This window comes from Hypanus sabinus, chromosome 6 (assembly GCF_030144855.1).
Source record: "Hypanus sabinus isolate sHypSab1 chromosome 6, sHypSab1.hap1, whole genome shotgun sequence".
Lineage (NCBI taxonomy): Eukaryota > Metazoa > Chordata > Chondrichthyes > Myliobatiformes > Dasyatidae > Hypanus > Hypanus sabinus.
The window spans coordinates 111,627,576-111,699,664 of record NC_082711.1 but is presented as its reverse complement, the minus strand read 5'-3'; positions in this window follow the sequence as shown (position 1 = coordinate 111,699,664).

Below are 72,089 nucleotides of genomic sequence, written 5' to 3'. Positions count from 1 at the left end.
CCCTTTTCAAGTCCAGCCACAAATCCTCGATTGGGTTAAGGCCTGGACTCTGACTTGGCCACTCCAGGACATTAACTTTGTTGTTTTTAAGCCATTCCTGTGTAGCTTTGGCTTTATACTTGGGGTCATTGTTTTGTTGGAAAACAAATCTTCTCCCAAATCACAGTTCTCTTGCAGATTGCATCAGGTTTTCCTCCAGGATTTCCCTGTATTTTGCTGCAATCATCTTACCCTCTCCCTTCACAAGCCTTCCAGGGCCTGCTGCAGTGAAGCATCTCCACATTATGATGCAGCCACCACCGTGCTTCACGGTAGGGATGGTGTGTTTTTTGATGATGTGTGGTGTTGGGCTTATGCCAAACATAGTGTTTAGTCTGATGGTCAAAAAGCTCAATTTTGGTTTCATAAGACTGTAGAATTTTCTTTCAGCTGACTTCAGAGTCTCCCAAGTGCCTTCTGCCAAACTCTAGCCGAGTTTTTTTTCAACAGTGGCTTTCTCTTTGCCACTCTCCCATAAAGCTGCGACTGGTGAAGCACCCGGGCAACAGTCTCTCCCATCTCAGACACTGAGACTTGTAACTCCTCCAGAGTTGTCATAGGTGTCTTGTGAAGGAGAATAATTTCAGGATGTATATTGTATACATTTCTCTGACATTAAATGTATGTATTGAAACACACATACACACACACACACACACACATACAGACACAGATATGCACATTGACATACAGAAACACACACATACACACTGACACACAGACACACGCACACAAAAATATATACAAACACTCACACATGAACACACACCACATATCCACACGCAGTCATGCACACAAACGCTCCCAAACACACACACACATACACACACACACACACACACACACACACACACACACACACACACACACACACACACACACACACACACACACACACTCAGAAACACATGTACACACACGCAGATATGCATGCACACATAACTCCAGAATTCGGTGTAGTATCACTGGCATATGCCATGAGATTTGTTGTTTCGTGGCAGCAGTACATTGCAAACGATAGTAATAAAAACTCTGTTACAATAAGAAGGGACAAAAATGAATGCAATAAGTGGGGCCAAAAGGGAGCACGATACTGAGAGTACTGTTCATGGGTTCATTGTTCATTCAGAAATCTGATGGTGGAGGGGCAGGACCTGCTTCCCGATACACTGAGTGTCTTTACCTCCTCCTCGACAGTAGCAATGAGAAGAGGGCATGTTGTGGGTGATGAGGGTCCTTAATGAATGATGCCACCTTTTTGAGGCAGAGCCTTTTGAAGATGTCCTCAATACTGGGGAGTATAGTGCCCATGATGGAGCTGGCTGAGTTTACATAGAAAACCTACAGCAGAATACAGGCCCCTTCAGCCCAAAATGCTGTGCCGAACATGTCCTTACCTGAGAAATTACCCATAGCCCTATATATTTCTGAGCTCCATGTACCTGTTCAGGAGTTTCTTAAATGATCCTATCATATCCGCCTCCACCTACGTTGCCGGCAGCCCATTCCACACGCTCACTACTCTCTGAGTAAAACCTCTGACATCTCCTCTTTAAGCACCTTAAAACTGTGCCCTCTCATGCTAGCCATTTCAGCCCCGGGAAAAAGCCTCTGACTATCCACATTATCAATGCCTCTCATCATCTTACACACCTCTATCAGGTCAGCTCTCATCCGCTGTCGCTCCAAGGAGAAAAGGCCGATTTCACTCAACCTATTCTCATAAGGCATGCTCTCCAATCCAGGCAACACCCTTGTAAACGTCCTCTGCACCCTTTCTGTGGCTTCCACATCCTTCCTATAGAGAGGCAACCAGAACTGAGCACAGTACTCCAAGTGTGGTCTGACCAGGGTCCGATATAGCTGCCACGTTACCTCTTGGCTCCTAAACTCAATCCCGTGACTGATGAAGGCTAATGCACCGTATACCTTCTTAACCACAGAGTCAACCTGTGCAGCGGCTTTGAGTGTCCTATGGACTTGGATCCCAAGATCCCTCTGATCCTCAATGTTCTGCAGCTTTTTCTGATCCTGTGCAGTGGCCCCTTCATCCCAGACAGTGATGCAATGAGTTATAATGCTCTCCATGGTCCAAACGTCTAATGAAATATAGCCACTTTGATATCTTTGTAATTACATCAATATTTTGGGCCTAGGAGAGATCTTAAGAGATGCTGACACCCAGGGACTTGAAGCTGCTCACACTTTCCACTGCTGATCCCTCGATGAGAAGTGGTGCATGCTCCTTACACTTCCCCTTCCTGAAGTCCACAATCAATTCTTTGGTCTAACTGACGTTGAGTGCAAAGTTGCTGTTGAGACACCACTTGACCAGCTGATCTGTCTCACTCCCGTACACCTCATCTTTACCATCTGAAATTCTGCCAACAACAGTTGTGTCATCAGCAAATTTATAGATGGCATTTGAGATGTGCCTAGCCGCACAGTCACGAGTGTAGAGAGAGTAGAGCAGTGGGCTAAGCTCACACCCCTGGGGTGCGCCGGTTGGTGACTGTCAGCAAAGAAGAGATATTATTTCCGACCTGCGGAGATTGTGGTCTGCCAATGAGGAAGACAAGGTTCCAGCTGCAGAGGCCCAGGTTTTGGAGCCTGTTGTTTAGAACTGAGTGTTTCGAAGGCTGAGCTGTAATCAATAAACAGCAGCCTGATGTAGGATAGAAATGTGAGAAAGCCTGCAGAAGCTGGAAATTCACAGCAACACATTCAAAATGCTGGAGGAATTCAGCAGGCCAGGCAGCATCTATAGAAAAGAGTGAACTGTAGGCTGAGACTTGTACAGGTGGCCCAAGGCCGAATGCAGAAGGAGTGAGATTATACCCACTGTAAACCTATTGTTGCAATAGGCAAACAGCAGTGGGTCCAGGTCCTTGATTAGACAGGAGTTGATTCTGGCCATGAGCAGCCTCTCAAAGCACTTCAGCGTGGTAGATGTGAGTGTCACTAGGTGGTAACCGTTGAGGCAATTCACTCTTCTCTTCTTGGGCACTGATATTTTTGATGCCCTTTTGAAGCAAGTGGGAGCCTCTGGCTGTGACAATGAGAGACTGAAGATGTCCCGGGACACTCCCACCAGTTGGTTGGCACAGGTTTTCAGTGGCCTACCAGCTACACCATCAGAGTCTGCTAGGGTCTAGACTTTTGAAAGATGTTCTGATGTCTAACTCCAAAGTTCAAAGTTCAAAATTCAATGTAAATCTATCATCAAAGTTCATAAATGTCATCAGAAACACCCAGCAATACGTTTTCTTGTGGACATACTCTATAAATCCAAACAACATAATAGAATCAATGAAAGACAGCACTCAACGTGATGGACAAATAACCAAAAGGCAAATGACAATAAACTATGCAAATGCAAAAAAAAAGACTTGAGTTCACAATAACAATAATAATAATAATAATAATAATAATAATAATAATAATAATAATAATAATAATATATAAGGATGGGCAGTAGCAGCACCACTGTGGATGGAACAAGGCAACAGTGCCGGCCTTTAGGGACAGAGGACAGAGTTTGGGCAACTTGTCGGACGGTTTTCTGCTCAGCTGCATAGTCTTGGAGGAGAAGTTAGGCTCTGGGGCTTGGTTTTGGGCTCTTTGGGATGGTCTGGGATGCTGGGGCATAAGGTGCAGGGAGAGGACATCCTTGGTGTAAAATCCGCCGCACCCAACCCCCTCTCCCCCAGGTCCAGAAAAGTTAACCAATAGAAGAGCATCACGTCCCCATGATGTGAGCAGACTAGATGTCGACAAGGAAGCACTGAACGCCTGAATCAGGGTGGGAGACCTCTTCCCAGAAACAGAAGGGATCCTTTTGGCAATACAGGACCAGGTGGCTAACACAAGAAATGATCAAATATACATTATAAAAGACCAACAAGTTCAAGATGCAGAAATAGATGCAGAAAATGCCAGGAGAAACCAGAAACAATCCAACACATTACAGGATCCTGTAGTGGTTTAACTCAATCTGATTACTTACACAGGCACAATCAAGTGGCAAATGTCATTCACCAAAATCTTACTTTAATATTCCAACTCATAAAAGACACCATACTTTATTATAAATACCAACCTGACCTAGGTTTAGAGCCAGAGTCCCACAGGTTATATTGCGACTACGTTGCCCTTAAGGCATTCGTTTAGTTTATTATATTTTCACTTTAGTAATTCATTTGTAATCATTTTCTAGTTAAAGTTAAGGTTGTTGAAAGTAAGTTCATTGTCTGTGATATATCAAGGCATGCAATGACATCACACCCGGTTTCCACACCCGGTCAAACCTCCGCTTGCATAAGTTCGCATCAAACTGTCAGGCAGTAATGGAGGCCTTTCCACACAATGACTGTGCTCCGGCAATCAAAGACCTAGATCTAGATGGAGAAACCATACCCACACAAAGGAGTTTGGGCCTCCTTTGGGAGATTACAACTGACACATTCACGTTCTCCGTGCCGACCGTGTTCAAGCCATTCACCCACCGTGGAGTTCTCTCCACTGTCAACAGTGTTTTCGATCCGTTGGGTCTACTGGCGCCAGTTACGATCCAGGGAAGAGCCCTTCTCAGAGAACTTACCTCTGAGCTCTCCGACTGGGATACTCCTCTACCAGAAGACAAGCTATGCAGATGGGAGGCTTGGAGAGATTCACTTCAAGATCTAAAACAGATTCATATCCCACGTAGGTACACTGCGGACGAATTGGCCCAGGCAAAGGACGTCATCTTTAAAGCAACTCAAAGAGCAGCTTTTGCAGGGGAGTTTTTGGCCCTCCAAGCTAATAAACCAATACCAAAGGACAGCCCTTTGAGGAAACTCAACCCGATCCTGAAGAATGATCTCATTTGCATTGGAGGCCGGTTAATACACTCTTGCCTTTCAGCTGCAGAAAAGAGCCCAGTAATCCTGCCCAAAGACAGCCACGTGTCCTTACTGCTCACTCGCCATCACCGTGAACAGGTAAAGCATCAGGGCCGTCACCTGACGGAAGGAGCAAAAAGGGCAGCTGGACTGTGGATCTTGGGAGGTAAAACACTGATCAATTCAGTACTCCACAGATGTGTAACCCGCAGGAAACTGTGAGGGAAGCTGGAAGCTCAACATATGACGGACCTCCCACCAGAATGCCTCAATGCCTGCCCTCCTTTTACATATGTGGGGCTCGACGTATTTGGTCCCTGGACTATCACTATGAGACGCACCAGAGGAGGACAAGCAGAGAGCAAACAGTGGGCCATCATGTTCAGCTGCATGAGTTCGAGAGCGGTACACATTGAGGTCATCGCATCTTTGGATACATCCAGCTGCATTAACGCTCTCAGGCACTTCTTTGCGCTAAGAGGCCCTGCAAAACAGTTAAGGTCAGATTGCGGCATGAACTTTGTTGGCGCGTCCAAGGAGCTGGGGATGGACAAAACGGTGCAAAGGTACCTCAGTTAGCAGGGATGCAACTGGGAGTTCAACACACCACACGCCTCTCACATGGGAGGCGCATGGGAGCGGATGATTGGTATCGCCAGAAGGATCCTGGATTCAATATTTCTGCAGCAACACACCCGACTGACCCATGAAGTACTATGCACTCTAATGGCAGGGGTCACAGCCATTATAAATGCACGACCACTCCTACCTGTGTCTTCTGACCAGGAAAGCCCCTTCATTCTCTCGCCATTAATGCTCCTTACACAGAAGGCAGGAGCTCCCCCTCCACCTGGGGACTTCTCTGATAAGGATTTGTACACAAAGCAATGGAGACAGGTCCAGGCTCTCGCAAATCAGTTCTAGTCCCGTTGGAGACATGAATATCTACCTTTGTTGCGACACAGACAAAAGTGGACAGAACCCCGCAGGAACCTTCAAGTTGGAGATTTAGTCCCGCTCAGGGACAAGCAGATCGCCCGCAACTGCTGGCCAATGGCCAGAATCACTGCCACATTCCCTAGTAGGGATGGACATGTCAGGAAGGTTGAGTTGAAAACTTCTGACCAAAGTGATGTGAAAACGTACCAAAGGCCAGTTGCAGAAGTCATTCTACTTCTTCCTAAGGACTGATTTAGAGACTGAAGTTTCGTATTATGTTCATAGTGACCTTACAAAGGTCAGGCGGGGAGTGTGTTGCCCTTAAGTCATTCGTTTAGTTTATTACAAGATAATAAAGATAGAGGACAAGATGTTCCAGATGCTGGGAGAATCCAGTATCAGAGGGCATGGTTTGAGTTTAAGGGGTAGGTCATTTAGGACAGAATTAAGGAAAAACTACTTCTCCCAGAGAGTTGTGGGGGTCTGGAATGCACTGCCTCGGAAGGTAGTGGAGGCCAATTCTCTGGATGCTTTCAAGAAGGAGCTAGATAGGTATCTTATGGATAGGGGAATCAAGGGATATGGGGAAAGGCAGGAACCGGGTATTGATAGTAGATGATCAGCCATGATCTCAAAATGGTGGTGCAGGCTCGAAGGGCCGAATGGTCTACTTCTGCACCTATTGTCTATTGTCTATTATATTTTCGCTTTAGTAATTCGTTTATAATCATTTTCTAGTTAAAGGTAAGGTTGTTGAAAGTAAATTTGTTGTCTGTGATATATCGAGGCATGCGATGACGTCACACCCGGTTTCGCCGTGTCTTGTGGGAAAATACCGGTTTGGAGAAACGGGAAGGAGGGGGCTTGTGTGTGCAGGATCAGCACAAGAAAAGTTTTCTTTCTACGCACTAGAAACATCATAGAAGCAACGCTGTAAGTTCAATATGTTCGATATGTTGAAGTAGAAATGTTAACGCTGATTCTATTAAAAGTAATGACAGTTGATAAAGTTTATGTTCTTTGTTATTTAAAGAGTTCCGGATAGTTTGTGTTGAAGTATTTAAAGCAGTTGATGGCGCAGGTAGATTCTGACTGTGTGTTGTACTGTAATGTTATATAGTTTGTTGTAGTTTTATTTTTGCAAGTATTTATGATGTAAATGTGATGCCAAGAGGAAACAAACACTGTATATATTTGGTATTGTTTTATCAACAGTTTTCACCATATGTTAATGTGGAAGAATGAACGGTAAATGGTTAATCTTACTGGGATCGTGCCTCATTGACTTCGGTTTATACTTGGTGTTTAGTTCAGAGTTTTTACACCTGTGCGAGAACACTACTCAGACCAATCTATTATTATAGGTAGGACATTATAATAACTGTCTGGATGCAATATTACAGGATAAAAAAGAACAACTTAATAGATATGGCTATTCTAAACTCACCTAACATACAGAGCCCCAAAACTAAACACTGCTAGAATAGTCCAAAAGTTCCTAGCGACTGAGAAATGAGCAGGCTTGGTTATGTCTGTACCTCAGGTTTTACCAGCTTGAGCTGAGAGAAAATAAATAGAAATAATATTTAGCTGAACTGAATATGTTTTTGATTTTGTGTTTCACTTTCTGTGTTCTTTCACACTGTCTTGCGGCTGTTTGCATGATTGTTTTGTGCGTGTGGGGTTGGTTTTATTTTTCTTTGAATGGGTGCCATGGTTTCGTGACTGTCTATGGCAAGCTGAAACTCAGAGCTGCATACTACATATATACTTTGAAAATAAATCTACTCTGAACTTAAAATTGAAATATATTAGCAATAAATATTGAGGACATGAGAGGAAGAGTCCTTGACATGAGTCCAAGTTTGTCAAAGTTTTAGATTTCATGTCAAACTTCTAAGCCAGTCTACATCAGATGATCGGAGGTGGAGAGGGTCAGCAACTTTAAATTCCTCAGTGTTATCATTTCAGACGACCTGTCCTGGACCCAGCACATAAGTGCAATTACAGAGAAAGCACACACACACACACACACACACACACACACACACACACACACACACACACACACACACACACACACACACACACACACACACACACACACACACACACACACACACACACACACACACACACACACACACACACCCCTGAACACCGCTCCACTCCCTCACTCCCTTTGCAATTTTTGCTCATTTCTTTCTCAATTCCTGCTAAAACATTGTTTACATTTACATCATTTATTATTATATTGTAATTTGCCCTTTACTGTGCTTATTGTCTTGTTTATTAATTATTGTTCTGTCTTGCACTGTTTTGTGCACTTTATGTAGTCCCATGTAGGTCTGAAGTTTAATGTGGTTTTGTGTTGTTTCATGTAGCACCGGGGTCCTGGAGGAATGTTGTTTCGTTTTTACTGTGTACAGTACTAGCAGTTATGGTTGAAATGACAATAAAAGTGACTTGACTTGACCTGAAGCAGAGGTGCTGATGTGCTTTCTCTATAATTGCGCTTACACGCTGGGTCCAGGACAGGTTGTCTGAAATGATAACACTGAGGAATTTAAAGTTGCTGATCCTCTCCACCTCTGATCCTCTGATGCAGACTGGCTCATGGTTTCCTTCTCCTGAAATCAATAATCAGCTCCTTGGTCTTTCTGACACTGAGTGAGAGATTATTGTGGCACCACTCAGCCAGATTTTCAATCTCCCTCCTATATGCTGATTCATCACCACCTTTGATTTGTCTAATAACATTGGAGTCATCAACAAACTTAAATATGGTATTGGAGCTGTGCTTTACCACACAGTCATAAGTGTAAAGTGAGTAGAGCAGGGGGCTAAACACACAGTCTTGTGGTGTACCTGTGCTGAGAGAGATTGTCAAGGAGATGTTGTTGCAAATTGTGCAAAACATATGGAGAGTCTGCAGAGGGATATAGACAGGTTAAGTGAGTGGGCAAGGGTCTGGCAGATGGAGTACAGCATTGGTAAATGCCAGGTCATCCACTTTGGAAGAAAACATGGAAGATCGGATTATTATTTAAATGGTGAAAGTTTGCAGCATGTTGCTGTGCAGAGGGACTTGGGAGTGCTTGTTCATGAATCACAAAATGTTGGTTTGCAGGTGCAGCAGGCTATCGAGAAGGCAAATGGAATGTTGGTCTTCATTGCTAGAGGGATTGAATTTAACGGCAGGGAGTTTATGCTGCAATTATACAGGGTACTGGTGAGGCCGCATCTGGAGTACTGAGTGCAGTTCTGGTCTCCTTACTGGAGGAAAGATATACTGGCTTTGGAGGTGGTGCAGAGGAGGTTAACCGAGTTGATTCCAGAGATGAGGGGTTAGACTATGAGAAGAGACTGAGTCACCTGGGACTGTACTCGCTGGCATCAGAAGAGTGAGAGGGGATCTTATAGAAATATATAAAATTATGAAAGGGCATAATTTTATAAGATAGAGGCAGGAAAGTTGTTTCTACTGGTAGGTGAGACTAAAACTCAGGATTTGGGGGAGTAGATTTAGGACAGAGATGAGGAGGAGCTGCTTTTCCCAGAGAGTGGTGAATCTGTGGAATTCTCTGCCCAATGAAGCAGTGGAGGCTGCCTCAGTAAATACATTTAAGACAAGGTTGGATAGATTTTTGCATAGTAGGGGGATTAAGGGTTATGGGGAAAAGGCAGGTAGGTGGAGTTGACGACATGGACAGATCAGCCATGATCTTACTGAATGGTGGAGCAGGCTTGATGGGCCGGATGGCTGACCCCTGCTCCTATTTCTTATGTTCTTATGTTGCCAATCCAATCTGACTGGAATCTGCAAGTGAGGAATCAAGGATCCAATTACACTAGGAGGTACTGAGGCCAAGGTCTTGAGGCTTATTGATTAGTTTTGAGGGAGTGATGGTATTGAATGCTAAGCTGTGGTCAATAAAGAGCATCCTGATGTATGCACCTTTGCTGTCCAGGTGTTGAGTGAAGAACCAATGAGATGGTATCTTCTCTGGACCTGATGTGCCGGTAGGCAAATTGGACTGGATCCAAGTTGCCAAAGTTGATCATACATTCCCCACTGTCACAGGAAAATGCAGATGCTGGAATCTGGAGCCACTAACCATCTACTGCAGGAACTCAGCACCTGTGGTGAGTGAGAGGAATTGTTGATGTTTTGGGTCGAACCCTACATCAGGGGTCTAGTGAAGATGTGGCAGGAGGGGCGGCCAGGAAATTAGGTGTTGTCTGACTGGTGGAGGGTGTGTGAGGTGTCCCGGATGTTGGTAGGAAGGGACTGGACAAGGGGAGAAAGTTGAGGTATGAGGCAATAAGCTTGGTGGGGCAAAAGCGGACAGAAACAATGGGCTTACCAGGACTGTCCTGTTGAGGATCTCGGGTAAGAGATAAAAGTGGAAAGTGCAGAGTCGAGGCAATTATCGGGTTGCATGCTGTGGAGGGGCGATCTCCCATTGTGAGTAAGGTCTTTGACAATGCAGAGACAATAGCCTGGTGTTCATCGGTAAGAGCAGGTATCTCATAGCCTTCATCTGGCCTCTGCGAGGTAGGCATTTGCTTTGTCTGCCACAGAAGGCAGGATTTCTGATGGCCATCCATTTGAGATCTACTTCCCATTCCGATTTTGACATGTTGGTCACAATGAGGCCCCTCTCAGGTTGGAGGAACAACACCTCATATTCTGTCTGGGTAGACTCCAGCCTGGCAGCATAAATATCGATTTCTCAAACTTCCGGTAATTTCTTACTCCTTCGCCTTCTCTCTTTTCCCATTCCCCAATTTCGATCTCTCCTCATACCTTCTCTTCCCCTCGCCTGCCCATCAGCTCCCTCTGGTTCCTCTTCTTCCCTTTCTCCCATGATCCACTCTGCTCTTCTATCAGATTCCTCTCCTTTACCTTTTCCACCTATCACCTCCCAGCATCTTAATCTATCTCCTTTTCCACCTATCACCTCCCAGCATCTTAATCTATCTCCTTTTCCACCTATCACCTCCCAGCATCTTAATCTATCTCCTTTTCCACCTATCACCTCCCAGCATCTTAATCTATCTCCTTTTCCACCTATCACCTCCCAGCATCTTAATCTATCTCCTTTTCCACCTATCACCTCCCAGCATCTTAATCTATCTCCTTTTCCACCTATCACCTCCCAGCATCTTAATCTATCTCCTTTTCCACCTATCACCTCCCAGCATCTTAATCTATCTCCTTTTCCACCTATCACCTCCCAGCATCTTAATCTAACTCCTTTTCCACCTATCACCTCCCAGCATCTTAATCTATCTCCTTTTCCACCTATCACCTCCCAGCATCTTAATCTATCTCCTTTTCCACCTATCACCTCCCAGCATCTTAATCTATCTCCTTTTCCACCTATCACCTCCCAGCATCTTAATCTATCTCCTTTTCCACCTATCACCTCCCAGCATCTTAATCTATCTCCTTTTCCACCTATCACCTCCCAGCATCTTAATCTATCTCCTTTTCCACCTATCACCTCCCAGCATCTTAATCTATCTCCTTTTCCACCTATCACCTCCCAGCATCTTAATCTAACTCCTTTTCCACCTATCACCTCCCAGCATCTTAATCTATCTCCTTTTCCACCTATCACCTCCCAGCATCTTAATCTATCTCCTTTTCCACCTATCACCTCCCAGCATCTTAATCTATCCCCTTTTCCACCTATCACCTCCCAGCATCTTAATCTATCTCCTTTTCCACCTATCACCTCCCAGTATCTTAATCTATCTCCTTTTCCACCTATCACCTCCCAGCATCTTAATCTATCTCCTTTTCCACCTATCACCTCCCAGCATCTCCCTTCCCCCCATGCCCACCTCCCCCTCACCTTGTCCTTCTTCTCACTCCAACTTCTTCTTCTTGATGTGATGTCCTGATGAATGACCTTGTCCCAAACCATCAACTGCTTATCCTTCTCCAGAGATGCTACCTGACTTGTTGTGTGTGTTACTCTGGATTCCCAGCATCAGCAGAATCTCTTGTGTTTAGAAATTCCTTACTGTGTGCTGTCGGCTCTCTCCAGAAAACTCGGAGCTCTCTGCACTCTCAGCTCCACTGTCTATCCTGTGCAGTCTGCCCTTTGCCCGCTGCTGTTCACCGACATCTCTTTTCTGTCTGTTCTAAACTTTCTACGCACTCATCCTCTACCACCTGTCTTTCACTCTCTGCTGTCCACTGTCAGCTCCAAACGCTGTACTCTTGTTTCCACAGTGTACCCTGTCACAACCAGGAGTTGTATTAAAAGAAATAGAAAGCATTTTCTTCAGTTATTATGTGGATTGTATTTTCTCCACGTCACTTTGTGGCTATGCAATGGTCCTTGGATTACAAATAAACTCTTTTGGGCTTCCATCCGGTTACAGGTATTGATTTTAACTGACTTTTCAATGACAAGCTCTGCCATCTTTATCAGGGATGATACCTGGGCAAGTCTAGTCCAGTGGTATTTAAACCCCCGCTGCCTGTCCTTCCTGATTGGTTAGTCCTCATCCAATCATGTTTTCCCTGTCCCACCTTGTCGACAATCAAATTCATAAGAACATAAGAAATAGGAGCAGGAGTAGGCCATCTGGCCAATCGAGACTGCCCCGTCATTCAATAAGATCGTGGCTGATCTGTCTGTAAACTCAGATCCATCTACCTGCCTTTACCCCATAGCCCTTAATTCCCCTACTATGTAAATATCTATCTAACTGTATCTTAAATATTTTAGTCAAGAAGCCTCAACTGCTTCCCTGGGCAGAGAATTCCATAGATTCACCACTCTCTGGGAAAAACAGGTTCTCATCATCTCCGTCCTAAATCTTCTCCCCTGAACCTTGAGGCAATGTCTCCTAGTTCTAGTCTCACCTACCAATGGAAACAACTTTCCTACTTCTATCTTATCTATCCCTTTCAAAATTTTGTATGTTTCTATAAGATCTCTTCTCATTCTTCTGAACTCCAGAGAATATAGTCCCAGGCAACTCAATCTCTCCTCATAGTTTAACATCTTCATCTCTGGAATCAACCTGGTGAACCTCCTCTGCACTGCTTCCAAAGCCAATATGTCCTTTTCCGAGTAAGGAGACCAGAACTGCACACAGTACTCCAGGCACGGACTCACCAGTACCCTGTATAGTTGCAGCATAACCTCCCTGCTCTTGAATTCAATCCCTCTAGCAATGAAGGCCAGCATTCCATTTGCCTTCTTAATGACCTGTTGTATCAGCAAGCCAACTTTTTGAGATTCATGAACGAACACTCACAAGTCCCTTTGCACAACAGCAGGCTGCTATCTTTCACCATTTAAATAATAATCTGCTCTTCTATTATTCCTTTCAAAGTGGATGATCTCACGTTTACCAACGTTGTATTCCATCTGCCAGACCTTGGCCCACTCACTTAACCTATCTATATCCCTCTGCAGACTCTCCACATCCTCTGTATAATTTGCTTTTCCACTCAGTTTAGTGTCATCAGCAAATTTTGCTACACTACACTCAGTCCCCTCTTCCAAATCATCAATGTAAATGGTAAACAGCTGCAGGCCCAGAACCGACCCCTGTGGCACCCCACTCACCACCGACTGCCAACCAGAGAAACACCCATTTATACCAACTCTCTGCCTTCTATTGGTTAACCAATCCACTATCCATGCCAATATACTTCCTCTGACTCCATGCATCCATATCTTATTTATAAGTCTCTTGCGCGGCACCTTATCGAACACTTTCTGGAAATCCAAGTACACGACATCCACCTGTTCCCCTCTATCCACTGCGCTCATTCTGTCAAAGAACTCCAGTAAGTTTGTCGAACAGGACCTGCCCTTTCTGAATCCATGCTGTGTCTGCCTAATGGAACCACTCCTTTCTAAATGTTTTTGTACTTCTTCCTTAATGACAGCTTCAAGCATTTTCCCGACTACAGATGTTAAGCTAACTGGCCTATAGTTGCCTGTCTTTTGCTTACATCCTTTTTTAAAAAGTGGCATGACATTTGCTGTCTTCCAATCTGACGGGACCAGCCCAGAGTCCAGAGAGATTTGATAAATGATTAGCAACGCATCTACTATAACCTCCGCCAATTCCCTAAAACCCTGGGATGCATTCCATCAGGACCAGGGGACTTATTTACCTTCAGGCCCCCTGGTTTGCTAATCATTATCTCTTTAGTGACAGTGATTTTAATTGAGGTCCTCACCTCCCATTTTGTCTGTAACATAATTCGTTGGCGTATTAGAGGTGTCGTCCACTGTGAAGACTGACACAAAATAATGCCTCAATGCCTCAGCCACTTCCTCATCACCCAATATCAATTTCCCCTTCTTGTCTTCCAAGGGACCTACGTTGACTTTAGGCACCCTCTTCTGCTTTATATATTTATAAAAACTTTTGCTGTCTGTTTTTATATTTTGTGCTAATTTACTTTCATACTCTATCTTCCCGTTCCTTATTTCTTGTTTAGTTGTTCTTTGTTGCTTTTTAAAGTTCTCCTAATCCTCCAGCCTCCCACTACTCTTTATGACTTTGTACAAATCAGCTTTCAATTTGATACTATCTTTTATTTCCTTAGTTATCCAAGGCTGGCTCTCCCCACTCTTACTGTCCTTACTTTTGACTGGAATATACTTTTGTTGAGCACTGTGAAAAATCTCTTTGAAAGTATTCCATTGTTCCTCAACTGTCCTACCAAATAGCCTGTGCTCCCAATCTGCACCAGCCAACTCCTCCCTCATTCTGTCGTAGTCTCCCTTGATCAAGCAGAATACACTAGTTTTAGATCTAACTAATTCATCCTCCATCTGAATGCGAAATTCAATCATATTACGATCACTCTTTCCAAGAGGATCCCTGACTACAAGATCGTTCACCTTACCTGTCTCATTGCACAGGACCAGATCTAAGATAGTATTTTCCTTTGTAGGTTCACTAACATGCTACTCAGGAAAGCCATCACGGATGATTCTATGAAGTCCTCCTCAAGACTTCCCTGACCAACCTGATGCACACAATATATGTGGAAGTTAAAATCCCCCATGACAACTGCCATTCTGTTCTTACAAGCCTCAGTTATTTCTTGGTTAATTGCCTCCGCCACTGCAATATTTTTATTAGGTGGCCTATAGACAACAGTCACCAGTGATTTTTTTTCCCTTTTACTGTTCCTAATTTCTACCCAGATGGACTCAACATTCTGCTCCATATACCTTATATCGTCTCTCACAGTTGCCCTGATCTCATCCTTAATTAAGAGTGCCTCCCCATCTCCTCTGCCTTCCTGCCTATCTTTCTTTATTACCTGATACCCTTGGATATTTAATTCCCAGTCATCTCCTCTTTGCAACCAGGTTTCTATAATGGCCACTAAATCATTGGTACTGGTACTGTGCCACAGGTTCACCAACCTTGTTTCTAATACTACAGGCATTTAGACACGGTGCCCTTATACTCATTGTCCTTTTAGAATTGAGTGACCTATGTGATTTTTGCTTTTTACTTTTATGCACTTTACTCTTACTTTTTCCTTCACTACGGGGGTGGTGGGGGGGTGATTGATAAGTTCGTGACCTAAGGTGGAAGGAGATGAGTTAAACAGCTCTCATTACATGCACATGAAGTTCAACTCTTTGAGTGATTTTGCAGAAAGTTTTAAGTTAATAACTCATCAGGGGTGATTGATAAGTTTGCTGCCTAAGGTAGGAAATGAGTTATTAACTTCAAACTTTCTGTCGCCCAATCGTCCAAAAGCCATTGGCTCACACAGTAGTTTCATGCTGTCAATGTCAATCCTATGGCCATTGAGAACGTGATGTTCCGCTACCACCGATTTCTCCGGGTAACCTAAAAGACCATTATACCACAGCATATAGGAGCAGAATTAGGCCATTCAGCCCATCGAGTCTGCTCCACATTCTAGCATGGCTGATCCCAGAACCCACTCAACACCAACTCCTGCCTTCTCGTCATAACCTTTGATGCCCTGACCAATCAGGAAGGTATCAATTTTCACTTTAAATATACTCACATACATGGCCCCCACAGCATTCCACAGATTCACTACTCTCTGGCTAAAGGTACTCCTCCTTACCTCTGTTCTAAACGGTTGCCCCTCTGTTTTGAGGTTGCGCCCTCTAAATTCTGGACACCCCCACCACAGGAAACATCCTTTCCCCATCCACCCTATCGAATCCTTTCAACATTTGGAAGGTTTTATTGAGAACCGCCATGCATTCTTCTAAATTCCAGAAAGTACAAGCCCAAAGCTGCTGAAGGCTCCTCACATGTTAACCCTCTCATTCCCAGAATCATCCTAGTGAACCTCCTCTGGACTCTCTCCAATGACGATGCATCCTTTCTGAGTTATGGGGCCCAAAACTGTTGACAATACTCCAAGTGTGGCCCGACTAGTGTCTTATAAAGCCTCAGCATTATCTCCTTGCTTTTATATTCTATTCCCCTTGAAATAAATGCCAACATCGCAACTGCCTTCTTTACCACAGACTCAACCTGTAAATTAACCTTGTGGGAGTCTTGCACAAGGACTCCTAAGAAATTTGCACCTCTAATGTTTGAAATTTCTCCCCCTTTAGATGACGGTCTGCATCGGTGGTTGACTGTACCAGGTAGTTATCACTGGTTGATGCCCTAACTGCCAGAATATTTGTTTTTCGTCAGTTTCCCAAAATCACGAGTCTGTGTCCGGAGCGCCTGAGGTCAAAGCGAAGATCCCTGAACCTGTCTGAACCATTAGAAGTTATTAATGAGATTAAGAGAGTCCGCTCTGAGTGCTCAGGTCTCCCAGCAGAGTTTCGCTGCCACCTGCCCGTCGTAATTGTGATTGTGCTGTTGTGTTTTTGCAGGGCTCCTGCCCTTCCCGAGGGAGGTTGTTCTCCCCATCTGGTCCTGAGTGATGGGCTGTGGACAACTACCTCGAAGAGGCGTTGACAGTGGGTTTTATCAGACCCTTGGTGTCCTCTGCAGGGGCAGGATTTTACTTTGTTACAAAGGAGGGTGGCAGCCTGAGATCCTGTACTGACTATGGGGATTGTAACAAGATTAGCATTAACAGTCGTCATCCCGACCGTTCGTGAACTCAGCCTCCGGTTTATTGCAAGGGCCCAGCATTCTCACTAAATTGGATCTGGGGAATGCCTACAATTTAATTTGGATTTGTCAGGGTGATGAATGGAAGATGGCATCCAAAATCCCCACTGGGCATTGTGAATACCTAGTTATGCCCTTTGGGCATGTTAACGCCCCTGCAGTTTTCCAGCCATTTATTAATGATGCCTTGAAGGAGACCTGGACAATAGTTTGATTTTTTTCAAGTTCTTATCAGGAATATGTCTCTCATGTTTGGCAGATTATGAGATAAAACCTTGTCTGTCAAGCTGGGGGAGTGTGCATTTCTTGTCCCTAAAGTGTCCTCTTTAGGGTCTGTTATATCCTGGGAAACCTATCAGTGAATCTGGGTAAAATTCGCACCGTTCAGGACTGCCTCACTCCCACTTCTGTCAAGCAGATTCAGAGATCCTTGGCATTTGCTAACGTTAATAAGGGGGTTTATTAAGAATTTTAGCCCCGTGACTGTTCTCATGATTAACCTTACCAAGTAAAGGTTGGGTTGTTTCTGTTGGACCGTAGAGAGGGGGAATCCACCTTTAATGACCTTAGATGCCATTTTGTCACTTCACTCAACCCTGATCTGCCTCTTGCTGTTGGGGTGAATGCTTCCGACATTGGAGTGCAGGGGCAGTCTTGTCCCAACGTTCCACCACTGGTAGAAGATTGCATCCCTTTGCTCACTTTTCCGAGACAGTTGTCACCAACCGAGTCCAATGATGATATTCTGTGGGTAACCGGCAGTTGTTGGCTGTTGAACTGGCTTAGAAGACTGGCAAAACTGGTTTGGAAGGAGCTGGGTGCCCATTTGTTGTATGGACGGATCATAAGAATTTAGCTTATGTCCAGAATGTCAAGAGACCTTAACCCAGGACAAGCCCGTTGGACATTGTTTTTTAATCTTCTCAATAGTGTCATTACTTCTCACCCAGGTTCCAAGAACCAAAAGCTTGATGCCCTATCTAGGCAATTTGATTCTCCACCCCCCCCCCCCCGCCCCACCAATTCAATTGACAGGCCAGAGTCAATACTTTCGGAGGATCCTGTCACTTGAGACATTGATCCCCAAGTCAGACAAGCACTCGAGGGGAATAATCTAGTTCCCAGGATTGTTCCCCTAGATCACCTTTTCGACATAGACTGGATGTCCACGCTAGGATTTCATGCTCCCTAGAATTCATAAAAAGGCTCATTGATGGCCTGGTATTAACAGGGACGTCAAGTCATTTGTCCAAGTCTGTGATGTTTGGGCCCGTTCCAAAGATTCCATTTCTCCTCCCCAAGGTAATCTCTGTCCCCTCCCTATTCCGGCCTGGCCCTGGTCTCATCTTCCCCTGGATTTTTATCACTGGCTTGCCCCGATCACTGTTACTTTTGTTGGAGTAGATTGGTTTCCGAATCTCTTTCCCTCACAAGTTGCCCACAGCCCCTTGTTTTGGTCTGTGAACCTTTTATTCCAGCAGGAGTTTAGAGTTTCCTTACAATATTGGCTCTCGCAGGGCCCACAATTTGCACCCAAGTTTGGGCATGCATTTTCTAAACTTAACTGGAGCTACCTCTAACCTTTCTTCCAGCTTTCACCAACAGACAAGTGGTCGGACCAGGGGCACTAACCAAGATTTGGAACGCACTCTCCGCTGCTTTGTTTCTGTTAGACCATCCTCTTCCAGTGACCATTTCTCATAACACCCTTAACATGCTTCTTTTCGAATGTCAGTTTGAGTTTAAGCCTCCTCTCCTTCCTGAGTAGGAAGTGGAAGTTGGTTCCATCTGCTAAACAGTTTGTCGAAGAAAGCACAAAGGGTCATTTATTATCAATGTGTCCATGTACAACTCTGAGATGTGTCTCCAGATAGCCACGAAACGAAGAAAGAACCCCTCCCACACACAAAAAAACTAGCAGAACACCACAGATCATTAACCCCCAAGCCCCCCACTCCACATAAAATGCAGCAAGAACATTGACCCCAAAGCCCCTTCCCCCTGCATGACAAAACGGAAAGAAATGGGTGAAAAACATAAAATATAGAAACCAAAAGTCCAAGGAAGTCCACAGTCCATGAACACAGTAGTCCAATCCATCGCACAGTGAGATTCTCCGTCATGAAGAGAGAGACACCACACAAGTCCCTAGGCCCGTCCACTCACCACACCAAGTGTAGGCCATTTACAGACTCCTCACAGCAATCAAAATGAAGGCAGTCAACACTAAACTCACACTTGCCTACCCCATTTGCCTCGATGTCTTGATCTTCCTTGACGTCTTAATCGGCAATTAGTGGACACTTTAATTGACAAAATGGAGTCAATCATGGCCTTGCGCCCCATCTCAAAGTTTCGTCGCCTCGAGGCCATCTAAATACGCACACGATTCCTGGAATAATCCTGAAGACAGCAAAGCGCTGGATCACTCAAACGATCTCCAGGCTGTAAATCGCGGACGCCAACAGTCCCAGAACCACATTTAAGATGAAAATCAGGTATAAAAGAAGTAGAATCGACATTTTCGTAGGCTACCTGGAAGATGTCAACCAAGGGAGTGTTGTATGCTCGACCGGATTTTGCGCTGTAGACAGCGATGGCTAAAAGCCAAGATGATTCTGCAACTTGTTTCGGCGAGGCCAACAGGAGGAGAGGTCTGGGCACTTCTTTTTGCATAGGTCAGCAGGTTTGGCTCTCTACCCAAGATGCGCCCCTCCCCGATAGGATCCGGGAACCATTGGGCCCTTTAAGATTGTGATTGTTCAGAGATAAATTCTGTAACTTCTAGGTTGCAGCTTCCCAGGTCTCTCCGAATCTGGAGAGTTCACTTCACAAAACTTAACACCCTACTCTGTAGTCCTTTAGCTCCTAGCCCTAAGCCTTCCCCTCTGCCTAGAATCTTAGATGGCACACCCGTTCACACTGTCCGCAGATCGCTTGACACCCGGCAAGTTAAGGGGTGGTTCCTGTATTTAGTTGATTGGGAGGAAAGGAGTTGGGTTCCAGCCGGGATATTTTGGACCCTGACCTGACTACTGATTATCATCGGCTTCACTCCAATCGCCTGAAGACACCAGGAATCGGCTTTGGAGGGTCATTTTAAAAATAAAAAATAAAAAATAAAAAGAAAAGATTTCTTTCAGTTATTATGTGGGCTGTATTTTCTCAGTCTCAGCTTGTGGCTATGTTGTGTTCCTTGGATTGCTTACCTTTCACATTCAATTGTTTGTTTTTGGCTTTTCACTTTGTGTTGCAGTTGTCTCATTTGGGATCATGGGGATTGTTAAGAACTCATTGTATTTATCACTTTTAATCAATTTGGGATAATTGCACTAGCATGGGATTGTCAATGTTCTGTATTGTAGGTCAGGTTGGTCCTGAATTCCCACATGCTTCAGGGTGTATTTCAGGGGGGTGCCAACCCCCTGTGCTCAGTCATTGTGGAGCCTTGTCCAGTGAAACTCTGACCAAGTTCTTCTGTCTGTCTCCAGTGATGTCAGTCAATCTGCCCTTAACCCTGCTGTCCATCATCACCTCCTTCCTGTCTGCTCTGAACTCTCCACACTCTCATTCCCACTGTCTGTCCTCTACCGTCTGAACTCTCCACACTCTCATTCCCACTGTCTGTCCTCTGCCGTCTGAACTCTCCACACTCTCATTCCCACTGTCTGTCCTCTGCCGTCTGAACTCTCCACACTCTCATTCCCTCTCTCTCCTCTGCCATCTGAACTCTCCACACTCTCATTCCCACTGTCTGTCCTCTGCCGTCTGAACTCTCCACACTCTCATTCCCACTGTCTTTCCTCTGCCGTCTGAACTCTCCACACTCTCATTCCCACTGTCTGTCCTCTGCCGTCTGAACTCTCCACACTCTCATTCCCTCTCTCTCCTCTGCCGTCTGAACTCTCCACACTCTCATTCCAAATGTCTGTCCTCTACCGTCTGAACTCTCCACACTCTCATTCCACTGTCTGTCCTCTGCCGTCTGAACTCTCCACACTCTCATTCCCACTGTCTGCCGTCTGAACTCTCCACACTCTCATTCCCTCTGTCTGTCCTCTGCCGTCCGAACTCTCCACACTCTCATTCCCACTGTCTGTCCTCTGCCGTCTGAACTCTCCACACTCTCATTCCCACTGTCTGCCGTCTGAACTCTCCACACTCTCATTCCCTCTGTCTGTCCTCTGCCGTCCGAACTCTCCACACTCTCATTCCCACTGTCTGTCCTCTACCGTCGGAACTCTCCACACTCTCATTCCCTCTGTCTGTCCTCTGCCGTCCGAACTCTTCACACTCTCATTCCCTCTGTCTGTCCTCTGCCGTCCGAACTCTCCACATTCTCATTCCCACTGTCTGTCCTCTGCCGTCCGAACTCTCCACACTCTCATTCCCACTGTCTGTCCTCTGCCGTCCGAAGTCTCCACACTCTCATTCCCACTGTCTGCCCACTGCCGTCCGAACTCTCCACACTCTCATTCCCTCTGTCTGTCCTCTGCCGTCCGAACTCTCCACACTCTCAGTCCCACTGTCTGCCCACTGCCGTCCGAACTCTCCACACTCTCATTCCCTCTGTCTGTCCTCTGACGTCCGAACTCTCCACACTCTCATTCCCACTGTCTGTCCTCTGCCGTCTGAACTCTCCACACTCTCATTCCCACTGTCTGAACTCTCCACACTCTCATTCCCTCTGTCTGTCCTCTGCCGTCCGAACTCTTCACACTCTCATTCACTCTGTCTGTCCTCTGCCGTCCGAACTCTCCACATTCTCATTCCCACTGTCTGTCCTCTGCCGTCCGAACTCTCCACACTCTCATTCCCACTGTCTGTCCTCTGCCGTCCGAAGTCTTCACTCTCATTCCCACTGTCTGCCCACTGCCGTCCGAACTCTCCACACTCTCATTCCCACTGTCTGTCCTCTGCCGTCCGAAGTCTCCACACTCTCATTCCCACTGTCTGCCCACTGCCGTCCGAACTCTCCACACTCTCATTCCCACTGTCTGTACTCTGCCGTCCGAAGTCTCCACACTCTCATTCCCAATGTCTGCCCACTGCCGTCCGAACTCTCCACAGTCTCATTCCCACTGTCTGAACTCTCCACACTCTCATTCCCACTGTCTGTCCTCTGCCGTCCGAACTCTCCACATTCTCATTCCCACTGTCTGTCCTCTGTCGTCCGAACTCTCCACACTCTCATTCCCACTGTCTGTCCTCTGCCGTCCGAACTCTCCACACTCTCATTCCCACTGTCTGCCCACTGCCGTCCGAACTCTCCACACTCTCATTCCCTCTGTCTGTCCTCTGCCGTCTGAACTCTCCACACTCTCATTCCCACTGTCTGTCCTCTGCCGTCTGAACTCTCCACACTCTCATTCCCACTGTCTGTCCTCTGCCGTCTGAACTCTCCACACTCTCATTCCCACTGTCTGTCCTCTGCCGTCTGAACTCTCCACACTCTCATTCCCACTGTCTGCCGTCTGAACTCTCCACACTCTCATTCCCTCTGTCTGTCCTCTACTATCGGAACTCTCCACACTCTCATTCCCTCTGTCTGTCCTCTGCCGTCTGAACTCTCCACACTCTCATTCCCACTGTCTGCCGTCTGAACTCTCCACACTCTTATTCCCTCTGTCTGTCCTCTGCCGTCCGAACTCTCCACACTCTCATTCCCTCTGTCTGTCCTCTGCCGTCCGAACTCTTCACACTCTCATTCCCTCTGTCTGTCCTCTGCCGTCCGAACTCTCCACATTCTCATTCCCACTGTCTGTCCTCTACCGTCTGAACTCTCCACACTCTCATTCCCACTCTCTGTCCTCTACCGTCTGAACTGTCCACACTCTCATTCCCACTGTCTGTCCTCTACCGTCTGAACTGTACACACTCTCATTCCCACTGTCTGTCCTCTACACTCGGAACTCTCCACACTCTCATTCCCACTGTCTGTCCTCTACCGTCTGAACTCTCCAAACTCTCATTCCCACTGTCTGTCCTCTACCGTCTGAACTCTCCACACTCTCATTCCCACTGTCTGTCCTCTACCGTCTGAATTCTCCACACTCTCATTCCCACTGTCTGTCCTCTACCGTCTGAACTCTCCACACTCTCAATCCCTCTGTCTGTCCTCTACCGTCAGAACTCTCCACACTCCCATTCCCTCAGTCTGTCCTCTACCGTCTGAACTTTCCACACTCTCATTCCCTCAGTCTGTCCTCTACCGTCTGAACTCTCCACACTCTCATTCCCTCAGTCTGTCCTCTACAGTCTGAACTCTCCACATTCTCATTCCCTCTGTCTGTCCTCTGCCGTCCGAACTCTCCACACTCTCAGTCCCACTGTCCCCACTGCCGTCCGAACTCTCCACACTCTCATTCCCTCTGTCTGTCCTCTGCCGTCCGAACTCTCCACACTCTCATTCCCACTGTCTGTCCTCTGCCGTCTGAACTCTCCACACTCTCATTCCCACTGTCTGAACTCTCCACACTCTCATGCCCACTGTCTGTCCTCTGCCGTCTGAACTCTCCACACTCTCATTCCCACTGTCTGTCCTCTGCCGTCCGAACTCTCCACATTCTCATTCCCACTGTCTGTCCTCTGCCGTCCGAACTCTCCACACTCTCATTCCCACTGTCTGTCCTCTGCCGTCTGAACTCTCCACACTCTCATTCCCACTGTCTGAACTCTCCACACTCTCATTCCCTCTGTCTGTCCTCTGCCGTCCGAACTCTTCACACTCTCATTCCCTCTGTCTGTCCTCTGCCGTCCGAACTCTCCACATTCTCATTCCCACTGTCTGTCCTCTGCCGTCCGAACTCTCCACACTCTCATTCCCACTGTCTGTACTCTGCCGTCCGAAGTCTCCACACTCTCATTCCCAATGTCTGCCCACTGCCGTCCGAACTCTCCACAGTCTCATTCCCACTGTCTGAACTCTCCACACTCTCATTCCCACTGTCTGTCCTCTGCCGTCCGAACTCTCCACATTCTCATTCCCACTGTCTGTCCTCTGTCGTCCGAACTCTCCACACTCTCATTCCCACTGTCTGTCCTCTGCCGTCCGAACTCTCCACACTCTCATTCCCACTGTCTGCCCACTGCCGTCCGAACTCTCCACACTCTCATTCCCTCTGTCTGTCCTCTGCCGTCTGAACTCTCCACACTCTCATTCCCACTGTCTGTCCTCTGCCGTCTGAACTCTCCACACTCTCATTCCCACTGTCTGTCCTCTGCCGTCTGAACTCTCCACACTCTCATTCCCACTGTCTGTCCTCTGCCGTCTGAACTCTCCACACTCTCATTCCCACTGTCTGCCGTCTGAACTCTCCACACTCTCATTCCCTCTGTCTGTCCTCTACTATCGGAACTCTCCACACTCTCATTCCCTCTGTCTGTCCTCTGCCGTCTGAACTCTCCACACTCTCATTCCCACTGTCTGCCGTCTGAACTCTCCACACTCTTATTCCCTCTGTCTGTCCTCTGCCGTCCGAACTCTCCACACTCTCATTCCCTCTGTCTGTCCTCTGCCGTCCGAACTCTTCACACTCTCATTCCCTCTGTCTGTCCTCTGCCGTCCGAACTCTCCACATTCTCATTCCCACTGTCTGTCCTCTACCGTCTGAACTCTCCACACTCTCATTCCCACTCTCTGTCCTCTACCGTCTGAACTGTCCACACTCTCATTCCCACTGTCTGTCCTCTACCGTCTGAACTGTACACACTCTCATTCCCACTGTCTGTCCTCTACACTCGGAACTCTCCACACTCTCATTCCCACTGTCTGTCCTCTACCGTCTGAACTCTCCAAACTCTCATTCCCACTGTCTGTCCTCTACCGTCTGAACTCTCCACACTCTCATTCCCACTGTCTGTCCTCTACCGTCTGAATTCTCCACACTCTCATTCCCACTGTCTGTCCTCTACCGTCTGAACTCTCCACACTCTCAATCCCTCTGTCTGTCCTCTACCGTCAGAACTCTCCACACTCCCATTCCCTCAGTCTGTCCTCTACCGTCTGAACTTTCCACACTCTCATTCCCTCAGTCTGTCCTCTACCGTCTGAACTCTCCACACTCTCATTCCCTCAGTCTGTCCTCTACAGTCTGAACTCTCCACACTCTCATTCCCTCTGTCTGTCCTCTGCCGTCCGAACTCTCCACACTCTCAGTCCCACTGTCCCCACTGCCGTCCGAACTCTCCACACTCTCATTCCCTCTGTCTGTCCTCTGCCGTCCGAACTCTCCACACTCTCATTCCCACTGTCTGTCCTCTGCCGTCTGAACTCTCCACACTCTCATTCCCACTGTCTGAACTCTCCACACTCTCATGCCCACTGTCTGTCCTCTGCCGTCTGAACTCTCCACACTCTCATTCCCACTGTCTGTCCTCTGCCGTCCGAACTCTCCACATTCTCATTCCCACTGTCTGTCCTCTGCCGTCCGAACTCTCCACACTCTCATTCCCACTGTCTGTCCTCTGCCGTCCGAACTCTGCACACTCTCATTCCCACTGTCTGCCCACTGCCGTCCGAACTCTCCACACTCTCATTCCCTCTGTCTGTCCTCTGCCGTCCGAACTCTCCACACTCTCATTCCCACTGTCTGTCCTCTGCCGTCTGAACTCTCCACACTCTCATTCCCACTGTCTGTCCTCTGCCGTCTGAACTCTCCACACTCTCATTCCCACTGTCTGTCCTCTGCCGTCTGAACTCTCCACACTCTCATTCCCTCTGTCTGTCCTCTGCCGTCTGAACTCTCCACACTCTCATTCCCACTGTCTGTCCTCTGCCGTCTGAACGCTCCACACTCTCATTCCCACTGTCTGTCCTCTGCCGTCTCAACTCTCCACACTCTCATTCCCACTGTCTGCCGTCTGAACTCTCCACACTCTCATTCCCTCTGTCTGTCCTCTACCATCGGAACACTCCACACTCTCATTCCCTCTGTCTGTCCTCTGCCGTCTGAACTCTCCACACTCTCATTCCCACTGTCTGCCGTCTGAACTCTCCACACTCTCATTCCCTCTGTCTGTCCTCTGCCGTCCGAACTCTCCACACACTCATTCCCTCTGTCTGTCCTCTGCCGTCCGAACTCTTCACACTCTCATTCCCTCTGTCTGTCCTCTGCCGTCCGAACTCTCCACATTCTCATTCCCACTGTCTGTCCTCTACCGTCTGAACTCTCCACACTCTCATTCCCACTCTCTGTCCTCTACCGTCTGAACTGTCCACACTCTCATTCCCACTGTCTGTCCTCTACCGTCTGAACTGTCCACACTCTCATTCCCACTGTCTGTCCTCTACACTCGGAACTCTCCACACTCTCATTCCCACTGTCTGTCCTCTACCGTCTGAACTCTCCAAACTCTCATTCCCACTGTCTGTCCTCTACCGTCTGAACTCTCCACACTCTCATTCCCACTGTCTGTCCTCTACCATCTGAATTCTCCACACTCTCATTCCCACTGTCAGTCCTCTACCGTCTGAACTCTCCACACTCTCATTCCCAGTCTCTGTCCTCTACCGTCTGAACTGTCCACACTCTCATTCCCACTGTCTGTCCTCTACCGTCTGAACTGTCCACACTCTCATTCCCACTGTCTGTCCTCTACACTCGGAACTCTCCACACTCTCATTCCCACTGTCTGTCCTCTACCGTCTGAACTCTCCACACTCTCAATCCCTCTGTCTGTCCTCTACCGTCTGAACTCTCCACACTCCGATTCCCTCAGTCTGTCCTCTACCGTCTGAAATCTCCACACTCTCATTCCCTCAGTCTGTCCTCTACCGTCTGAACTCTCCACACTCTCATTCCCTCAGTCTGTCCTCTACAGTCTGATCTCTCCACACTCTCATTCCCACTGTCTGTCCTCTACCGTCTGAACTCTCCACACTCTCATTCCCACAGTCTGTCCTCTACCGTCTGAACTCTCCACACTCTCATTCCCTCAGTCTGTCCTCTACCGTCTGAACTCTCCACACTCTCATTCCCTCAGTCTGTCCTCTACAGTCTGAACTCTCCACACTCTCATTCCCACTGTCTGTCCTCTACCGTCTGAACTCCCCACACTCTCATTCCCACTGTCTATCCTCTCCCGTCTGAACTCTCCACACTCTAATTCCCACTGTCTGTCCTCTACCGTCTGAACTCTCCACACTCTCATTCCCACTGTCTGTCCTCTACCTTCTGAACTCTCCACGCTCTCATTCCCTCTGTCTGTCCTCTACCGTCTAAACTCTCCACACTCTCATTCCCACTGTCTGTCCTCTACCATCTGAACTCTCCACACTCTCATTCCGACTGTCTGTCTTCTACCTTCTGAACTCTCCAGACTCTCATTCCCTCTGTCTGTCCTCTACCGTCTAAACTCTCCACACTCTCATTCCCACTGTCTGTCCTCTACCGTCTGAACTCTCCACACTCTCATTCACCTGTCTGTCCTCTGCCGTCTGAACTCTCCACACTCTCATTCCCACTGTCTGTCCTCTACCGTCTGAACTCTCCACACTCTCATTCACTCAGTCTGTCCTGTACCGTCTGAACTCTCCACACTCTCATTCCCACTGTCTGTCCTCTACCGTCTGAACTCTCCACACTCTCATTCCCACTGTCTGTCCTCTACCGTCTGAATTCTCCACACTCTCATTCCCACTGTCTGTCCTCTACCGTCTGAACTCTCCACACTCTCATTCCCACTCTCTGTCCTCTACCGTCTGAACTGTCCACACTCTCATTCCCACTGTCTGTCCTCTACCGTCTGAACTGTCCACACTCTCATTCCCACTGTCTGTCCTCTACACTCGGAACTCTCCACACTCTCATTCCCACTGTCTGTCCTCTACCGTCTGAACTCTCCACACTCTCAATCCCTCTGTCTGTCCTCTACCGTCTGAACTCTCCACACTCCGATTCCCTCAGACTGTCCTCTACCGTCTGAAATCTCCACACTCTCATTCCCTCAGTCTGTCCTCTACCGTCTGAACTCTCGACACTCTCATTCCCTCAGTCTATCCTCTACAGTCTCAACTCTCCACACTCTCATTCCCACTGTCTGTCCTCTACCGTCTGAACTCTCCACACTCTCATTCCCACAGTCTGTCCTCTACCGTCTGAACTCTCCACACTCTCATTCCCTCAGTCTGTCCTCTACCGTCTGAACTCTCCACACTCTCATTCCCTCAGTCTGTCCTCTACAGTCTGAACTCTCCACACTCTCATTCCCACTGTCTGTCCTCTACCGTCTGAACTCCCCACACTCTCATTCCCACTGTCTATCCTCTCCCGTCTGAACTCTCCACACTCTAATTCCCACTGTCTGTCCTCTACCGTCTGAACTCTCCACACTCTCATTCCCACTGTCTGTCCTCTACCTTCTGAACTCTCCACGCTCTCATTCCCTCTGTCTGTCCTCTACCGTCTAAACTCTCCACACTCTCATTCCCACTGTCTGTCCTCTACCGTCTGAACTCTCCACACTCTCATTCCGACTGTCTGTCTTCTACCTTCTGAACTCTCCAGACTCTCATTCCCTCTGTCTGTCCTCTACCGTCTAAACTCTCCACACTCTCATTCCCACTGTCTGTCCTCTACCGTCTGAACTCTCCACACTCTCATTCCCCTGTCTGTCCTCTGCCGTCTGAACTCTCCACACTCTCATTCCCACTGTCTGTCCTCTACCGTCTGAACTCTCCACACTCTCATTCACTCAGTCTGTCCTGTACCGTCTGAACTCTCCACACTCTCATTCCCACTGTCTGTCCTCTACCGTCTGAACTCTCCACACTCTCATTCCCTATGTCTGTCCTCTACCGTTGGAACTCTCCACACTCTCATTCCCACTGTCTGTCCTCTACGGACTGAACTCTCCACACTCTCATTCCATCTGTCTGTCCTCTACCATCTGAACTCACCACACTCTCATTCCGTCTGTCTGTCCTCTACCGTCTGAAGTCTCCACACTCTCAATCCCTCAGCCTGTCCTCTACCGTCTGAACTCTCCATACTCTCATTCCCTCTTTCTGTCCTCTACCGTCTAAACTCTCTACACTCTCATTCCCACTGTCTGTCCTCCACCGTCTGAACTCTCCACACTCCCATTCCCTCTGTCTGTCCTCTACCGTCTGACGTCTCCACGCTCTCATTCCCTCTGTCTGTCCTCTACCGTCTGAACTCTCCACGCTCTCATTCCCACTGTCTGTCTTCTACCGTCTGAACTCTCCACGCTCTCATTCCCACTGTCTGTCCTCTACCGTCTGAACTCTCCACACTCTCATTCCCACTGTCTGTCCTCTACCGTTGGAACTCTCCACACTCTCATTCCCACTGTCTGTCCTCTACCGTCTGAACTCTCCACACTCTCATTCCCACTGTGTGTCCTCTACCGTCTGAACTCTCCACGCTCTCATTCCCTCTGTCTGTCCTCTACCGTCTGACCTCTCCATGCTCTCATTCCCTCTGTCTGTCCTCTACCGTCTGAACTCTCCACGCTCTCATTCCCACTGTCTGTCCTCTAACGTCTGAACTCTCTACACTCTCATTCCCACTGTCTGTCCTCCACCGTCTGAACTCTCCACACTCCCATTCCCTCTGTCTGCCCTCTACCGTCTGACGTCTCCACGCTCTCATTCCCTCTGTCTGTCCTCTACCATCTGAACTCTCCACGCTCTCATTCCCACTGTCTGTCCTCTACCGTCTGAACTCTCCACGCTCTCATTCCCACTGTCTGTCCTCTACCGTCTGAACTCTCCACACTCTGATTCCCTCTGTCTGTCCTCTACCGTCTGAACTCTCCACACTCTCATTCCCACTGTCTGTCCTCTACCGTCTGAGCTCTCCACACTCTCATTCCTACTGTCTGTCCTCTACCGTCTGAGCTCTCCACACTCTCATTCCCTCTGTCTGTCCTCTACCGTCTGACCTATCCATGCTCTCATTCCCTCTGTCTGTCCTCTACCATCTGAACTCTCCACGCTCTCATTCCCTCTGTCTGTCCTCTACTGTCTGAACTCTCCACGCTCTCATTCCCACTGTCTGTCCTCTACCGTCTGAACTCTCGACACTCTCATACCCACTGTCTGTCCTCTACCGGCTGAACTCTCCACACTCTCATTCCATCTGTCTGTCCTCTACCGTCTAAACTCTCCACATTCTCATTCCCACTGTCTGTCCTCTACCGTCTGAACTCTCCACACTCTCATTCCCTCTGTCTGTCCTCTACCGTCTGAACTCTCCACACTCTCATTCCCACTGTCTGTCCTCTACCGTCTGAACTGTCCACACTCTCATTCCCACTGTCTGTCCTCTACCGGCTGAACTCTCCACGCTCTCATTCCCACTGTCTATCCTCCACCTTCTGAACTCTCCACGCTCTCATTACCACTGTCTGTCCTCTACCGTCTGAACTCTCCACGCTCTCATTCCCTCTGTCTGTCCTCCACCGTCTGAACTCACCACGCTCACTTTCCCACTGTCTGTCTACCGTCTGAACTCTCCACGCCCTCATTCCCACTGTCTGTCCTCTACCGTCTGAACTCTCCACGCTCTCATTCCCTCTGTCTGTCCTCTACAGTCTGATCTCTCCATGCTCTCATTCCCACTGTCTGTCCTCTACCGTCTGAACTCTCCACGCTCTCATTCCCTCTGTCTGTCCTCTACCGTCTGACCTCTCCATGCTCCCATTCCCTCTGTCTGTCCTCTACCGTCTGAACTCTCCACGCTCTCATTCCCACTGTCTGTCCTCTACCGTCTGAACTCTCTACACTCTCATTCCCACTGTCTGTCCTCCACCGTCTGAACTCTCCACACTCCCATTCCCTCTGTCTGTCCTCTACCGTCTGAACTCTCCACACTCTCATTCCCACTGTCTGTCCTCTACCGTCTGAACTCTCCACACTCTCATTCCCTCAGTCTGTCCTCTACCGTCTGAAGTCTCCACACTCTCATTCCCACAGTCTGTCCTCTTCCGTCTGAACTCTCCACACCCTCATTCCCTCAGACTGTCCTCTACCGTCTGAAGTCTCCACACTCTCATTCCCACAGTCTGTCCTCTTCCGTCTAAACTCTCCACATTCTCATTCCCACTGTCTGTCCTCTACCCTCTGAACTCACCACACTCTCATTCCCTCTGTCTGTCCTCAACCGTCTGAACTCTCCACACTCTCATTCACACTGTCTGTCCTCTACCGTCTGAACTGTCCACACTCTCATTCCCACTGTCTGTCCTCTACCGTCTGCACTCTCCACGCTCTCATTCCCTCAGTCTGTCCTCTACCGTCTGAACTCTCCACACTCTCATTCCCTCAGTCTGTCCTCTACAGTCTGAACTCTCCACGCTCTCATTCCCACTGTCTGTCCTCTACCGGCTGAACTCTCCACGCTCTCATTCCCACTGTCTGACCTCTACCGTCTGAACTCTCCACACTCTCATTCCCACTGTCTGTCCTCTACTGTCTGAACTCTCCACTCTCTCATTCCCACTGTCTATCCTCTACCGTCTGAACTCTCCACGCTCTCATTACCACTGTCTGTCCTCTACCGTCTGAACTCTCCACGCTCTCATTCCCTCTGTCTGTCCTCTACCGTCTGAACTATCCACGCTCTCTTTCCCACTGTCTGTCTACCGTCTGAACTCTCCACGCTCACATTCCGACTGTCTGTCCTCCACCGTCTGAACTCTCCACACTCTCATTCCCTCTGTCTGTCCTCTGCCGTCCGAACTCTCCACACTCTCATTCCCACTGTCTGTCCTCTGCCGTCTGAACTCTCCACACTCTCATTCCCACTGTCTGAACTCTCCACACTCTCATGCCCACTGTCTGTCCTCTGCCGTCTGAACTCTCCACACTCTCATTCCCACTGTCTGTCCTCTGCCGTCCGAACTCTCCACATTCTCATTCCCACTGTCTGTCCTCTACCGTCTGAACTCTCCACACTCTCATTCCCAGTCTCTGTCCTCTACCGTCTGAACTGTCCACACTCTCATTCCCACTGTCTGTCCTCTACCGTCTGAACTGTCCACACTCTCATTCCCACTGTCTGTCCTCTACACTCGGAACTCTCCACACTCTCATTCCCACTGTCTGTCCTCTACCGTCTGAACTCTCCACACTCTCAATCCCTCTGTCTGTCCTCTACCGTCTGAACTCTCCACACCCTCATTCCCTCAGACTGTCCTCTACCGTCTGATCTCTACACACCCTCATTCCCACTGTCTGTCCTCTACCGTCTGAACTCTCCACACTCTCATTCCCACTGTCTGTCCTCTACCGTCTGATCTCTCCACACTCTCATTCTCTCTGTCTGTCCTCTACCGTCTGAACGCTCGACACTCTCATACCCACTGTCTGTCCTCTACCGTCTGAACTCTCCACACTCTCATTCCCTCTGTCTGTCCTCTACCGTCTAAACTCTCCACATTCTCATTCCCACTGTCTGTCCTCTACCGTCTGAACTCACCACACTCTCATTCCCTCTGTCTGTCCTCAACCGTCTGAACTCTCCACACTCTCATTCACACTGTCTGTCCTCTACCGTCTGAACTGTCCACACTCTCATTCCCACTGTCTGTCCTCTACCGTCTGCACTCTCCACGCTCTCATTCCCTCAGTCTGTCCTCTACCGTCTGAACTCTCCACACTCTCATTCCCTCAGTCTGTCCTCTACAGTCTGAACTCTCCACGCTCTCATTCCCACTGTCTGTCCTCTACCGGCTGAACTCTCCACGCTCTCATTCCCACTGTCTGACCTCTACCGTCTGAACTCTCCACACTCTCATTCCCACTGTCTGTCCTCTACTGTCTGAACTCTCCACTCTCTCATTCCCACTGTCTATCCTCTACCGTCTGAACTCTCCACGCTCTCATTACCACTGTCTGTCCTCTACCGTCTGAACTCTCCACGCTCTCATTCCCTCTGTCTGTCCTCTACCGTCTGAACTATCCACGCTCTCTTTCCCACTGTCTGTCTACCGTCTGAACTCTCCACGCTCACATTCCGACTGTCTGTCCTCCACCGTCTGAACTCTCCACACTCTCATTCCCTCTGTCTGTCCTCTGCCGTCCGAACTCTCCACACTCTCATTCCCACTGTCTGTCCTCTGCCGTCTGAACTCTCCACACTCTCATTCCCACTGTCTGAACTCTCCACACTCTCATGCCCACTGTCTGTCCTCTGCCGTCTGAACTCTCCACACTCTCATTCCCACTGTCTGTCCTCTGCCGTCCGAACTCTCCACATTCTCATTCCCACTGTCTGTCCTCTACCGTCTGAACTCTCCACACTCTCATTCCCAGTCTCAGTCCTCTACCGTCTGAACTGTCCACACTCTCATTCCCACTGTCTGTCCTCTACCGTCTGAACTGTCCACACTCTCATTCCCACTGTCTGTCCTCTACACTCGGAACTCTCCACACTCTCATTCCCACTGTCTGTCCTCTACCGTCTGAACTCTCCACACTCTCAATCCCTCTGTCTGTCCTCTACCGTCTGAACTCTCCACACTCCGATTCCCTCAGTCTGTCCTCTACCGTCTGAAATCTCCACACTCTCATTCCCTCAGTCTGTCCTCTACCGTCTGAACTCTCCACACTCTCATTCCCTCAGTCTGTCCTCTACAGTCTGAACTCTCCACACTCTCATTCCCACTGTCTGTCCTCTACCGTCTGAACTCTCCACACTCTCATTCCCACAGTCTGTCCTCTACCGTCTGAACTCTCCACACTCTCATTCCCTCAGTCTGTCCTCTACCGTCTGAACTCTCCACACTCTCATTCCCTCAGTCTGTCCTCTACAGTCTGAACTCTCCACACTCTCATTCCCACTGTCTGTCCTCTACCGTCTGAACTCCCCACACTCTCATTCCCACTGTCTATCCTCTCCCGTCTGAACTCTCCACACTCTAATTCCCACTGTCTGTCCTCTACCGTCTGAACTCTCCACACTCTCATTCCCACTGTCTGTCCCCTACCTTCTGAACTCTCCACGCTCTCATTCCCTCTGTCTGTCCTCTACCGTCTAAACTCTCCACACTCTCACTCCCACTGTCTGTCCTCTACCGTCTGAACTCTCCACACTCTCATTCCGACTGTCTGTCTTCTACCTTCTGAACTCTCCAGACTCTCATTCCCTCTGTCTGTCCTCTACCGTCTAAACTCTCCACACTCTCATTCCCACTGTCTGTCCTCTACCGTCTGAACTCTCCACACTCTCATTCCCCTGTCTGTCCTCTGCCGTCTGAACTCTCCACACTATCATTCCCACTGTCTGTCCTCTACCGTCTGAACTCTCCACACTCTCATTCACTCAGTCTGTCCTGTACCGTCTGAACTCTCCACACTCTCATTCCCACTGTCTGTCCTCTACCGTCTGAACTCTCCACACTCTCATTCCCTATGTCTGTCCTCTACCGTTGGAACTCTCCACACTCTCATTCCCACTGTCTGTCCTCTACCGTCTGAAATCTCTACACTCTCATTCCCACTGTCTGTCCTCTACCGTCTGAATTCTCCACACTCTCATTCCCACTGTCTGTCCTCTACCGTCTGAATTCTCCACACTCTCATTCCCACTCTCTGTCCTCTACCGTCTGAACTGTCCACACTCTCATTCCCACTGTCTGTCCTCTACCGTCTGAACTGTCCACACTCTCATTCCCACTGTCTGTCCTCTACCGTCTGAACTCTCCACACTCTCATTCCCTATGTCTGTCCTCTACCGTTGGAACTCTCCACACTCTCATTCCCACTCTCTGTCCTCTACCGTCTGAACTGTCCACACTCTCATTCCCACTGTCTGTCCTCTACCGTCTGAACTGTCCACACTCTCATTCCCACTGTCTGTCCTCTACCGTCTGAACTCTCCACACTCTCATTCCCACTCTCTGTCCTCTACCGTCTGAACTGTCCACACTCTCATTCCCACTGTCTGTCCTCTACCGTCTGAACTGTCCACACTCTCATTCCCACTGTCTGTCCTCTACACTCGGAACTCTCCACACTCTCATTCCCACTGTCTGTCCTCTACCGTCTGAACTCTCCACACTCTCAATCCCTCTGTCTGTCCTCCACCGTCTGAACTCTCCACACTCCCATTCCCTCAATCTGTCCTCTACCGTCTGAAATCTCCACACTCTCATTCCCTCAGTCTGTCCTCTACCGTCTGAACTCTCCACACTCTCAATCCCTCTGTCTGTCCTCTACCGTCTGAACTCTCCACACTCCCATTCCCTCAATCTGTCCTCTACCATCTGAAATCTCCACACTCTCATTCCCTCAGTCTGTCCTCTACCGTCTGAACTCTCCACACTCTCATTCCCTCAGTCTGTCCTCTACAGTCTGAACTCTCCACTCTCTCATTCCCACAGTCTGTCCTCTACCGTCTGAACTCTCCACACTCTCATTCCCTCAGTCTGTCCTCTACCGTCTGAACTCTCCACACTCTCATTCCCTCAGTCTGTCCTCTACAGTCTGAACTCTCTACACTCTCATTCCCACTGTCTGTCCTCTACCGTCTGAACTCCCCACACTCTCATTCCCACTGTCTATCCTCTCCCGTCTGAACTCTCCACACTCTAATTCCCACTGTCTGTCCTCTACAGTCTGAACTCTCCACACTCTCATTCCCACTGTCTGTCCTCTACCTTCTGAACTCTCCACGCTCTCATTCCCTATGTCTGTCTTCTACCGTTGGAACTCTCCACACTCTCATTCCCACTGTCTGTCCTCTACGGACTGAACTCTCCACACTCTCATTCCATCTGTCTGTCCTCTACCATCTGAACTCACCACACTCTCATTCCGTCTGTCTGTCCTCTACCGTCTGAAGTCTCCACACTCTCAATCCCTCAGCCTGTCCTCTACCGTCTGAACTCTCCATACTCTCATTCCCTCTTTCTGTCCTCTACCGTCTAAACTCTCCACACTCTCATTCCCACTGTCTGTCCTCTACCGTCTGAACTCTCTACACTCTCATTCCCACTGTCTGTCCTCCACCGTCTGAACTCTCCACACTCCCATTCCCTCTGTCTGTCCTCTACCGTCTGACGTCTCCACGCTCTCATTCCCTCTGTCTGTCCTCTACCGTCTGAACTCTCCACGCTCTCATTCCCACTGTCTGTCCTCTACCGTCTGAACTCTCCACGCTCTCATTCCCACTGTCTGTCCTCTACCGTCTGAACTCTCCACGCTCTCATTCCCACTGTCTGTCCTCTACCGTTGGAACTCTCCACACTCTCATTCCCACTGTCTGTCCTCTACCGTCTGAACTCTCCACACTCTCATTCCCACTGTGTGTCCTCTACCGTCTGAACTCTCCACGCTCTCATTCTCTCTGTCTGTCCTCTACCGTCTGACCTCTCCATGCTCTCATTCCCTCTGTCTGTCCTCTACCGTCTGAACTCTCCACGCTCTCATTCCCACTGTCTGTCCTCTACCGTCTGAACTCTCTACACTCTCATTCCCACTGTCTGTCCTCCACCGTCTGAACTCTCCACACTCCCATTCCCTCTGTCTGCCCTCTACCGTCTGACGTCTCCACGCTCTCATTCCCTCTGTCTGTCCTCTACCATCTGAACTCTCCACGCTCTCATTCCCACTGTCTGTCCTCTACCGTCTGAACTCTCCACGCTCTCATTCCCACTGTCTGTCCTCTACCGTCTGAACTCTCCACACTCTGATTCCCTCTGTCTGTCCTATACTGTCTGAACTCTCCACACTCTCATTCCCACTGTCTGTCCTCTACCGTCTGACCTCTCCATGCTCCCATTCCCTCTGTCTGTCCTCTACCGTCTGAACTCTCCACGCTCTCATTCCCACTGTCTGTCCTCTACCGTCTGAACTCTCTACACTCTCATTCCCACTGTCTGTCCTCCACCGTCTGAACTCTCCACACTCCCATTCCCTCTGTCTGTCCTCTACCGTCTGAACTCTCCACACTCTCATTCCCACTGTCTGTCCTCTACCGTCTGAACTCTCCACACTCTCATTCCCTCAGTCTGTCCTCTACCGTCTGAAGTCTCCACACTCTCATTCCCTCAGTCTGTCCTCTTCCGTCTGAACTCTCCACACCCTCATTCCCTCAGACTGTCCTCTACCGTCTGAACTCTACACACCCTCATTCCCACTGTCTGTCCTCTACCGTCTGAACTCTCCACACTCCCATTCCCTCAGTCTGTCCTCTACCGTCTGAACTCTCCACACTCTCATTCCCTCAGTCTGTCCTCTACCGTCTGAACTCTCCACACTCTCATTCCCTCAGTCTGTCCTCTACAGTCTGAAATCTCCACACTCTCATTCCCTCTGTCTGTCCTCTGCCGTCCGAACTCTCCACACTCTCAGTCCCACTGTCCCCACTGCCGTCCGAACTCTCCACACTCTCATTCCCTCTGTCTGTCCTCTGCCGTCCGAACTCTCCACACTCTCATTCCCACTGTCTGTCCTCTGCCGTCTGAACTCTCCACACTCTCATTCCCACTGTCTGAACTCTCCACACTCTCATTCCCACTGTCTGAACTCTCCACACTCTCTTGCCCACTGTCTGTCCTCTGCCGTCTGAACTCTCCACACTCTCATTCCCACTGTCTGTCCTCTGCCGTCCGAACTCTCCACATTCTCATTCCCTCTGTCTGTCCTCTACCGTCTAAACTCTCCACATTCTCATTCCCACTGTCTGTCCTCTACCGTCTGAACTCACCACACTCTCATTCCCTCTGTCTGTCCTCAACCGTCTGAACTATACACACTCTCATTCACACTGTCTGTCCTCTACCGTCTGAACTGTCCACACTCTCATTCCCACTGTCTGTCCTCTACCGTCTGCACTCTCCACGCTCTCATTCCCTCAGTCTGTCCTCTACCGTCTGAACTCTCCACACTCTCATTCCCTCAGTCTGTCCTCTACAGTCTGAACTCTCCACGCTCTCATTCCCACTGTCTGTCCTCTACCGGCTGAACTCTCCACGCTCTCATTCCCACTGTCTGACCTCTACCGTCTGAACTCTCCACACTCTCATTCCCACTGTCTGTCCTCTACTGTCTGAACTCTCCACTCTCTCATTCCCACTGTCTGACCTCTACCGTCTGAACTCTCCACACTCTCATTCCCACTGTCTGTCCTCTACCGTCTGAACTCTCCACGCTCTCATTACCACTGTCTGTCCTCTACCGTCTGAACTCACCACACTCTCATTCCCTCTGTCTGTCCTCAACCGTCTGAACTATACACACTCTCATTCACACTGTCTGTCCTCTACCGTCTGAACTGTCCACACTCTCATTCCCACTGTCTGTCCTCTACCGTCTGCACTCTCCACGCTCTCATTCCCTCAGTCTGTCCTCTACCGTCTGAACTCTCCACACTCTCATTCCCTCAGTCTGTCCTCTACAGTCTGAACTCTCCACGCTCTCATTCCCACTGTCTGTCCTCTACCGGCTGAACTCTCCACGCTCTCATTCCCACTGTCTGACCTCTACCGTCTGAACTATCCACGCTCTCTTTCCCACTGTCTGTCTACCGTCTGAACTCTCCACGCTCACATTCCGACTGTCTGTCCTCCACCGTCTGAACTCTCCACACTCTCATTCCCTCTGTCTGTCCTCTGCCGTCCGAACTCTCCACACTCTCATTCCCACTGTCTGTCCTCTGCCGTCTGAACTCTCCACACTCTCATTCCCACTGTCTGAACTCTCCACACTCTCATGCCCACTGTCTGTCCTCTGCCGTCTGAACTCTCCACACTCTCATTCCCACTGTCTGTCCTCTGCCGTCCGAACTCTCCACATTCTCATTCCCACTGTCTGTCCTCTACCGTCTGAACTCTCCACACTCTCATTCCCAGTCTCTGTCCTCTACCGTCTGAACTGTCCACACTCTCATTCCCACTGTCTGTCCTCTACCGTCTGAACTGTCCACACTCTCATTCCCACTGTCTGTCCTCTACACTCGGAACTCTCCACACTCTCATTCCCACTGTCTGTCCTCTACCGTCTGAACTCTCCACACTCTCAATCCCTCTGTCTGTCCTCTACCGTCTGAACTCTCCACACTCCGATTCCCTCAGTCTGTCCTCTACCGTCTGAAATCTCCACACTCTCATTCCCTCAGTCTGTCCTCTACCGTCTGAACTCTCCACACTCTCATTCCCTCAGTCTGTCCTCTACAGTCTGAACTCTCCACACTCTCATTCCCACTGTCTGTCCTCTACCGTCTGAACTCTCCACACTCTCATTCCCACAGTCTGTCCTCTACCGTCTGAACTCTCCACACTCTCATTCCCTCAGTCTGTCCTCTACCGTCTGAACTCTCCACACTCTCATTCCCTCAGTCTGTCCTCTACAGTCTGAACTCTCCACACTCTCATTCCCATTGTCTGTCCTCTACCGTCTGAACTCCCCACACTCTCATTCCCACTGTCTATCCTCTCCCGTCTGAACTCTCCACACTCTAATTCCCACTGTCTGTCCTCTACCGTCTGAACTCTCCACACTCCCATTCCCACTGTCTGTCCTCTACCTTCTGAACTCTCCACGCTCTCATTCCCTCTGTCTGTCCTCTACCGTCTAAACTCTCCACACTCTCACTCCCACTGTCTGTCCTCTACCGTCTGAACTCTCCACACTCTCATTCCGACTGTCTGTCTTCTACCTTCTGAACTCTCCAGACTCTCATTCCCTCTGTCTGTCCTCTACCGTCTAAACTCTCCACACTCTCATTCCCACTGTCTGTCCTCTACCGTCTGAACTCTCCACACTCTCATTCCCCTGTCTGTCCTCTGCCGTCTGAACTCTCCACACTATCATTCCCACTGTCTGTCCTCTACCGTCTGAACTCTCCACACTCTCATTCACTCAGTCTGTCCTGTACCGTCTGAACTCTCCACACTCTCATTCCCACTGTCTGTCCTCTACCGTCTGAACTCTCCACACTCTCATTCCCTATGTCTGTCCTCTACCGTTGGAACTCTCCACACTCTCATTCCCACTGTCTGTCCTCTACCGTCTGAAATCTCTACACTCTCATTCCCACTGTCTGTCCTCTACCGTCTGAATTCTCCACACTCTCATTCCCACTGTCTGTCCTCTACCGTCTGAATTCTCCACACTCTCATTCCCACTCTCTGTCCTCTACCGTCTGAACTGTCCACACTCTCATTCCCACTGTCTGTCCTCTACCGTCTGAACTGTCCACACTCTCATTCCCACTGTCTGTCCTCTACCGTCTGAACTCTCCACACTCTCATTCCCTATGTCTGTCCTCTACCGTTGGAACTCTCCACACTCTCATTCCCACTCTCTGTCCTCTACCGTCTGAACTGTCCACACTCTCATTCCCACTGTCTGTCCTCTACCGTCTGAACTGTCCACACTCTCATTCCCACTGTCTGTCCTCTACCGTCTGAACTCTCCACACTCTCATTCCCACTCTCTGTCCTCTACCGTCTGAACTGTCCACACTCTCATTCCCACTGTCTGTCCTCTACCGTCTGAACTGTCCACACTCTCATTCCCACTGTCTGTCCTCTACACTCGGAACTCTCCACACTCTCATTCCCACTGTCTGTCCTCTACCGTCTGAACTCTCCACACTCTCAATCCCTCTGTCTGTCCTCCACCGTCTGAACTCTCCACACTCCCATTCCCTCAATCTGTCCTCTACCGTCTGAAATCTCCACACTCTCATTCCCTCAGTCTGTCCTCTACCGTCTGAACTCTCCACACTCTCAATCCCTCTGTCTGTCCTCTACCGTCTGAACTCTCCACACTCCCATTCCCTCAATCTGTCCTCTACCGTCTGAAATCTCCACACTCTCATTCCCTCAGTCTGTCCTCTACCGTCTGAACTCTCCACACTCTCATTCCCTCAGTCTGTCCTCTACAGTCTGAACTCTCCACACTCTCATTCCCACAGTCTGTCCTCTACCGTCTGAACTCTCCACACTCTCATTCCCTCAGTCTGTCCTCTACCGTCTGAACTCTCCACACTCTCATTCCCTCAGTCTGTCCTCTACAGTCTGAACTCTCTACACTCTCATTCCCACTGTCTGTCCTCTACCGTCTGAACTCCCCACACTCTCATTCCCACTGTCTATCCTCTCCCGTCTGAACTCTCCACACTCTAATTCCCACTGTCTGTCCTCTACAGTCTGAACTCTCCACACTCTCATTCCCACTGTCTGTCCTCTACCTTCTGAACTCTCCACGCTCTCATTCCCTCTGTCTGTCCTCTACCGTCTAAACTCTCCACACTCTCATTCCCACTGTCTGTCCTCTACCGTCTGAACTCTCCACACTCTCATTCCGACTGTCTGTCTTCTACCTTCTGAACTCTCCAGACTCTCATTCCCTCTGTCTGTCCTCTACCGTCTAAACTCTCCACACTCTCATTCCCACTGTCTGTCCTCTACCGTCTGAACTCTCCACACTCTCATTCCCCTGTCTGTCCTCTGCCGTCTGAACTCTCCACACTCTCATTCCCACTGTCTGTCCTCTACCGTCTGAACTCTCCACACTCTCATTCACTCAGTCTGTCCTGTACCGTCTGAACTCTCCACACTCTCATTCCCACTGTCTGTCCTCTACCGTCTGAACTCTCCACACTCTCATTCCCTATGTCTGTCTTCTACCGTTGGAACTCTCCACACTCTCATTCCCACTGTCTGTCCTCTACGGACTGAACTCTCCACACTCTCATTCCATCTGTCTGTCCTCTACCATCTGAACTCACCACACTCTCATTCCGTCTGTCTGTCCTCTACCGTCTGAAGTCTCCACACTCTCAATCCCTCAGCCTGTCCTCTACCGTCTGAACTCTCCATACTCTCATTCCCTCTTTCTGTCCTCTACCGTCTAAACTCTCCACAATCTCATTCCCACTGTCTGTCCTCTACCGTCTGAACTCTCTACACTCTCATTCCCACTGTCTGTCCTCCACCGTCTGAACTCTCCACACTCCCATTCCCTCTGTCTGTCCTCTACCGTCTGACGTCTCCACGCTCTCATTCCCTCTGTCTGTCCTCTACCGTCTGAACTCTCCACGCTCTCATTCCCACTGTCTGTCCTCTACCGTCTGAACTCTCCACGCTCTCATTCCCACTGTCTGTCCTCTACCGTCTGAACTCTCCACGCTCTCATTCCCACTGTCTGTCCTCTACCGTTGGAACTCTCCACACTCTCATTCCCACTGTCTGTCCTCTACCGTCTGAACTCTCCACACTCTCATTCCCACTGTGTGTCCTCTACCGTCTGAACTCTCCACGCTCTCATTCTCTCTGTCTGTCCTCTACCGTCTGACCTCTCCATGCTCTCATTCCCTCTGTCTGTCCTCTACCGTCTGAACTCTCCACGCTCTCATTCCCACTGTCTGTCCTCTACCGTCTGAACTCTCTACACTCTCATTCCCACTGTCTGTCCTCCACCGTCTGAACTCTCCACACTCCCATTCCCTCTGTCTGCCCTCTACCGTCTGACGTCTCCACGCTCTCATTCCCTCTGTCTGTCCTCTACCATCTGAACTCTCCACGCTCTCATTCCCACTGTCTGTCCTCTACCGTCTGAACTCTCCACGCTCTCATTCCCACTGTCTGTCCTCTACCGTCTGAACTCTCCACACTCTGATTCCCTCTGTCTGTCCTATACTGTCTGAACTCTCCACACTCTCATTCCCACTGTCTGTCCTCTACCGTCTGACCTCTCCATGCTCCCATTCCCTCTGTCTGTCCTCTACCGTCTGAACTCTCCACGCTCTCATTCCCACTGTCTGTCCTCTACCGTCTGAACTCTCTACACTCTCATTCCCACTGTCTGTCCTCCACCGTCTGAACTCTCCACACTCCCATTCCCTCTGTCTGTCCTCTACCGTCTGAACTCTCCACACTCTCATTCCCACTGTCTGTCCTCTACCGTCTGAACTCTCCACACTCTCATTCCCACTGTCTGTCCTCTACCGTCTGAACTCCCCACACTCTCATTCCCACTGTCTATCCTCTCCCGTCTGAACTCTCCACACTCTAATTCCCACTGTCTGTCCTCTACAGTCTGAACTCTCCACACTCTCATTCCCACTGTCTGTCCTCTACCTTCTGAACTCTCCACGCTCTCATTCCCTCTGTCTGTCCTCTACCGTCTAAACTCTCCACACTCTCATTCCCACTGTCTGTCCTCTACCGTCTGAACTCTCCACACTCTCATTCCGACTGTCTGTCTTCTACCTTCTGAACTCTCCAGACTCTCATTCCCTCTGTCTGTCCTCTACCGTCTAAACTCTCCACACTCTCATTCCCACTGTCTGTCCTCTACCGTCTGAACTCTCCACACTCTCATTCCCCTGTCTGTCCTCTGCCGTCTGAACTCTCCACACTCTCATTCCCACTGTCTGTCCTCTACCGTCTGAACTCTCCACACTCTCATTCACTCAGTCTGTCCTGTACCGTCTGAACTCTCCACACTCTCATTCCCACTGTCTGTCCTCTACCGTCTGAACTCTCCACACTCTCATTCCCTATGTCTGTCTTCTACCGTTGGAACTCTCCACACTCTCATTCCCACTGTCTGTCCTCTACGGACTGAACTCTCCACACTCTCATTCCATCTGTCTGTCCTCTACCATCTGAACTCACCACACTCTCATTCCGTCTGTCTGTCCTCTACCGTCTGAAGTCTCCACACTCTCAATCCCTCAGCCTGTCCTCTACCGTCTGAACTCTCCATACTCTCATTCCCTCTTTCTGTCCTCTACCGTCTAAACTCTCCACACTCTCATTCCCAGTGTCTGTCCTCTACCGTCTGAACTCTCTACACTCTCATTCCCACTGTCTGTCCTCCACCGTCTGAACTCTCCACACTCCCATTCCCTCTGTCTGTCCTCTACAGTCTGAACTCTCCACACTCTCATTCCCACTGTCTGTCCTCTACCTTCTGAACTCTCCACGCTCTCATTCCCTCTGTCTGTCCTCTACCGTCTAAACTCTCCACACTCTCATTCCCACTGTCTGTCCTCTACCGTCTGAACTCTCCACACTCTCATTCCGACTGTCTGTCTTCTACCTTCTGAACTCTCCAGACTCTCATTCCCTCTGTCTGTCCTCTACCGTCTAAACTCTCCACACTCTCATTCCCACTGTCTGTCCTCTACCGTCTGAACTCTCCACACTCTCATTCCCCTGTCTGTCCTCTGCCGTCTGAACTCTCCACACTCTCATTCCCACTGTCTGTCCTCTACCGTCTGAACTCTCCACACTCTCATTCACTCAGTCTGTCCTGTACCGTCTGAACTCTCCACACTCTCATTCCCACTGTCTGTCCTCTACCGTCTGAACTCTCCACACTCTCATTCCCTATGTCTGTCTTCTACCGTTGGAACTCTCCACACTCTCATTCCCACTGTCTGTCCTCTACGGACTGAACTCTCCACACTCTCATTCCATCTGTCTGTCCTCTACCATCTGAACTCACCACACTCTCATTCCGTCTGTCTGTCCTCTACCGTCTGAAGTCTCCACACTCTCAATCCCTCAGCCTGTCCTCTACCGTCTGAACTCTCCATACTCTCATTCCCTCTTTCTGTCCTCTACCGTCTAAACTCTCCACAATCTCATTCCCACTGTCTGTCCTCTACCGTCTGAACTCTCTACACTCTCATTCCCACTGTCTGTCCTCCACCGTCTGAACTCTCCACACTCCCATTCCCTCTGTCTGTCCTCTACCGTCTGACGTCTCCACGCTCTCATTCCCTCTGTCTGTCCTCTACCGTCTGAACTCTCCACGCTCTCATTCCCACTGTCTGTCCTCTACCGTCTGAACTCTCCACGCTCTCATTCCCACTGTCTGTCCTCTACCGTCTGAACTCTCCACGCTCTCATTCCCACTGTCTGTCCTCTACCGTTGGAACTCTCCACACTCTCATTCCCACTGTCTGTCCTCTACCGTCTGAACTCTCCACACTCTCATTCCCACTGTGTGTCCTCTACCGTCTGAACTCTCCACGCTCTCATTCTCTCTGTCTGTCCTCTACCGTCTGACCTCTCCATGCTCTCATTCCCTCTGTCTGTCCTCTACCGTCTGAACTCTCCACGCTCTCATTCCCACTGTCTGTCCTCTACCGTCTGAACTCTCTACACTCTCATTCCCACTGTCTGTCCTCCACCGTCTGAACTCTCCACACTCCCATTCCCTCTGTCTGCCCTCTACCGTCTGACGTCTCCACGCTCTCATTCCCTCTGTCTGTCCTCTACCATCTGAACTCTCCACGCTCTCATTCCCACTGTCTGTCCTCTACCGTCTGAACTCTCCACGCTCTCATTCCCACTGTCTGTCCTCTACCGTCTGAACTCTCCACACTCTGATTCCCTCTGTCTGTCCTATACTGTCTGAACTCTCCACACTCTCATTCCCACTGTCTGTCCTCTACCGTCTGACCTCTCCATGCTCCCATTCCCTCTGTCTGTCCTCTACCGTCTGAACTCTCCACGCTCTCATTCCCACTGTCTGTCCTCTACCGTCTGAACTCTCTACACTCTCATTCCCACTGTCTGTCCTCCACCGTCTGAACTCTCCACACTCCCATTCCCTCTGTCTGTCCTCTACCGTCTGAACTCTCCACACTCTCATTCCCACTGTCTGTCCTCTACCGTCTGAACTCTCCACACTCTCATTCCCACTGTCTGTCCTCTACCGTCTGAACTCCCCACACTCTCATTCCCACTGTCTATCCTCTCCCGTCTGAACTCTCCACACTCTAATTCCCACTGTCTGTCCTCTACAGTCTGAACTCTCCACACTCTCATTCCCACTGTCTGTCCTCTACCTTCTGAACTCTCCACGCTCTCATTCCCTCTGTCTGTCCTCTACCGTCTAAACTCTCCACACTCTCATTCCCACTGTCTGTCCTCTACCGTCTAAACTCTCCACACTCTCATTCCGACTGTCTGTCTTCTACCTTCTGAACTCTCCAGACTCTCATTCCCTCTGTCTGTCCTCTACCGTCTAAACTCTCCACACTCTCATTCCCACTGTCTGTCCTCTACCGTCTGAACTCTCCACACTCTCATTCCCCTGTCTGTCCTCTGCCGTCTGAACTCTCCACACTCTCATTCCCACTGTCTGTCCTCTACCGTCTGAACTCTCCACACTCTCATTCACTCAGTCTGTCCTGTACCGTCTGAACTCTCCACACTCTCATTCCCACTGTCTGTCCTCTACCGTCTGAACTCTCCACACTCTCATTCCCTATGTCTGTCTTCTACCGTTGGAACTCTCCACACTCTCATTCCCACTGTCTGTCCTCTACGGACTGAACTCTCCACACTCTCATTCCATCTGTCTGTCCTCTACCATCTGAACTCACCACACTCTCATTCCGTCTGTCTGTCCTCTACCGTCTGAAGTCTCCACACTCTCAATCCCTCAGCCTGTCCTCTACCGTCTGAACTCTCCATACTCTCATTCCCTCTTTCTGTCCTCTACCGTCTAAACTCTCCACACTCTCATTCCCAGTGTCTGTCCTCTACCGTCTGAACTCTCTACACTCTCATTCCCACTGTCTGTCCTCCACCGTCTGAACTCTCCACACTCCCATTCCCTCTGTCTGTCCTCTACCGTCTGACGTCTCCACGCTCTCATTCCCTCTGTCTGTCCTCTACCGTCTGAACTCTCCACGCTCTCATTCCCACTGTCTGTCCTCTACCGTCTGAACTCTCCACGCTCTCATTCCCACTGTCTGTCCTCTACCGTCTGAACTCTCCACGCTCTCATTCCCACTGTCTGTCCTCTACCGTTGGAACTCTCCACACTCTCATTCCCACTGTCTGTCCTCTACCGTCTGAACTCTCCACACTCTCATTCCCACTGTGTGTCCTCTACCGTCTGAACACTCCACGCTCTCATTCTCTCTGTCTGTCCTCTACCGTCTGACCTCTCCATGCTCTCATTCCCTCTGTCTGTCCTCTACCGTCTGAACTCTCCACGCTCTCATTCCCACTGTCTGTCCTCTACCGTCTGAACTCTCTACACTCTCATTCCCACTGTCTGTCCTCCACCGTCTGAACTCTCCACACTCCCATTCCCTCTGTCTGCCCTCTACCGTCTGACGTCTCCACGCTCTCATTCCCTCTGTCTGTCCTCTACCATCTGAACTCTCCACGCTCTCATTCCCACTGTCTGTCCTCTACCGTCTGAACTCTCCACGCTCTCATTCCCACTGTCTGTCCTCTACCGTCTGAACTCTCCACACTCTGATTCCCTCTGTCTGTCCTATACTGTCTGAACTCTCCACACTCTCATTCCCACTGTCTGTCCTCTACCGTCTGACCTCTCCATGCTCCCATTCCCTCTGTCTGTCCTCTACCGTCTGAACTCTCCACGCTCTCATTCCCACTGTCTGTCCTCTACCGTCTGAACTCTCTACACTCTCATTCCCACTGTCTGTCCTCCACCGTCTGAACTCTCCACACTCCCATTCCCTCTGTCTGTCCTCTACCGTCTGAACTCTCCACACTCTCATTCCCACTGTCTGTCCTCTACCGTCTGAACTCTCCACACTCTCATTCCCTCAGTCTGTCCTCTACCGTCTGAAGTCTCCACACTCTCATTCCCTCAGTCTGTCCTCTTCCGTCTGAACTCTCCACACCCTCATTCCCTCAGACTGTCCTCTACCGTCTGAACTCTACACACCCTCATTCCCACTGTCTGTCCTCTACCGTCTGAACTCTCCACACTCCCATTCCCTCAGTCTGTCCTCTACCGTCTGAACTCTCCACACTCTCATTCCCTCAGTCTGTCATCTACTGTCTGAACTCTCCACACTCTCATTCCCTCAGTCTGTCCTCTACAGTCTGAAATCTCCACACTCTCATTCCCTCTGTCTGTCCTCTGCCGTCCGAACTCTCCACACTCTCAGTCCCACTGTCCCCACTGCCGTCCGAACTCTCCACACTCTCATTCCCTCTGTCTGTCCTCTGCCGTCCGAACTCTCCACACTCTCATTCCCACTGTCTGTCCTCTGCCGTCTGAACTCTCCACACTCTCATTCCCACTGTCTGAACTCTCCACACTCTCATTCCCACTGTCTGAACTCTCCACACTCTCATGCCCACTGTCTGTCCTCTGCCGTCTGAACTCTCCACACTCTCATTCCCACTGTCTGTCCTCTGCAGTCCGAACTCTCCACATTCTCATTCCCACTGTCTGTCCTCTGCCGTCCGAACTCTCCACACTCTCATTCCCACTGTCTCTCCTCTGCCGTCCGAACTCTCCACACTCTCATTCCCACTGTCTGTCCTCTGCCGTCTGAACTCTCCACACTCTCATTCCCACTGTCTGCCCACTGCCGTCCGAACTCTCCACACTCTCATTCCCTCTGTCTGTCCTCTGCCGTCTGAACTCTCCACACTCTCATTCCCACTGTCTGTCCTCTGCCGTCTGAACTCTCCACACTCTCATTCCCACTGTCTGTCCTCTGCCGTCTGAACTCTCCACACTCTCATTCCCACTGTCTGTCCGCTGCCGTCTGAACTCTCCACGCTCTCATTCCCACTGTATGTCCTCTGCCGTCTGAACTCTCCACACTCTCATTCCCACTGTCTGTCCTCTGCCGTCTGAACTCTCCACACTCTCATTCCTACTGTCTGTCCTCTGCCGTCTGAACTCTCCACACTCTCATTCCCACTGTCTGTCCTCTGCCGTCTGAACTCTCCACACTCTCATTCCCTCTGTCTGTCCTCTACCATCGGAACACTCCACACTCTCATTCCCTCTGTCTGTCCTCTGCCGTCTGAACTCTCCACACTCTCATTCCCACTGTCTGCCGTCTGAACTCTCCACACTCTCATTCCCTCTGTCTGTCCTCTGCCGTCCGAACTCTCCACACACTCATTCCCTCTGTCTGTCCTCTGCCGTCCGAACTCTTCACACTCTCATTCCCTCTGTCTGTCCTCTGCCGTCCGAACTCTCCACATTCTCATTCCCACTGTCTGTCCTCTACCGTCTGAACTCTCCACACTCTCATTCCCACTCTCTGTACTCTACCGTCTGAACTGTCCACACTCTCATTCCCACTGTCTGTCCTCTACCGTCTCAACTGTCCACACTCTCATTCCCACTGTCTGTCCTCTACACTCGGAACTCTCCAAACTCTCATTCCCACTGTCTGTCCTCTACCGTCTGAACTCTCCACACTCTCATTCCCACTGTCTGTCCTCTACCGTCTGAATTCTCCACACTCTCATTCCAACTGTCTGTCCTCTACCGTCTGAACTCTCCACACTCTCATTCCCACTCTCTGTCCGCTACCGTCTGAACTGTCCACACTCTCATTCCCACTGTCTGTCCTCTACCGTCTGAACTGTCCACACTCTCATTCCCACTGTCTCTCCTCTACACTCGGAACTCTCCACACTCTCATTCCCACTGTCTGTCCTCTACCGTCTGAACTCTCCACACTCTCAATCCCTCTGTCTGTCCTCTACCGTCTGAACTCTCCACACTCCCATTCCCACAGTCTGTCCTCTACCGTCTGAAATCTCCACACTCTCATTCCCTCAGTCTGTCCTCTACAGTCTGAACTCTCCACACTCTCATTCCCACTGTCTGTCCTCTACCGTCTGAACTCTCCACACTCTCATTCCCACAGTCTGTCCTCTACCGTCTGAACTCTCCACACTCTCATTCCCTCAGTCTGTCCTCTACCGTCTGAACTCTCCACACTCTCATTCCCTCAGTCTGTCCTCTACAGTCTGAACTCTCCACACTCTGATTCCCACTGTCTGTCCTCTACCGTCTGAACTCCCCACACTCTCATTCCCACTGTCTATCCTCTCCCGTCTCAACTCTCCACACTCTCATTCCCACTGTCTGTCCTCTACCGTCTGAACTCTCCACACTCTCATTCACTCAGTCTGTCCTGTACCGTCTGAACTCTCCACACTCTCATTCCCACTGTCTGTCCTCTACCGTCTGAACTCTCCACACTCTCATTCCCTATGTCTGTCCTCTACCGTTGGAACTCTCCACACTCTCATTCCCACTGTCTGTCCTCTACCGTCTGAAATCTCTACACTCTCATTCCCACTGTCTGTCCTCTACCGTCTGAATTCTCCACACTCTCATTCCCACTGTCTGTCCTCTACCGTCTGAACTCTCCACACTCTCATTCCCACTCTCTGTCCTCTACCGTCTGAACTGTCCACACTCTCATTCCCACTGTCTGTCCTCTACCGTCTGAACTGTCCACACTCTCATTCCCACTGTCTGTCCTCTACACTCGGAACTCTCCACACTCTCATTCCCACTGTCTGTCCTCTACCGTCTGAACTCTCCACACTCTCAATCCCTCTGTCTGTCCTCTACCGTCTGAACTCTCCACACTCCCATTCCCTCAGTCTGTCCTCTACCGTCTGAAATCTCCACACTCTCATTCCCTCAGTCTGTCCTCTACCGTCTGAACTCTCCACACTCTCATTCCCTAAGTCTGTCCTCTACAGTCTGAACTCTCCACACTCTCATTCCCACTGTCTGTCCTCTACCGTCTGAACTCTCCACACTCTCATTCCCACAGTCTGTCCTCTACCGTCTGAACTCTCCACACTCTCATTCCCTCAGTCTGTCCTCTACCGTCTGAACTCTCCACACTCTCATTCCCTCAGTCTGTCCTCTACAGTCTGAACTCTCCACACTCTCATTCCCACTGTCTGTCCTCTACCGTCTGAACTCCCCACACTCTCATTCCCACTGTCTATCCTCTCCCATCTGAACTCTCCACACTCTAATTCCCACTGTCTGTCCTCTACAGTCTGAACTCTCCACACTCTCATTCCCACTGTCTGTCCTCTACCTTCTGAACTCTCCACGCTCTCATTCCCTCTGTCTGTCCTCTACCGTCTAAACTCTCCACACTCTCATTCCCACTGTCTGTCCTCTACCGTCTGAACTCTCCACACTCTCATTCCGACTGTCTGTCTTCTACCTTCTGAACTCTCCAGACTCTCATTCCCTCTGTCTGTCCTCTACCGTCTAAACTCTCCACACTCTCATTCCCACTGTCTGTCCTCTACCGTCTGAACTCTCCACACTCTCATTCCCCTGTCTGTCCTCTGCCGTCTGAACTCTCCACACTCTCATTCCCACTGTCTGTCCTCTACCGTCTGAACTCTCCACACTCTCATTCACTCAGTCTGTCCTGTACCGTCTGAACTCTCCACACTCTCATTCCCACTGTCTGTCCTCTACCGTCTGAACTCTCCACACTCTCATTCCCTATGGCTGTCCTCTACCGTTGGAACTCTCCACACTCTCATTCCCACTGTCTGTCCTCTACGGACTGAACTCTCCACACTCTCATTCCATCTGTCTGTCCTCTACCATCTGAACTCACCACACTCTCATTCCGTCTGTCTGTCCTCTACCGTCTGAAGTCTCCACACTCTCAATCCCTCAGCCTGTCCTCTACCGTCTGAACTCTCCATACTCTCATTCCCTCTTTCTGTCCTCTACCGTCTAAACTCTCCACACTCTCATTCCCACTGTCTGTCCTCTACCGTCTGAACTCTCTACACTCTCATTCCCACTGTCTGTCCTCCACCGTCTGAACTCTCCACACTCCCATTCCCTCTGTCTGTCCTCTACCGTCTGACGTCTCCACGCTCTCATTCCCTCTGTCTGTCCTCTACCGTCTGAACTCTCCACGCTCTCATTCCCACTGTCTGTCCTCTACCGTCTGAACTCTCCACGCTCTCATTCCCACTGTCTGTCCTCTACCGTCTGAACTCTCCACGCTCTCATTCCCACTGTCTGTCCTCTACCGTTGGAACTCTCCACACTCTCATTCCCACTGTCTGTCCTCTACCGTCTGAACTCTCCACACTCTCATTCCCACTGTGTGTCCTCTACCGTCTGAACTCCCCACGCTCTCATTCCCTCTGTCTGTCCTCTACCGTCTGACCTCTCCATGCTCTCATTCCCTCTGACTGTCCTCTACCGTCTGAACTCTCTACACTCTCATTCCCACTGTCTGTCCTCCACCGTCTGAACTCTCCACACTCCCATTCCCTCTGTCTGCCCTCTACCGTCTGACGTCTCCACGCTCTCATTCCCTCTGTCTGTCCTCTACCATCTGAACTCTCCATGCTCTCATTCCCACTGTCTGTCCTCTACCGTCTGAACTCTCCACGCTCACATTCCCACTGTCTGTCCTCTACCGTCTGAACTCTCCACACTCTGATTCCCTCTGTCTGTCCTCTACCGTCTGAACTCTCCACACTCTCATTCCCACTGTCTGTCCTCTACCGTCTGAGCTCTCCACACTCTCATTCCTACTGTCTGTCCTCTACCGTCTGAGCTCTCCACACTCTCATTCCCTCTGTCTGTCCTCTACCGTCTGACCTATCCATGCTCTCATTCCCTCTGTCTGTCCTCTACCATCTGAACTCTCCACGCTCTCATTCCCTCTGTCTGTCCTCTACTGTCTGAACTCTCCACGCTCTCATTCCCACTGTCTGTCCTCTACCGTCTGAACTCTCGACACTCTCATACCCACTGTGTGTCCTCTACCGGCTGAAGTCTCCACACTCTCATTCCATCTGTCTGTCCTCTACCGTCTAATCTCTCCACATTCTCATTCCCACTGTCTGTCCTCTACCGTCTGAACTCTCCACACTCTCAATCCCTCTGTCTGTCCTCTACCGTCTGAACTCTCCACACTCTCATTCCCACTGTCTGTACTCTACCGTCTGAACTGTCCACACTCTCATTCCCACTGTCTGTCCTCTACAGTCTGCACTCTCCACGCTCTCATTCCCTCTGTCTGTCCTCTACCGTCTGAACTCTCCACGCTCTCATTCCCACTGTCTATCCTCCACCTTCTGAACTCTCCACGCTCTCATTACCACTCTCTGTCCTCTACCGTCTGAACTCTCCACGCTCTCATTCCCTCTGTCTGTCCTCTACCGTCTGAACTCTCCACGCTCACTTTCCCACTGTCTGTCTACCGTCTGAACTCTCCACGCCCTCATTCCCACTGTCTGTCCTCTACCGTCTGAACTCTCCACGCTCTCATTCCCTCTGTCTGTCCTCTACAGTCTGATCTCTCCATGCTCTCATTCCCACTGTCTGTCCTCTACCGTCTGAACTCTCCACGCTCTCATTCCCTCTGTCTGTCCTCTACCGTCTGACCTCTCCATGCTCCCATTCCCTCTGTCTGTCCTCTACCGTCTGAACTCTCCACGCTCTCATTCCCACTGTCTGTCCTCCACCGTCTGAACTCTCCACACTCTCATTCCCTCTGTCTGTCCTCTACCGTCTGAACTCTCCACACTCTCATTCCCACTGTCTGTCCTCTACCGTCTGAACTCTCCACACTCTCATTCCCTCAGTCTGTCCTCTACCGTCTGAAGTCTCCACACTCTCATTCCCTCAGTCTGTCCTCTTCCGTCTGAACTCTCCACACCCTCATTCCCTCAGACTGTCCTCTACCGTCTGAACTCTACACACCCTCATTCCCACTGTCTGTCCTCTACCGTCTGAACTCTCCACACTCTCATTCCCACTGTCTGTCCTCTACCGTCTGATCTCTCCACACTCTCATTCTCTCTGTCTGTCCTCTACCGTCTGAACTCTCGACATTCTCATACCCACTGTCTGTCCTCTACCGTCTGAACTCTCCACACTCTCATTCCCTCTGTCTGTCCTCTACCGTCTAAACTCTCCACATGCTCATTCCCACTGTCTGTCCTCTACCGTCTGAACTCACCACACTCTCATTCCCTCTGTCTGTCCTCAACCGTCTGAACTCTCCACACTCTCATTCACACTGTCTGTCCTCTACCGTCTGAACTGTCCACACTCTCATTCCCACTGTCTGTCCTCTACCGTCTGCACTCTCCACGCTCTCATTCCCTCTGTCTGTCCTCTACCGTCTGAACTCTCCACGCTCTCATTCCCACTGTCTGTCCTCTACCGGCTGAACTCTCCACGCTCTCATTCCCACTGTCTGACCTCTACCGTCTGAACTCTCCACACTCTCATTCCCACTGTCTGTCCTCTACCGTCTGAACTCTCCACTCTCTCATTCCCACTGTCTATCCTCTACCGTCTGAACTCTCCACGCTCTCATTACCACTGTCTGTCCTCTACCATCTGAACTCTCCACGCTCTCATTCCCTCTGTCTGTCCTCTACCGTCTGAACTATCCACGCTCTCTTTCCCACTGTCTGTCTACCGTCTGAACTCTCCACGCTCTCATTCCCACTGTCTGTCCTCCACCGTCTGAACTCTCCACACTCTCATTCCCTCTGTCTGTCCTCTGCCGTCCGAACTCTCCACACTCTCATTCCCACTGTCTGTCCTCTGCCGTCTGAACTCTGCACACTCTCATTCCCACTGTCTGAACTCTCCACACTCTCATGCCCACTGTCTGTCCTCTGCCGTCTGAACTCTCCACACTCTCATTCCCACTGTCTGCCGTCTGAACTCTCCACACTCTCATTCCCTCTGTCTGTCCTCTGCCGTCCGACTCTCCACACTCTCATTCCCTCTGTCTGTCCTCTGCCGTCCGAACTCTTCACACTCTCATTCCCTCTGTCTGTCCTCTGCCGTCCGAACTGTCCACACTCTCATTCCCACTGTCTGTCCTCTACACTCGGAACTCTCCACACTCTCATTCCCACTGTCTGTCCTCTACCGTCTGAACTCTCCAAACTCTCATTCCCACTGTCTGTCCTCTACCGTCTGAACTCTCCACACTCTCATTCCCACTGTCTGTCCTCTACCGTCTGAATTCTCCACACTCTCATTCCCACTGTCTGTCCTCTACGGTCTGAACTCTCCACACTCTCATTCCCACTGTCTGTCCTCTACCGTCTGAACTGTCCACACTCTCATTCCCACTGTCTGTCCTCTACCGTCTGAACTGTCCACACTCTCATTCCCACTGTCTGTCCTCTACCGTCTGAACTGTCCACACTCTCATTCCCACTGTCTGTCCTCTACCGGCTGAACTCACCACACTCTCATTCCCTCTGTCTGTCCTGAACCGTCTGAACTCTCCACACTCTCATTCACACTGTCTGTCCTCTACCGTCTGAACTGTCCACACTCTCATTCCCACTGTCTGTCCTCTACCGTCTGCACTCTCCACGCTCTCATTCCCTCTGTCTGTCCTCTACCGTCTGAACTCTCCACGCTCTCATTCCCACTGTCTGTCCTCTACCGGCTGAACTCTCCACGCTCTCATTCCCACTGTCTGTCCTCTACCGTCTGAGCTCTCCACACTCTCATTCCCACTGTCTGTCCTCTACCGGCTGAACTCTCCACACTCTCATTCCCACTGTCTGTCCTCTACCGTCTGAACTCTCCACTCTCTCATTCCCACTGTCTGTCCTCTACCGTCTGAACTCTCCACACTCTCATTCCCCTGTCTGTCCTCTGCCGTCTGAACTCTCCACACTCTCATTCCCACTGTCTGTCCTCTACCGTCTGAACTCTCCACACTCTCATTCACTCAGCCTGTCCTCTACCGTCTGAACTCTCCATACTCTCATTCCCTCTTTCTGTCCTCTACCGTCTAAACTCTCCACACTCTCATTCCCACTGTCTGTCCTCTACCGTCTGAACTCTCTACACTCTCATTCCCACTGTCTGTCCTCCACCGTCTGAACTCTCCACACTCCCATTCCCTCTGTCTGTCCTCTACCGTCTGACGTCTCCACGCTCTCATTCCCTCTGTCTGTCCTCTACCGTCTGAACTCTCCACGCTCTCATTCCCACTGTCTGTCCTCTACCGTCTGAACTCTCCACGCTCTCATTCCCACTGTCTGTCCTCTACCGTCTGAACTCTCCACGGTCTCATTCCCACTGTCTGTCCTCTACCGTTGGAACTCTCCACACTCTCATTCCCACTGTCTGTCCTCTACCGTCTGAACTCTCCACACTCTCATTCCCACTGTGTGTCCTCTACCCGTCTGAACTCTCCATGCTCTCATTCCCTCTGTCTGTCCTCTACCGTTTGACCTCTCCATGCTCTCATTCCCTCTGTCTGTCCTCTACCGTCTGAACTCTCCACGCTCTCATTCCCACTGTCTGTCCTCTACCGTCTGAACTCTCTACACTCTCATTCCCACTGTCTGTCCTCCACCGTCTGAACTCTCCACACTCCCATTCCCTCTGTCTGCCCTCTACCGTCTGACGTCTCCACGCTCTCATTCCCTCTGTCTGTCCTCTACCATCTGAACTCTCCACGCTCTCATTCCCACTGTCTGTCCTCTACCGTCTGAACTCTCCACGCTCTCATTCCCACTGTCTGTCCTCTACCGTCTGAACTCTCGACATTCTCATACCCACTGTCTGTCCTCTACCGTCTGAACTCTCCACACTCTCATTCCCTCTGTCTGTCCTCTACCGTCTAAACTCTCCACATGCTCATTCCCACTGTCTGTCCTCTACCGTCTGAACTCACCACACTCTCATTCCCTCTGTCTGTCCTCAACCGTCTGAACTCTCCACACTCTCATTCACACTGTCTGTCCTCTACCGTCTGAACTGTCCACACTCTCATTCCCACTGTCTGTCCTCTACCGTCTGCACTCTCCACGCTCTCATTCCCTCTGTCTGTCCTCTACCGTCTGAACTCTCCACGCTCTCATTCCCACTGTCTGTCCTCTACCGGCTGAACTCTCCACGCTCTCATTCCCACTGTCTGACCTCTACCGTCTGAACTCTCCACACTCTCATTCCCACTGTCTGTCCTCTACCGTCTGAACTCTCCACTCTCTCATTCCCACTGTCTATCCTCTACCGTCTGAACTCTCCACGCTCTCATTACCACTGTCTGTCCTCTACCATCTGAACTCTCCACGCTCTCATTCCCTCTGTCTGTCCTCTACCGTCTGAACTATCCACGCTCTCTTTCCCACTGTCTGTCTACCGTCTGAACTCTCCATGCTCTCATTCCCACTGTCAGTCCTCCACCGTCTGAACTCTCCACACTCTCATTCCCTCTGTCTGTCCTCTGCCGTCCGAACTCTCCACACTCTCATTCCCACTGTCTGTCCTCTGCCGTCTGAACTCTGCACACTCTCATTCCCACTGTCTGAACTCTCCACACTCTCATGCCCACTGTCTGTCCTCTGCCGTCTGAACTCTCCACACTCTCATTCCCACTGTCTGCCGTCTGAACTCTCCACACTCCCATTCCCTCTGTCTGTCCTCTACCGTCTGACGTCTCCACGCTCTCATTCCCTCTGTCTGTCCTCTACCGTCTGAACTCTCCACGCTCTCATTCCCACTGTCTGTCCTCTACCGTCTGAACTCTCCACGCTCTCATTCCCACTGTCTGTCCTCTACCGTCTGAACTCTCCACGGTCTCATTCCCACTGTCTGTCCTCTACCGTTGGAACTCTCCACACTCTCATTCCCACTGTCTGTCCTCTACCGTCTGAACTCTCCACACTCTCATTCCCACTGTGTGTCCTCTACCATCTGAACTCTCCATGCTCTCATTCCCTCTGTCTGTCCTCTACCGTCTGACCTCTCCATGCTCTCATTCCCTCTGTCTGTCCTCTACCGTCTGAACTCTCCACGCTCTCATTCCCACTGTCTGTCCTCTACCGTCTGAACTCTCTACACTCTCATTCCCACTGTCTGTCCTCCACCGTCTGAACTCTCCACACTCCCATTCCCTCTGTCTGCCCTCTACCGTCTGACGTCTCCACGCTCTCATTCCCTCTGTCTGTCCTCTACCATCTGAACTCTCCACGCTCTCATTCCCACTGTCTGTCCTCTACCGTCTGAACTCTCCACGCTCTCATTCCCACTGTCTGTCCTCTACCGTCTGAACTCTCGACATTCTCATACCCACTGTCTGTCCTCTACCGTCTGAACTCTCCACACTCTCATTCCCTCTGTCTGTCCTCTACCGTCTAAACTCTCCACATGCTCATTCCCACTGTCTGTCCTCTACCGTCTGAACTCACCACACTCTCATTCCCTCTGTCTGTCCTCAACCGTCTGAACTCTCCACACTCTCATTCACACTGTCTGTCCTCTACCGTCTGAACTGTCCACACTCTCATTCCCACTGTCTGTCCTCTACCGTCTGCACTCTCCACGCTCTCATTCCCTCTGTCTGTCCTCTACCGTCTGAACTCTCCACGCTCTCATTCCCACTGTCTGTCCTCTACCGGCTGAACTCTCCACGCTCTCATTCCCACTGTCTGACCTCTACCGTCTGAACTCTCCACACTCTCATTCCCACTGTCTGTCCTCTACCGTCTGAACTCTCCACTCTCTCATTCCCACTGTCTATCCTCTACCGTCTGAACTCTCCACGCTCTCATTACCACTGTCTGTCCTCTACCATCTGAACTCTCCACGCTCTCATTCCCTCTGTCTGTCCTCTACCGTCTGAACTATCCACGCTCTCTTTCCCACTGTCTGTCTACCGTCTGAACTCTCCACGCTCTCATTCCCACTGTCTGTCCTCCACCGTCTGAACTCTCCACACTCTCATTCCCTCTGTCTGTCCTCTGCCGTCCGAACTCTCCACACTCTCATTCCCACTGTCTGTCCTCTGCCGTCTGAACTCTGCACACTCTCATTCCCACTGTCTGAACTCTCCACACTCTCATGCCCACTGTCTGTCCTCTGCCGTCTGAACTCTCCACACTCTCATTCCCACTGTCTGCCGTCTGAACTCTCCACACTCTCATTCCCTCTGTCTGTCCTCTGCCGTCCGACTGTCCACACTCTCATTCCCTCTGTCTGTCCTCTGCCGTCCGAACTCTTCACACTCTCATTCCCTCTGTCTGTCCTCTGCCGTCCGAACTGTCCACACTCTCATTCCCACTGTCTGTCCTCTACACTCGGAACTCTCCACACTCTCTTTCCCACTGTCTGTCCTCTACCGTCTGAACTCTCCAAACTCTCATTCCCACTGTCTGTCCTCTACCGTCTGAACTCTCCACACTCTCATTCCCACTGTCTGTCCTCTACCGTCTGAATTCTCCACACTCTGATTCCCACTGTCTGTCCTCTACGGTCTGAACTCTCCACACTCTCATTCCCACTGTCTGTCCTCTACCGTCTGAACTGTCCACACTCTCATTCCCACTCTCTGTCCTCTACCGTCTGAACTGTCCACACTCTCATTCCCACTGTCTGACCTCTACCGTCTGAACTGTCCACACTCTCATTCCCACTGTCTGTCCTCTACCGGCTGAACTCACCACACTCTCATTCCCTCTGTCTGTCCTGAACCGTCTGAACTCTCCACACTCTCATTCACACTGTCTGTCCTCTACCGTCTGAACTGTCCACACTCTCATTCCCACTGTCTGTCCTCTACCGTCTGCACTCTCCACGCTCTCATTCCCTCTGTCTGTCCTCTACCGTCTGAACTCTCCACGCTCTCATTCCCACTGTCTGTCCTCTACCGGCTGAACTCTCCACGCTCTCATTCCCACTGTCTGTCCTCTACCGTCTGAGCTCTCCACACTCTCATTCCCACTGTCTGTCCTCTACCGGCTGAACTCTCCACACTCTCATTCCCACTGTCTGTCCTCTACCGTCTGAACTCTCCACTCTCTCATTCCCACTGTCTGTCCTCTACCGTCTGAACTCTCCACACTCTCATTCCCCTGTCTGTCCTCTGCCGTCTGAACTCTCCACACTCTCATTCCCACTGTCTGTCCTCTACCGTCTGAACTCTCCACACTCTCATTCACTCAGCCTGTCCTCTACCGTCTGAACTCTCCATACTCTCATTCCCTCTTTCTGTCCTCTACCGTCTAAACTCTCCACACTCTCATTCCCACTGTCTGTCCTCTACCGTCTGAACTCTCTACACTCTCATTCCCACTGTCTGTCCTCCACCGTCTGAACTCTCCACACTCCCATTCCCTCTGTCTGTCCTCTACCGTCTGACGTCTCCACGCTCTCATTCCCTCTGTCTGTCCTCTACCGTCTGAACTCTCCACGCTCTCATTCCCACTGTCTGTCCTCTACCGTCTGAACTCTCCACGCTCTCATTCCCACTGTCTGTCCTCTACCGTCTGAACTCTCCACGGTCTCATTCCCACTGTCTGTCCTCTACCGTTGGAACTCTCCACACTCTCATTCCCACTGTCTGTCCTCTACCGTCTGAACTCTCCACACTCTCATTCCCACTGTGTGTCCTCTACCGTCTGAACTCTCCATGCTCTCATTCCCTCTGTCTGTCCTCTACCGTCTGACCTCTCCATGCTCTCATTCCCTCTGTCTGTCCTCTACCGTCTGAACTCTCCACGCTCTCATTCCCACTGTCTGTCCTCTACCGTCTGAACTCTCTACACTCTCATTCCCACTGTCTGTCCTCCACCGTCTGAACTCTCCACACTCCCATTCCCTCTGTCTGCCCTCTACCGTCTGACGTCTCCACGCTCTCATTCCCTCTGTCTGTCCTCTACCATCTGAACTCTCCACGCTCTCATTCCCACTGTCTGTCCTCTACCGTCTGAACTCTCCACGCTCTCATTCCCACTGTCTGTCCTCTACCGTCTGAACTCTCCACACTCTGATTCCCTCTGTCTGTCCTCTACCGTCTGAACTCTCCACACTCTCATTCCCACTGTCTGTCCTCTACCGTCTGAGCTCTCCACACTCTCATTCCTACTGTCTGTCCTCTACCGTCTGAGCTCTCCACACTCTCATTCCCTCTGTCTGTCCTCTACCGTCTGACCTATCCATGCTCTCATTCCCTCTGTCTGTCCTCTACCATCTGAACTCTCCACGCTCTCATTCCCTCTGTCTGTCCTCTACTGTCTGAACTCTCCACGCTCTCATTCCCACTGTCTGTCCTCTACCGTCTGAACTCTCGACACTCTCATACCCACTGTGTGTCCTCTACCGGCTGAAGTCTCCACACTCTCATTCCATCTGTCTGTCCTCTACCGTCTAATCTCTCCACATTCTCATTCCCACTGTCTGTCCTCTACCGTCTGAACTCTCCACACTCTCAATCCCTCTGTCTGTCCTCTACCGTCTGAACTCTCCACACTCTCATTCCCACTGTCTGTCCTCTACCGTCTGAACTGTCCACACTCTCATTCCCACTGTCTGTCCTCTACAGTCTGCACTCTCCACGCTCTCATTCCCTCTGTCTGTCCTCTACCGTCTGAACTCTCCACGCTCTCATTCCCACTGTCTATCCTCCACCTTCTGAACTCTCCACGCTCTCATTACCACTCTCTGTCCTCTACCGTCTGAACTCTCCACGCTCTCATTCCCTCTGTCTGTCCTCTACCGTCTGAACCCTCCACGCTCACTTTCCCACTGTCTGTCTACCGTCTGAACTCTCCACGCCCTCATTCCCACTGTCTGTCCTCTACCGTCTGAACTCTCCACGCTCTCATTCCCTCTGTCTGTCCTCTACAGTCTGATCTCTCCATGCTCTCATTCCCACTGTCTGTCCTCTACCGTCTGAACTCTCCACGCTCTCATTCCCTCTGTCTGTCCTCTACCGTCTGACCTCTCCATGCTCCCATTCCCTCTGTCTGTCCTCTACCGTCTGAACTCTCCACGCTCTCATTCCCACTGTCTGTCCTCTACCGTCTGAACTCTCTACACTCTCATTCCCACTGTCTGTCCTCCACCGTCTGAACTCTCCACACTCTCATTCCCTCTGTCTGTCCTCTACAGTCTGAACTCTCCACACTCTCATTCCCACTGTCTGTCCTCTACCGTCTGAACTCTCCACACTCTCATTCCCTCAGTCTGTCCTCTACCGTCTGAAGTCTCCACACTCTCATTCCCTCAGTCTGTCCTCTTCCGTCTGAACTCTCCACACCCTCATTCCCTCAGACTGTCCTCTACCGTCTGAACTCTACACACCCTCATTCCCACTGTCTGTCCTCTACCGTCTGAACTCTCCACACTCTCATTCCCACTGTCTGTCCTCTACCGTCTGATCTCTCCACACTCTCATTCTCTCTGTCTGTCCTCTACCGTCTGAACTCTCGACATTCTCATACCCACTGTCTGTCCTCTACCGTCTGAACTCTCCACACTCTCATTCCCTCTGTCTGTCCTCTACCGTCTAAACTCTCCACATGCTCATTCCCACTGTCTGTCCTCTACCGTCTGAACTCACCACACTCTCATTCCCTCTGTCTGTCCTCAACCGTCTGAACTCTCCACACTCTCATTCACACTGTCTGTCCTCTACCGTCTGAACTGTCCACACTCTCATTCCCACTGACTGTCCTCTACCGTCTGCACTCTCCACGCTCTCATTCCCTCTGTCTGTCCTCTACCGTCTGAACTCTCCACGCTCTCATTCCCACTGTCTGTCCTCTACCGGCTGAACTCTCCACGCTCTCATTCCCACTGTCTGACCTCTACCGTCTGAACTCTCCACACTCTCATTCCCACTGTCTGTCCTCTACCGTCTGAACTCTCCACTCTCTCATTCCCACTGTCTATCCTCTACCGTCTGAACTCTCCACGCTCTCATTACCACTGTCTGTCCTCTACCGTCTGAACTATCCACGCTCTCTTTCCCACTGTCTGTCTACCGTCTGAACTCTCCACGCTCTCATTCCCACTGTCTGTCCTCCACCGTCTGAACTCTCCACACTCTCATTCCCTCTGTCTGTCCTCTGCCGTCCGAACTCTCCACACTCTCATTCCCACTGTCTGTCCTCTGCCGTCTGAACTCTCCACACTCTCATTCCCACTGTCTGAACTCTCCACACTCTCATGCCCACTGTCTGTCCTCTGCCGTCTGAACTCTCCACACTCTCATTCCCACTGTCTGCCGTCTGAACTCTCCACACTCTCATTCCCTCTGTCTGTCCTCTGCCGTCCAACTCTCCACACTCTCATTCCCTCTGTCTGTCCTCTGCCGTCCGAACTCTTCACACTCTCATTCCCTCTGTCTGTCCTCTGCCGTCCGAACTGTCCACACTCTCATTCCCACTGTCTGTCCTCTACACTCGGAACTCTCCACACTCTCATTCCCACTGTCTGTCCTCTACCGTCTGAACTCTCCAAACTCTCATTCCCACTGTCTGTCCTCTACCGTCTGAACTCTCCACACTCTCATTCCCACTGTCTGTCCTCTACCGTCTGAATTCTCCACACTCTCATTCCCACTGTCTGTCCTCTACGGTCTGAACTCTCCACACTCTCATTCCCACTGTCTGTCCTCTACCGTCTGAACTGTCCACACTCTCATTCCCACTGTCTGTCCTCTACCGTCTGAACTGTCCACACTCTCATTCCCACTGTCTGTCCTCTACCGTCTGAACTGTCCACACTCTCATTCCCACTGTCTGTCCTCTACCGGCTGAACTCACCACACTCTCATTCCCTCTGTCTGTCCTGAACCGTCTGAACTCTCCACACTCTCATTCACACTGTCTGTCCTCTACCGTCTGAACTGTCCACACTCTCATTCCCACTGTCTGTCCTCTACCGTCTGCACTCTCCACGCTCTCATTCCCTCTGTCTGTCCTCTACCGTCTGAACTCTCCACGCTCTCATTCCCACTGTCTGTCCTCTACCGGCTGAACTCTCCACGCTCTCATTCCCACTGTCTGTCCTCTACCGTCTGAGCTCTCCACACTCTCATTCCCACTGTCTGTCCTCTACCGGCTGAACTCTCCACACTCTCATTCCCACTGTCTGTCCTCTACCGTCTGAACTCTCCACTCTCTCATTCCCACTGTCTATCCTCTACCGTCTGAACTCTCCACGCTCTCATTACCACTGTCTGTCCTCTACCATCTGAACTCTCCACGCTCTCATTCCCTCTGTCTGTCCTCTACCGTCTGAACTATCCACGCTCTCTTTCCCACTGTCTGTCTACCGTCTGAACTCTCCACGCTCTCATTCCCACTGTCTGTCCTCCACCGTCTGAACTCTCCACACTCTCATTCCCTCTGTCTGTCCTCTGCCGTCCGAACTCTCCACACTCTCATTCCCACTGTCTGTCCTCTGCCGTCTGAACTCTCCACACTCTCATTCCCACTGTCTGAACTCTCCACACTCTGATGCCCACTGTCTGTCCTCTACCGTCTGAACTGTCCACACTCTCATTCCCACTGTCTGTCCTCTACACTCGGAACTCTCCACACTCTCATTCCCACTGTCTGTCCTCTACCGTCTGAACTCTCCAAACTCTCATTCCCACTGTCTGTCCTCTACCGTCTGAACTCTCCACACTCTCATTCCCACTGTCTGTCCTCTACTGTCTGAATTCTCCACACTCTCATTCCCAATGTCTGTCCTCTACGGTCTGAACTCTCCACACTCTCATTCCCACTGTCTGCCGTCTGAACTCTCCACACTCTCATTCCCTCTGTCTGTCCTCTGCCGTCCGATCTCTCCACACTCTCATTCCCTCTGTCTGTCCTCTGCCGTCCGAACTCTTCACACTCTCATTCCCTCTGTCTGTCCTCTGCCGTCCGAACACTCCACATTCTCATTCCCACTGTCTGTCCTCTACCGTCTGAACTCTCCACACTCTCAGTCCCACTCTCTGTCCTCTACCGTCTGAACTGTCCACACTCTCATTCCCACTGTCTGTCCTCTACCGTCTGAACTGTCCACACTCTCATTCCCACTGTCTGTCCTCTACACTCGGAACTCTCCACACTCTCATTCCCACTGTCTGTCCTCTACCGTCTGAACTCTCCAAACTCTCATTCCCACTGTCTGTCCTCTACCGTCTGAACTCTCCACACTCTCATTCCCACTGTCTGTCCTCTACCGTCTGAATTCTACACACTCTCATTCCCAATGTCTGTCCTCTACCGTCTGAACTGTCCACACTCTCATTCCCACTGTCTGTCCTCTACCGTCTGAACTGTCCACACTCTCATTCCCACTGTCTGTCCTCTACACTCGGAACTCTCCACACTCTCATTCCCACTGTCTGTCCTCTACCGTCTGAACTCTCCACACTCTCAATCCCTCTGTCTGTCCTCTACCGTCTGAACTCTCCACACTCCCATTCCCTCAGTCTGTCCTCTACCGTCTGAACTCTCCACACTCTCATTCCCTCAGTCTGTCCTCTACCGTCTGAACTCTCCACACTCTCATTCCCTCAGTCTGTCCTCTACAGTCTGAAATCTCCACACTCTCATTCCCTCTGTCTGTCCTCTGCCGTCCGAACTCTCCACACTCTCAGTCCCACTGTCCCCACTGCCGTCCGAACTCTCCACACTCTCATTCCCTCTGTCTGTCCTCTGCCGTCCGAACTCTCCACACTCTCATTCCCACTGTCTGTCCTCTGCCGTCTGAACTCTCCACACTCTCATTCCCACTGTCTGAACTCTCCACACTCTCATGCCCTCTGTCTGTCCTCTGCCGTCTGAACTCTCCACACTCTCATTCCCACTGTCTGTCCTCTGCCGTCCGAACTCTCCACATTCTCATTCCCACTGTCTGTCCTCTGCCGTCCGAACTCTCCACACTCTCATTCCCACTGTCTCTCCTCTGCCGTCCGAACTCTCCACACTCTCATTCCCACTGTCTGTCCTCTGCCGTCCGAACTCTCCACACTCTCATTCCCACTGTCTGCCCACTGCCGTCCGAACTCTCCACACTCTCATTCCCTCTGTCTGTCCTCTGCCGTCCGAACTCTCCACACTCTCATTCCCACTGTCTGTCCTCTGCCGTCTGAACTCTCCACACTCTCATTCCCACTGTCTGTCCTCTGCCGTCTGAACTCTCCACACTCTCATTCCCACTGTCTGTCCTCTGCCGTCTGAACTCTCCACACTCTCATTCCCACTGTCTGTCCTCTACCGTCTGAACTGTCCACACTCTCATTCCCACTGTCTGTCCTCTACCGTCTGAACTGTCCACACTCTCATTCCCACTGTCTGTCCTCTACACTCGGAACTCTCCACACTCTCATTCCCACTGTCTGTCCTCTACCGTCTGAACTCTCCACACTCTCATTCCCACTGTCTGTCCTCTACTGTCTGAATTCTCCACACTCTCATTCCCAATGTCTGTCCTCTACGGTCTGAACTCTCCACACTCTCATTCCCACTGTCTGCCGTCTGAACTCTCCACACTCTCATTCCCTCTGTCTGTCCTCTGCCGTCCGATCTCTCCACACTCTCATTCCCTCTGTCTGTCCTCTGCCGTCCGAACTCTTCACACTCTCATTCCCTCTGTCTGTCCTCTGCCGTCCGAACACTCCACATTCTCATTCCCACTGTCTGTCCTCTACCGTCTGAACTCTCCACACTCTCAGTCCCACTCTCTGTCCTCTACCGTCTGAACTGTCCACACTCTCATTCCCACTGTCTGTCCTCTACCGTCTGAACTGTCCACACTCTCATTCCCACTGTCTGTCCTCTACACTCGGAACTCTCCACACTCTCATTCCCACTGTCTGTCCTCTACCGTCTGAACTCTCCAAACTCTCATTCCCACTGTCTGTCCTCTACCGTCTGAACTCTCCACACTCTCATTCCCACTGTCTGTCCTCTACCGTCTGAATTCTCCACACTCTCATTCCCAATGTCTGTCCTCTACCGTCTGAACTGTCCACACTCTCATTCCCACTGTCTGTCCTCTACCGTCTGAACTGTCCACACTCTCATTCCCACTGTCTGTCCTCTACACTCGGAACTCTCCACACTCTCATTCCCACTGTCTGTCCTCTACCGTCTGAACTCTCCACACTCTCAATCCCTCTGTCTGTCCTCTACCGTCTGAACACTCCACACTCTCATTCCCTCTGTCTGTCCTCTGCCGTCTGAACTCTCCACACTCTCATTCCCACTGTCTGCCGTCTGAACTCTCCACACTCTCATTCCCTCTGTCTGTCCTCTGCCGTCCGAACTCTCCACACACTCATTCCCTCTGTCTGTCCTCTGCCGTCCGAACTCTTCACACTCTCATTCCCTCTGTCTCTCCTCTGCCGTCCGAACTCTCCACATTCTCATTCCCACTGTCTGTCCTCTACCGTCTGAACTCTCCACACTCTAATTCCCACTCTCTGTCCTCTACCGTCTGAACTGTCCACACTCTCATTCCCACTGTCTGTCCTCTACCGTCTGAACTGTCCACACTCTCATTCCCACTGTCTGTCCTCTACACTCGGAACTCTCCACACTCTCATTCCCACTGTCTGTCCTCTACCTTCTGAACTCTCCAAACTCTCATTCCCACTGTCTGTCCTCTACGGTCTGAACTCTCCACACTCTCATTCCCACTGTCTGTCCTCTACCGTCTGAATTCTCCACACTCTCATTCCCACTGTCTGTCCTCTACCGTCTGAACTGTCCACACTCTCATTCCCACTGTCTGTCCTCTACCGTCTGAACTGTCCACACTCTCATTCCCACTGTCTGTCCTCTACCGTCTGAACTGTCCACACTCTCATTCCCACTGTCTGTCCTCTACACTCGGAACTCTCCACACTCTCATTCCCACTGTCTGTCCTCTACCGTCTGAACTCTCCACACTCTCATTCCCACTGTCTGTCCTCTACTGTCTGAATTCTCCACACTCTCATTCCCAATGTCTGTCCTCTACGGTCTGAACTCTCCACACTCTCATTCCCACTGTCTGCCGTCTGAACTCTCCACACTCTCATTCCCTCTGTCTGTCCTCTGCCGTCCGATCTCTCCACACTCTCATTCCCTCTGTCTGTCCTCTGCCGTCCGAACTCTCCACATTCTCATTCCCACTGTCTGTCCTCTACCGTCTGAACTCTCCACACTCTAATTCCCACTCTCTGTCCTCTACCGTCTGAACTGTCCACACTCTCATTCCCACTGTCTGTCCTCTACCGTCTGAACTGTCCACACTCTCATTCCCACTGTCTGTCCTCTACACTCGGAACTCTCCACACTCTCATTCCCACTGTCTGTCCTCTACCTTCTGAACTCTCCAAACTCTCATTCCCACTGTCTGTCCTCTACGGTCTGAACTCTCCACACTCTCATTCCCACTGTCTGTCCTCTACCGTCTGAATTCTCCACACTCTCATTCCCACTGTCTGTCCTCTACCGTCTGAACTGTCCACACTCTCATTCCCACTGTCTGTCCTCTACCGTCTGAACTGTCCACACTCTCATTCCCACTGTCTGTCCTCTACCGTCTGAACTGTCCACACTCTCATTCCCACTGTCTGTCCTCTACACTCGGAACTCTCCACACTCTCATTCCCACTGTCTGTCCTCTACCGTCTGAACTCTCCACACTCTCATTCCCACTGTCTGTCCTCTACTGTCTGAATTCTCCACACTCTCATTCCCAATGTCTGTCCTCTACGGTCTGAACTCTCCACACTCTCATTCCCACTGTCTGCCGTCTGAACTCTCCACACTCTCATTCCCTCTGTCTGTCCTCTGCCGTCCGATCTCTCCACACTCTCATTCCCTCTGTCTGTCCTCTGCCGTCCGAACTCTTCACACTCTCATTCCCTCTGTCTGTCCTCTGCCGTCCGAACACTCCACATTCTCATTCCCACTGTCTGTCCTCTACCGTCTGAACTCTCCACACTCTCAGTCCCACTCTCTGTCCTCTACCGTCTGAACTGTCCACACTCTCATTCCCACTGTCTGTCCTCTACCGTCTGAACTGTCCACACTCTCATTCCCACTGTCTGTCCTCTACACTCGGAACTCTCCACACTCTCATTCCCACTGTCTGTCCTCTACCGTCTGAACTCTCCAAACTCTCATTCCCACTGTCTGTCCTCTACCGTCTGAACTCTCCACACTCTCATTCCCACTGTCTGTCCTCTACCGTCTGAATTCTCCACACTCTCATTCCCAATGTCTGTCCTCTACCGTCTGAACTGTCCACACTCTCATTCCCACTGTCTGTCCTCTACCGTCTGAACTGTCCACACTCTCATTCCCACTGTCTGTCCTCTACACTCGGAACTCTCCACACTCTCATTCCCACTGTCTGTCCTCTACCGTCTGAACTCTCCACACTCTCAATCCCTCTGTCTGTCCTCTACCGTCTGAACTCTCCACACTCCCATTCCCTCAGTCTGTCCTCTACCGTCTGAACTCTCCACACTCTCATTCCCTCAGTCTGTCCTCTACCGTCTGAACTCTCCACACTCTCATTCCCTCAGTCTGTCCTCTACAGTCTGAAATCTCCACACTCTCATTCCCTCTGTCTGTCCTCTGCCGTCCGAACTCTCCACACTCTCAGTCCCACTGTCCCCACTGCCGTCCGAACTCTCCACACTCTCATTCCCTCTGTCTGTCCTCTGCCGTCCGAACTCTCCACACTCTCATTCCCACTGTCTGTCCTCTGCCGTCTGAACTCTCCACACTCTCATTCCCACTGTCTGAACTCTCCACACTCTCATGCCCTCTGTCTGTCCTCTGCCGTCTGAACTCTCCACACTCTCATTCCCACTGTCTGTCCTCTGCCGTCCGAACTCTCCACATTCTCATTCCCACTGTCTGTCCTCTGCCGTCCGAACTCTCCACACTCTCATTCCCACTGTCTCTCCTCTGCCGTCCGAACTCTCCACACTCTCATTCCCACTGTCTGTCCTCTGCCGTCCGAACTCTCCACACTCTCATTCCCACTGTCTGCCCACTGCCGTCCGAACTCTCCACACTCTCATTCCCTCTGTCTGTCCTCTGCCGTCCGAACTCTCCACACTCTCATTCCCACTGTCTGTCCTCTGCCGTCTGAACTCTCCACACTCTCATTCCCACTGTCTGTCCTCTGCCGTCTGAACTCTCCACACTCTCATTCCCACTGTCTGTCCTCTGCCGTCTGAACTCTCCACACTCTCATTCCCACTGTATGTCCTCTGCCGTCTGAACTCTCCACACTCTCATTCCCACTGTCTGTCCTCTGCCGTCTGAACTCTCCACACTCTCATTCCCACTGTCTGTCCTCTGCCGTCTGAACTCTCCACACTCTCATTCCCACTGTCTGTCCTCTGCCGTCTGAACTCTCCACACTCTCATTCCCTCTGTCTGTCCTCTACCATCGGAACACTCCACACTCTCATTCCCTCTGTCTGTCCTCTGCCGTCTGAACTCTCCACACTCTCATTCCCACTGTCTGCCGTCTGAACTCTCCACACTCTCATTCCCTCTGTCTGTCCTCTGCCGTCCGAACTCTCCACACACTCATTCCCTCTGTCTGTCCTCTGCCGTCCGAACTCTTCACACTCTCATTCCCTCTGTCTCTCCTCTGCCGTCCGAACTCTCCACATTCTCATTCCCACTGTCTGTCCTCTACCGTCTGAACTCTCCACACTCTAATTCCCACTCTCTGTCCTCTACCGTCTGAACTGTCCACACTCTCATTCCCACTGTCTGTCCTCTACCGTCTGAACTGTCCACACTCTCATTCCCACTGTCTGTCCTCTACACTCGGAACTCTCCACACTCTCATTCCCACTGTCTGTCCTCTACCTTCTGAACTCTCCAAACTCTCATTCCCACTGTCTGTCCTCTACGGTCTGAACTCTCCACACTCTCATTCCCACTGTCTGTCCTCTACCGTCTGAATTCTCCACACTCTCATTCCCACTGTCTGTCCTCTACCGTCTGAACTGTCCACACTCTCATTCCCACTGTCTGTCCTCTACCGTCTGAACTGTCCACACTCTCATTCCCACTGTCTGTCCTCTACCGTCTGAACTGTCCACACTCTCATTCCCACTGTCTGTCCTCTACACTCGGAACTCTCCACACTCTCATTCCCACTGTCTGTCCTCTACCGTCTGAACTCTCCACACTCTCAATCCCTCTGTCTGTCCTCTACCGTCTGAACTCTCCACACTCCCATTCCCTCAGTCTGTCCTCTACCGTCTGAAATCTCCACACTCTCATTCCCTCAGTCTGTCCTCTACCGTCTGAACTCTCCACACTCTCATTCCCACTGTCTGTCCTCTACCGTCTGCACTCTCCACGCTCTCATTCCCTCTGTCTGTCCTCTACCGTCTGAACTCTCCACGCTCTCATTCCCACTGTCTGTCCTCTACCGGCTGAACTCTCCACGCTCTCATTCCCACTGTCTGTCCTCTACCGTCTGAGCTCTCCACACTCTCATTCCCACTGTCTGTCCTCTACCGGCTGAACTCTCCACACTCTCATTCCCACTGTCTGTCCTCTACCGTCTGAACTCTCCACTCTCTCATTCCCACTGTCTATCCTCTACCGTCTGAACTCTCCACGCTCTCATTACCACTGTCTGTCCTCTACCATCTGAACTCTCCACGCTCTCATTCCCTCTGTCTGTCCTCTACCGTCTGAACTATCCACGCTCTCTTTCCCACTGTCTGTCTACCGTCTGAACTCTCCACGCTCTCATTCCCACTGTCTGTCCTCCACCGTCTGAACTCTCCACACTCTCATTCCCTCTGTCTGTCCTCTGCCGTCCGAACTCTCCACACTCTCATTCCCACTGTCTGTCCTCTGCCGTCTGAACTCTCCACACTCTCATTCCCACTGTCTGAACTCTCCACACTCTGATGCCCACTGTCTGTCCTCTACCGTCTGAAATGTCCACACTCTCATTCCCACTGTCTGTCCTCTACACTCGGAACTCTCCACACTCTCCTTCCCACTGTCTGTCCTCTACCGTCTGAACTCTCCAAACTCTCATTCCCACTGTCTGTCCTCTACCGTCTGAACTCTCCACACTCTCATTCCCACTGTCTGTCCTCTACTGTCTGAATTCTCCACACTCTCATTCCCAATGTCTATCCTCTACGGTCTGAACTCTCCACACTCTCATTCCCACTGTCTGCCGTCTGAACTCTCCACACTCTCATTCCCTCTGTCTGTCCTCTGCCGTCCGATCTCTCCACACTCTCATTCCCTCTGTCTGTCCTCTGCCGTCCGAACTCTTCACACTCTCATTCCCTCTGTCTGTCCTCTGCCGTCCGAACACTCCACATTCTCATTCCCACTGTCTGTCCTCTACCGTCTGAACTCTCCACACTCTCAGTCCCACTCTCTGTCCTCTACCGTCTGAACTGTCCACACTCTCATTCCCACTGTCTGTCCTCTACCGTCTGAACTGTCCACACTCTCATTCCCACTGTCTGTCCTCTACACTCGGAACTCTCCACACTCTCATTCCCACTGTCTGTCCTCTACCGTCTGAACTCTCCAAACTCTCATTCCCACTGTCTGTCCTCTACCGTCTGA